This window comes from Oryctolagus cuniculus, chromosome 4 (genome assembly GCF_964237555.1).
Source record: "Oryctolagus cuniculus chromosome 4, mOryCun1.1, whole genome shotgun sequence".
NCBI lineage: Eukaryota > Metazoa > Chordata > Mammalia > Lagomorpha > Leporidae > Oryctolagus > Oryctolagus cuniculus.
Window position 1 is genome coordinate 127845753 of NC_091435.1, and position 72089 is coordinate 127917841.

General features: G+C 41.2%; 1 protein-coding gene and 1 long non-coding RNA gene across 2 annotated transcripts; one reads left to right on the plus strand and one right to left on the minus strand.

Moving 5' to 3' along the window:
- Positions 1 to 34642: 34642 nt before the first annotated feature.
- On the minus strand, positions 34643 to 46296 carry RAP2B (RAP2B, member of RAS oncogene family). Its single transcript, XM_070072619.1, has one exon. The coding sequence runs from the start codon at positions 45824 to 45826 to the stop codon at positions 45275 to 45277; it is 552 nt and encodes a 183-aa protein (XP_069928720.1). The 5' UTR covers positions 45827 to 46296; the 3' UTR covers positions 34643 to 45274.
- A 6336-nt stretch (positions 46297 to 52632) lies between these two features.
- Positions 52633 to 57258, plus strand: LOC103350421 (uncharacterized). Its single transcript, XR_007924577.2, has 3 exons — positions 52633 to 52753; positions 54454 to 54541; positions 55633 to 57258. It is a non-coding gene; the product is annotated as an uncharacterized lncRNA (long non-coding RNA).
- The last annotated feature ends 14831 nt before the right edge of the window (positions 57259 to 72089 follow it).

Below are 72089 nucleotides of genomic sequence, written 5' to 3' on the forward strand. Positions count from 1 at the left end.
TCTCTGTCTCTCTATCACTGTCTATAACTCTACCTGAAAAAAAAAAGAAAAGAAAAGAAAAGAAAAGTAGCAAGAAGAGTACAAAGAACTTCTGATTACCATATTTGCTGTCTTAGCATTTGCTTATTTGCTTTCTTTTCTCATCTTCCTATATCCAGCTCTTGTCCATATTATACATTTAACAAATATTTTTCTGTGCCACATGACAGAAGGTTGCAGACATCATTCCTTTGTACACTTTAATATTTCTATCTATATTTCCTAGGACAAAGCCAGAAGATTAAATTCAAATCCACATTGAGTGGCAGGGACCCAAGAAAATGGGCTGTCACCAATTGCCTCCCAGGAAGATGTCTTTTTTTCCTATAACCAAACTATGATTAAAAAAAAAAATCACGGCACTTGACATTGATGTAATGAATTAAAGTGCATTTCAATTTCTTCAGTTGTCCCCTAAATATCCTTTAAGTGGTTTTCATCCAGTTCAGGATACAGTCTAGGATCATGTACTGCATTTGGTCATCATGTCTCTTCAGTCTTATTTAACTTGGAGCAGTTCCTCATTCTTCTGTTTTCTTTAATGCCCTTGGTATTTCCAGTGAACATAGGCGAGTTATTTCATGACCATAGCTACTAATAGTTGAGGTTTTGTGCCATTTCCTCCTGAAGAAGCAGAGATGACTCATTCCTTGGTTGGATTACTGCACAAGTGCTGTGTCTCTCTGTGGTGTCACACTGGGAAGCCCCGATGCTCCCGAGCTTCTTGTTGCTGATGTTAGTGTTGCTGCACTTCATCAAGTAAGATGCTATGCTGCCTCTACGCTAGGCATGGTTTTCCTTTTTAATAATGTTTAAATAATTTGTGGAGAGATATTTTGAGACCACATAAAGATCCTTTCCTCATCAAAATTCCCTCTGCTAAATTGAGCATCTATTGATCATTCTAGTCAGAGTCAATGTTACTGTGATGGTCACAAGTCACTAATTCTCAAGCTCCGCTTTCCCTACCAGCCTTCTCTCTCCACTCATCAGCATTTCACCATAGGGAGCAGATTTCTCCGCATCCTTATTTATCTGTTATCAGTTTAGTTCCATGAATTCTTGTTTGATTCCATTATAGTCAATTTCTCTCTCTCCCTCTCACTCTCTCTCTCTCACTCCCTCTCTCGCCCTCCTGGTCTTGCTGAAATTGTTCCAGGTTTGGCCAGATGGAGCTCATTCAAGTTACTCCTGTGTCCTTTTGACACGTCTTCATCAGTGTGCACTTCTTTAGTTTTCTGGCACAAAAACAACGCCAGGCTCATCATGTACCTGCCCCAACTGACACCCTAGAATCTGCCTTTCTCCAAGAAACCCTAGTTTCTTATTTAGGTTGATTGATTTGTTTTTAAATGGACATGATGGAGGTCAGGCTTGTCCACCTAAGCCACTGTTTCTGGTTTCACAGGAAACGGAATCTGCAACCGGAAAGGACTCCAGTGTCATCCAGAGGGGAAAGATTCTGAGCTTATTTTTAAAAATTATTTTTCCAGAATTAGGAAGTAGATGCTAAAAATGAATCCAAAGCAATAAAATAAAATACATTGAATTATCTATAAAATATTTAGTTACCACATAAAAATATTCTGCAATACAAATAAACTAAGAAACCTAGTAAATGAGTTGAAAAACATTATGATTTTATTTGACAACACAAATGAAGATATCAATTGTGTGACTTCTTCAAGAAAGTCAAAATGGCTTAACTTGTAAATCACATATAAATGTAAGTTCAAAATATTAACTTCAATATACAATTTTTTTTTTTGACAGGCAGAGTGGACAGTGAGAGAGAGAGACAGAGAGAAAGGTCTTCCTTTGCCGTTGGTTCACCCTCCAATGGCCGCCGCGGATAGTGCACTGCAGCCGGCGCGCTGCGGCCGGTGCACTGCGCTGATCCGATGGCAGGAGTCAGGTGCTTCTCCTGGTCTCCCATGGGGTGCAGGGCCCAAGCACTTGGGCCATCCTCCACTGCACTCCCTGGCCACAGCAGAGAGCTGGCCTGGAAGAGGGGCAACCGGGACAGAATCCTGCGCCCCGACCGGGACTAGAACCTAGTGTGCTGGCGCCGCAAGGCGGAGGATTAGCCTAGTGAGCCGCGGCGCCGGCCCAATACACAATATTAAAACAAGATGACACGGAAATTTAAAATTGATTTTCTGGCAGGTTGTGGATGCTAACATTTTTACTAAATGAATTAAGGGGATTTAAGGAAAAGGCAGTAACTTGTAAGAATCCAAATTAAAAGCATGTGATTGTGGTTGTCATTAATAGAATACCACCGAGGCTCTCTCTAACTTAAATAGACCGTGGCCAGTTTCCAACTTAAATACCATTTATTTGAAAATTTGACTTTATTTTTAAGAGCTAACAAGCAAAAATTGGAGATGAAAGAGCAGAGTAGTACAAAGGTCCAAGCAAAGCAGGCCAGCCCAAACCATAGCACCCCGGCAGTGGCTTTTCACTGGGAAGCCAGTTTGCGGCAATACCTCTCCTGCAGCCAGGAGGCAATTAAACAGCTAAGAATGGACGATCCTCCAATGACTTCCCAAGTGTTAAGATCTGCACCAGGGCATGTTGTAACTCACCATATGCTGTAATTAAATGTAGGCACTCACACTTCTCTGTGACCATAAAACCTCTGCTTGGGAAGGGAGCCTGCAACCTCTGCAGTCCTGGCCAACGTGAGACTGGGCTCATGATCTACGTGATCTGTGAAAGCCATGTCTCGCTTCTCCTACTTACAGACATGTCCTCACGTCCTCGGACAGTCCCTGGCATGATTTCAGATCCTCAGGCTTTTCCACTGCCACAGTTGTAATAGTGAGAAAGAAACGGAGATCAAAAGAGATCTCCGCGGGAGACAGGAGTCCAGGAGCAGGACTAGAGTTTCCAGGTCCTGCTATTTTCTTTCAAGTAATGACATAAGTGAACATAAAAGAGGAGGCCAAGTTGCAAATCGGAAAGGAGGCTGGGCAAGAAGCAGCAACAGCAACCAGCCGGGAGGACTTGGGGTTAGCAGGGTCCGACCTGCTGAGTCCTCATTTCGGGGGAGGCGTCTTCCTCTTAGTGCGACTACAGAGCTTCAAAAAATATAAAATAAAATCAAAATGCTTCTTGGGCTCAAAGAAATTGTAGCATACAGCAGTGCAAATATTTCACAACCCCGTTGTAGACGATGGAGACAGCCGCAGACAGAGCTGTATTGTAACTGGACATACTGGGAGCAGCCCCTGTCATCAGTCATTAAACAGGAGAGCAATCAACTCAGTAGGAAGCTGCCATTTGGGAGAAGAAGTGCTTGATTTACCTGCTCCAAAGTGGCAACATAGGGGATGAACTCCAATGACCTTTTGAAAGGATAAGGAGGAATGTCCCCCAGGAAAGGGCACCCCTCTGTGAATGGGCTCTCCCCTCCACACCTGCCAAGTGAAGAAATCTTGCCACACTGGCCCTCCTTGCTTGCCACATTCCTGGGAGGCTACACAGGAGGCCTTTGGGGAAGCCAGGGGTGCTTCAGAGTGACACTGAGCCCTGCGCTGTGGCCCTGACACATGTCCACCTTTCCATGAACAGAAAGAGAGCTCCAACAGACACAGAAGGCTCCCTGTGGGGTGGAAGTGATATCGGAATTTGACTCTCTAAAATATATATGAAATGTGGCCCCTTAAAGTTCCCCAAAAATCCCATCTGGGTCGTCACATATGTTATCGGAATTTGGGGTGCCATACGATATCACCATATGTTTATTAATAAATCCCCACTATTAATAAGCCCAAGTGGGTTCTTGCCTAATATTTAGAGAAGAATTCTAAATACTGGCATGAATGAACGAAGCAGCATGGTAACATTTTAAGCTTTTATTTAGTGCGAAAGATGCATTGGAGAGTGAGAGCTTTATGTAAGAGAGAGGTAAATCTGGGTTCCTACTGAGTACCAGGAACTAGCCACATGGAGGAGCATCTAGGCCAGGAAGCCTAGGGTGGGTTGGCCTGAGGCCACCGGCCCTAAGGTGTAGGGCTATAGCCAGCCCCCTATTGGCAAGAGGTCAGGGCGAAGAGAAAGGAGGAAAGGCCAGACATACCCTGTCCCAGGCTTTTAATCCACTTTCAAAAGGGAGTGGTAAATTAACCTGATTGGCTGGTAGGTGCTCAGGTGTGACCAGGTAGGGGCATTCGGTCACACAGGGGTGAGTGAAGGCGTGGTCTACCAGCTCACAAACCCAATCAGTTTTAACCTGTATGCCTGCCTACTTCAGAAGTAAGTGAACAGAGGTCAAACTGACCTTCCAGTCATGACCCAGGTAACTAAGCTTGAGAGTCCTCCACTTACTGTTTGACAGGAGCTCCCTTAGCAAGCAGAGAACTTGGGAGCATTGTGCCATCCCTGAGACCATGAAACACCCATGGGTGTCCTGCCATCTGATCTTGGCTCAGATTCCATTTATGGCAGTTCCTCATCAAAGCTGGATCATGTCACTACAGTACACTGGGGAGATTAAAAATCTCACATCCTGGGGCCAGTGCTGTGGCATAGTAGGTTAAGCCTCAACCTGCAGAGTTGGCATCCCATCTGGGCAACAGTTCGAGTCCTGGCTGCTCCACTTCTGATCCAGCTCTCTGCTAATGGCCTGGGAAAGCAGTAGAGGATGACCCAAATGCCTGGGCCCTTGCACCTGTATGGGAGACCTGGAAGAAGCACCTGGCTTCTGATTTCAGCTCAGCCCAGCTAAAGCCATTGTGGCCATTTTGGGCAGTGAACCAGCGGACGGAAGACCTTTCTCTCTCTCTCTCCCTCTCTGTGTCTGTGACTCTCTCTCTCAATTAAGTAAATACAAAATCTTAAAAAAAAAAAAATCACACTCCTCTGCCCTCCTCACATTAACCCCCTTCCCCACACCCTTACCTCAGGCTTCCAGTGCAAAAGACAGAAGCAAGTTAAAAAGCAATAGGAAGGATTTCTTTCATCTAACTTGCACAGTACTATACAACAAAGGCGGCTTCGGTCCATTTCCTGTATTTTTTACAGCTACACTGTAATTATCACTGATGCTCAGAATGTATGTCTGCAGCACTGCAAATTTCCCATCCTGAAGGACTGATATTCATTGTAGATATATTGCTATTCGTGTTATTGCATTCCAGTCTTTGACAATCCATGTGTAACATATTCGGCGGGAGTGACAGTAATGTAGAAACCCCATTCCTCAAGAAGGCTTCCTGAGTCAATTACTGACAGGGAAGAACAAGAACTAGGGTGTTTTCTTTGGGAAGGTTGTTTGCTACAAAGAGGATGGATGCAGAGCAGCTCTCCTGAATGTCTTGGGGAAGATGAGATGGAAAACAAGGCCAAAATTCTCATTTTGTTTTTTGGATCTTTAATTTTAAAGGAAAACTAAAGAACAGTCATTTTAAAATATTATTTCAAGGGTCAATACTCCTTAATTCTAAATCTCAGTTCTTTCTGGCATCACTATAGGTCTTCAAAAATTTCAGAGTATGAAACACAGGAGATGTGGATTGTGAAAAACCACACATTGAGTTTCAAGATTTTTGCATGATGTTATACATCCCTATTTAGTTTTGCATACCCCTCATGAGGTATGGATATGTTGAGGAGTGAACATGGACATTTGAAAACAGATCAACAGACTTAAGAGTCACAAAATACTCTTTTAAAGCTAAGCAAAGGGTTTGGCATTGTGGAGTAACAGGTTAAGCAGCCTGCAAGGCCAGCATCCCATACAGGCACAAGTTTGAGGGTTCCAGCCCAGGCTGCTTCTCTTCAATTCAGCTAATGCACCTGGGAAAGCAGCAGAGGATGGTCCAAGTGCATGGGATGCTGCAGCCAGAGGGAAGACCCTGAAGAAGCGGCCCTTTGGGGAGTAAACCAGCAGATGGAAGATCTCTCTCTCTCTCTCTCTCCTCTATCTCTATCTCTATCTCTATCTCTATCTCTATCTCTATCTTTCTCTCTCTGTAGCTCTGCCTTCTAAATAAATCTTTACAAAAAAAAAAAAAAGCTAAAGGAAGAGAAAGATTTTGCTGACTGCCTGGTTTGGATGATAAATGAAAACTGCATTAATTATGAAGATAATGTAAGTACTGGTATCAAAAAAGCAATAAAACTTTCAGGTTAAGCTAAGAAAGCAGAGTTACAGACTTGTTTATTTAAATAAGCTGGGCTATCAATCATAGTAAAACATTTCAAAGAACCTCTAGGCCGGTGCCGCTGCTCAATAGGCTAATCCTCTGCCTGCGGCGCCGGCACACCGGGTTCTAGTCCCGGTTGGAGCACCGGTTCTGTCCCGGTTGCTCCTCTTCCAGGCCAGCTCTCTGCTGTGGCCCGGGAGTGCAGTGGAGGATGGCCCAAGTCCTTCCAGGAGAAGCACCTGGCTCCTGCCTTCAGATCAGCACAGTGCGCCGGCCACAGCGGCCACTGGGGGGTGAACCAATGGAAAAGGAAGACCTTTCTCTCTGTCTCTCTCTCTCACTATCCACTCTGCCCGTCAAAAAAAAAAATAATAAAAAAATAAAAAAAAAAGAAGAAGAACCTCTAAGCAAATTTGTAATCACAAAATTATTGTAATAATGGCTACTCTAAATCATGTGAATCTTGAGACACTTAGTACTAGAAAACACCCAAGCTCTTCTAGAAAACAACACATGTATAAAGAAAATGAGAGTTTTTGGCTAACTCAACCATGCAGACCTTACCCTGATGAAAGCAAATTTAAAATTTTAGAAGCAAATATTTAATTATTGTTTAAAAACTAAGGTAAGATTTTCTTTCTTCTAACTAATTTGCTATTGTTTGGAAAATAGATCATGTAATATTTAAAATTTGACACCTGAAAAAAAGATTGCAAATGCCGGCTGAGGGGACTAGACTCACAAGTCATAGTTTTGTTGCCCTGGGAAATCACGAACTTTCAAAGCAATGTTGTCATTCAACCTATTATTGGCCACAGGGTTTCTTAGAGCGAAGTTTTCACACATCACTTGGACAGTCGGTAAACCTCAATCACATTTGAAGTGAGGTGCCTGAAGTCAATAACCACACTGACCGATCATGGCCCTGCCTGTCTTCACGTCTGCAAGGAGGTGTAATGAGGGTTGACACTACTTGTGTAGACAGCAATTTTGTGCTGAAAGCTTGGAGCCAAACAAGTGAGGGCTTGTTGTCCCCTATTAACTCCTGTTTCCTTTCTATGAAGGAGGACATCTAGATTAAACTTAGAGATGATTAAAAACCAAAACCAATCCTCAAGATCAGAAGAATCAAAGTATTAGACAGCTTAATAGTAGTTCTGAATATATACATTGTACTGGTATGTATTTGAAGAAATTATAAATAAGATACTGTTAAATGTTATTGTATATAAATAAACATTCACTCTTTCAAAAACTGATTTAGAAACTATGTATGTCTTAAAACTTTCCAAAACCTCATTCTAGTATTTTTATTAAGCTTTATTTAACTTCATAAACACTAAAATCAGATTTTTTGAATACCGTGTAATGTAGCAAACTCTTCTGAAACAAGCCAGAGAGAAATATGTTATTAAATGTCAGGTCTAGCCGGCGTCGTGGCTCACTAGGCTAATCCTCCGCCTAGCGGCGCCGGCACACCGGGTTCTAGTCCCGGTCAGGGCGCCGGATTCTGTCCCAGTTGCCCCTCTTCCAGGCCAGCCCTCTGCTGTGGCCAGGGAGTGCAGTGGAGGATGGCCCAGGTGCTTGGGCCCTGCACCCCATGGGAGACCAGGAAAAGCACCTGGCTCCTGGCTCCTGCCATCGGATCAGCGCGGTGCGCCGGCCACTGTCCACTCTGCCTGTCAAATAAAAAATAAAAATAAAAAAAAAAGAAATGTCAGGTCCTACGCTTTTGTTTAAAAAGTTACCTATGTTAGAGAAACAAATGGTACACAATCTCACACTCACATGGAAAATCAAAAACAGTTGATCTTGGGGCTGGTATTCTAGCTCAGCAGGTTAATCCACAGTCTGTGACACCGGCATCTGATATCTCATCCAGCTCCCTAGTAATGCACTTGGGAAAGCAACAGAAGAGAAGCCCTCCCACCCATGGGAAAGACTCACATGGAGTTCCCAGCTCCTAGTTTGTGTTTGGGACAGCCCTAGCCATTGTGACCATTTGAGGAATGAACTAATCGATGGAAGGATCTGTCTATGTCTCTCTTTTCCTCTCTCTGTCACTCTGTCTTTCAAATAAATAAAATGAATCTTTAAAAAAGTTTAAATATGGGGCTGGCGCCATGGCGCAGTAGGTTAATCCTCCACCTGCGGTGCCGGCATCCCATGTGGGCACTGGTTCTAGTCATGGCTGCTCCTCTTCCAATTCAGCTGCCTGCTCATGGCCTTGGTAAGCACTAGAAGATGGCCCAAGTCTTTGGGCCCCTGCACCCATGTGGGAGAACCAGAAGAAGCACCTGTCTCCTGCCTTCGGATTGGTGCAGCTCTAGCTGTTGTGGCCATTTGGGGAGTGAACCAACGGATGTAAGACCTTTCTCTCTCTCTCTCTCCCTCATACTGTCTGTAATTCTATCTCTCAAATAAATAAATAAAATCTTTTTTAAAAAGTTTATATAAATCAAGAATAGAATAGTGTTTACCAGATGCTGAGGAGATTAGGGGACAGGGAAGTATGATTGGCTAACTGGTACAATGTTACATTCAAGTAGGATTTACTTAGAGATGATGAAACAAGTGTAATTGTTTAAACTTGATTAAACAAATTCTGGTGTTCTATTGCATAGCAGAGTGACTAGAAATAACAATAATGTATTATGTATTTCAAAAATGCTATATAAAGGGGCAGGCATGTGGTCAGTATTTAAGACACCACTTGGGATAGCCACCTTCCAAATTGGAGTGCCTGGTTTTGGGTCCAAGATCACCTTCTGATCCCAGCTTTTTGCTAATCTGTACTCTGGGAGGCAGCACGTTCAAGTGCTTCAGTATGTGAACCCAACAGGGGAGACTCACACTGAGTCTGTCACTGCTGCCCTAACCTTGGCTGTTGACGGCCATTTGTGGAATGAGCTAGAGGATGAAAGATCTCTCTCTGTCCCTGTTTCTCTCTGCCTTTCAAATGAGATAAGTAAAAGATAAAAATTCATTAGAAGCAAAACAAAATGCTGGAGGAGAGAATTTTAAGCATTTTACCACAAAGAAATGAAAAGTGAGAAGATAAATATGCTTACTCTGATTTGAACATTACACAAGGTATACTTGTATTGAAACATCATGGGCATTGAAATCTGTCAAATTCTTATTTGTCAATTAAGAAAAAATAAACATAGTGGAAAAATGGGCAGAATACTTGAATAGACATTGCTCTAAAGAAGATATGAAGGACCAGTAAGTACAAAACAGATACTTAACATCATTAATTATTAGGGAAATGGAAACCAAAACCCAAATGATACCATTTAAAACTCAATAGAGCGGCTATGATTAAAAAAAATAGCAAATAATCACAAGTATTAGTGAAGATGTGGAGGACGTGAAACCTTATATTGCCGGATGAAAGTAAAATGGTGCAGCTACTTTGTAAAACAGTTTGAAAATTCTTCAAAATGTTAAACACAGAGTTAACATGTGACTCAGCAATTCCAATCCGAGGAGTTGAAAGAGAAATGAAACTGTAAGCCTACATGAAAAGAGGCAGCCAGGGGAGCCATCACTCCACTTATACCCACCCACCTTGGGCACTGCTGATCTACAGGAAGGTTCATGCAGTATTATTCATAATAACCAAAAATAGAAACAGTATAAATATCTATCAACTGATGAATGGATAAATAAAATGTGATACAGCCATATAAAGAAATACTCAGCAATAAAAAGGAATAAAGAACTGATACTTGTTATAACACAAACCTTGCAAAGGCTATGCTAAATACAGCCCACATACTGTGCTAGTTATTTATGTAAAATATCTAGGGGCATGCCTTTGCTGCAGCAGGTAAGATGTTACTTGGGAGTCTCTTTCTGACTTCCAAATACATCAAAATTTTTTAAATGAAGGGAAATGAATTTTCCAGGATATAAGCAGAAAACAGATTCCTGTGGCCAGAAGCTGAAGAGAGGCAATATGGGGAACGATCGATCATGCACACAGGCTTTCTTTTTGGGGTGATGCAAATGTTCTCATGTTAGATAGCGATGATGCTGCACAATCCTGTGAATACATTAAAACCACTTACTTGAACAATTCAACAGTGTAGGTTTTATCAAATGTAGAACATATCTCAATAAAGTTATATTTAAAGGGGCTAAAATTATGTTAAAATTGTTATAAAACTAAAAACTGAAACCATAGGTTATTTGTAAATTCTTGCTTATAATCACTTGTGCTTTTTAATGGTTCTGCACTATTTGTAAATTTTGTGTCAAATAAAAGTGCTAATAAAGAAAAGATTCAATGCTGAGGCAAACTGCAGCACTGGGTGGCTTCCAGGTGCCCCCAGCATGTCCACAGATGTTCATGCCACAGAAGTCAGACATGGGCTACATTGGTTACTCAGCTGGTACTCTACCTACTAAGAGCCCTGCTAAATGTCAGGTGCTCTGTTAAGTCCTGGATGGGAGTCTTTCAAATCTCTTGAGACAACTCCCTCTTTTTTTAAAAAAAATGTTTATTTATTTATTTTTCATCTATTTTAAAGGCAGAGCAACAAAGAGATCGTCTCCATTGACTGGTTCACTTCCAAAGTGAACACAACAGCCTGTGCCGGGTCAGGCCAAAGCCAGGAGCCCAGATCTCCATCCTGGTCTCCCATGTGAGTGACAGGGACCCAAGCACTTGAACCAACTTCTGTCACTTCCCAGGACGCGTTGGCTGGAAGATAGATCAGAAGTGGAACAGACAAGACTCCAACCAGCACTCTGATATGGGATGTAGGCATCCTGAGCAGTCTTAACCCCTGGGGCAGCCTAACCTGCTGCCCTCACTGCCTGTCCCCCACCTCCTCTATCTAAAGCACTTTTCATCCAGACATTTTTCCCATCAGATAAGGAACCACATGGATACTTATGACCCAGACTCACACTCCAAATCTATTTAGGCTGATATTAAATTTTTCAATGAAACCTCAAAACAAACCCAACCTTGAATCTAATCTAGGGCAAAGAAAAGTTAATTGTAATCTAAAGTACATATCCATAACTGTTCAATTTGTTTATTAGTTTTACCATTTTTGAAAAAAAACTAAAGAAAAGGGAATCATTTTTATTAAATATCCACTCTCTGTCATACATTAAGCATTGCATTTTACCAGCTGAATATAATTTAATACTCATAATAGCTGTGTCATATATTTCATTCCTTATTTTTCAGATGAAGAAACTGAGTCCCAAGGAGTTTACTGAGCTGATGAAAACAGAGTTAGGATTTAAAACTACTTGTTGTTATTTCTAAGGCAAATTGAATCTATAAATTTCTTATAACTACTAACACAGGAATAGGAGGGACATGACCTAAAGGATCAAAGACTAGGTAAGTACACTGATGATTCTTTAGGAAAATTTTCTTGTTTAAAATTCCTTTTCTGGGGACGGTGCTGTGGCACAGCAGGTAAAGCTGCCGCCTCTGATGCCAGCATCCCATATGGGTGCCAGTTGAGTCCTGGGTGCTCCACTTCTGATCCAGCTCTCTGCTATGGCCTGGGAAAGCAGTAGAAGACAGCCCAAGTGCTTGGGCCCCTGCATCTGCATGGGAGACCTGGAAGAAGCTCCTGGCTTCTGGCTTCAGATTGGTGCAGCTCCGGGCCACTGCAGCCATCTGGGCAGTGAACCAGTGGATAGAAGACCTTTCTCTCTCTCTCTCTCTCTCTGCCTCTACCTCTCTGTAACTCTGCCTTTCAAATAAATAAATAAATATTTAAAAACAAAATGAAATGAAATAAAATTCCTTTTCCCTCAATCCTTTGTTTTTCCAATGCAACCAAAGAAATAGAATATATGTAAGTGGTTAGCGGTGACCTTTCTCTGCCCATTGGTAAATAATGTCTTATCAGGTTTGAAATGGACAAAAGACGGAGCAAAGAAGATGCAGGAGTCAAATTCCCCAGCTAACTCACAAGTAAAAAAAAGTAAGTCCATGAGAAATCAAGGGTATTCTATGGCAAAATTACATAAACAATTATCCAGATCGTTTATTTTTATTGATAATTCCGTCTGTTGGCTGTTGAAGCTTAAAAAGCTGCATCTTATAAAACATGAAAAATGAAATATTGAACTTCATCTGTTCAGGTTTTCTGTAATTAAAAGTGTTATGTGATTAAATTTTAAAGTGCAAATAAATTTCGAACACCTCATCCAGTTGCTGCCTTTCTACTACAGTTATCTCCATTTCTTGGGAGTCAATTTCAGTAGGCTATGAAGAAATTTTGAGTAAATTCATTTCATCACTGCAGTCCAAGGTCCCTGTTTTAAAACTTAGGCTGTAAGGCACCCACAGTTCTAAAAGCAGTGACTCATTTTATTCTTGTTTTCTATATAGGTTGATGAAGAAGCAGGTGTTTCATTGTCTCAGGACCTGGTTTATATTGTGTCCTGTTACATGTTGAAGTCCAGGTGAAATATCTTTTGAAATATACAGCACAGTACATGTGTAGTATAATGTCACAAAGAGCAATTTAAAAACTGACTTTGTTTTGGTGGTAGCCTCCTGAGAGCCAGAAGTGTAAGGCAGAGAAGGGAGTGACAAGGAAGCCTCCCTGCTCTCACACAGGCTGTCAGTCTCTCCCCACTCCTAGGTTAACAGTGCCACCAATAAGGCCACATAGTGCAGTTCCACTGCTTTATATGCATAGACCTTCCTAGAGTAAACTGCCTTGTGCCCGTCTCCTTTGACACAGCGTTTGCTGTTCTTTGATACATATCCTGGAGGCAAATAGCATTCGTCATCTGACTGAAGAGAGTCGTAGAACACACAGTGTTTCTCAAAGATGGTGTTATCTTTTGGAGGGTAGGACCTGTTGATTGTGAAGTCATTAAGCAGCGCTGATCCTAGGGTACAGAATGTAAATAACCTCTCTCCCTAACTTTGACTTCAACAGCAAATTCAAATAAAACAAATGCCGCTCCAAATGTTTCTATGACCCCAGTGAGGAAGGCAATATTTCCCTGGTTGGCACTCATTGTTTTATGCTAACTGCCTCATGAACTGTCAAAAAATTGAACCAAAAGCGAAGGACAACTTGCAATTAAAGCATATTTTTACTCGTCCCTTCTCCACATTTCTTTTCTTTTTTTACTGTTATTTATTGTCATCTATTTGAAACACAGAACAAGTGGGGTGGGAGAGATCTTCCATTCACTGCTTCACTCCCCAAATACCTACAACAGCCTGGGATTGGTCAGGTTGAAGCCAGGAGCCAGGAGCTCTATCCTGGTCTCCCAGGTCAGTGGCTGGATCCCAAGCACTTGAGCCACCATCTACTGCCTTCCCAGGATGCATTAGCAGGAAACTAGATGGGAAGCAAAATATGCAGGACTCAGTGCAGGCATCCCCAGCAGTGGCTTAACTAACCTGCAGCACCACAAGGCCTTCCTATACCCATCCACCTATTGAAAGAGGGCTCAAGATTTATAATCAAATAGTTGGGTTTTAGAAGTAATTATTTAGAAGTGAGAGTATGGTTTTGAAGAGACATGTTGACTGCCATGACAATGAGTGAAAAGGCAGGAGAGTAAATATGTGTAAGGTTTACTTAAAGCAATTAATAGCAAATATCTGTGATGTACACTGTACCAACATTCTGGCTGGACAAGTGACTCTTCAAGTAAAATTTACAATCCCTTAAAGGTAGCTGAGAAGCTTTTAAGTCACCCACAGAGTCAAAATTACTTTTCATGATAACACTAAAACACAATTTGCCTTTTCACTACTATCAACATTTAAGCTGATGGAGCAAAATAAATTTGGGGGAAAATCTGTGCTAGTGCCCTAACAATCAGGGGCAGTGGTGCCAAATTATATAAGCAGTCTTATTTTGCCCCACCAGCACTAGTACGTTAAAAAAATGTTTAAACATATCTTACATATCCTGCTTAAGACTACTATTTATGAAAGCATAGTCTATGTGACTAAAGTGGAAATATGCATAAAACACGTCTGCATGGAGAAATACAGATTACTTCTCCAGAAAAATACTTGTGAGATTGGATTAAATGTCAAGCTAATCATTTCTTTAATATAGCACCATTTTTTCTTGAAAGAACAATTGATAAACTATGGTGATTCAGATTTGGGTATTTAGAAATATAAAAAATGCGAGCCTGCCACAGTTATCCTGATTTGCCTGCGTCTAGGGGTTCTGGAGCCCAGGACCTTCAAGGCTAAAACCAGAAAAATCTTGGTTAAAGCCTGGCAATTCAGTCAGTCTACCACCACTTCAAGAAAAACAACTGGAAGTATCACAAATGATAAAAATTAATGCGTCAAAGCAAAAGTTTGAATTTTGAAAAAGTTCTATTCACCACTATGAACTTACTGATATCTTACTCCTTAAAAGATTTCTTGTGAAGAAATTGGTGGTGATACCTCCTATCCATGTGGGAAACCCAGATGAAGTTCCAGGCTCCTGGTTTTGGCCTGGCCCAGACCCAGCCATTAGAGTCATTTGTGGGGTGACCCAGTGGGCGGATGCGTTCTCTCTCTCCCTCTCTCACTCTCTTTGTCACTCGGTTCTTCAACTAAATAAATGAATATTTTAAATAAAAGATTATGTACAATGATCCTTATTAAAAGGCTATTTCCTATTGTATAGCTGAGACAAGATTTTCCTCTTAAACTTCAATTCAATCATTACTACAACAGAATGAATCAGAAATATATATAAGACTCTAAATGCCTTTTATTAAACTGGGCTTTAAGGAGATTTCCAAAACCATAAAACAATGTCATTCTTCCCATTATTTTATTTTATGAAATATATTACTTCTTCAGTAAAATGTATTATAGATATTAATGTTAATTTTTTATTTTTAAATTAATGAAAAAAGTCTTAATTTCCTATTTTCTAGTATGGCAAACACAAATTTTTAAAAATTGCAAAATACAAGAAGTTTGTGTGACTCTCAGTTTATTTTTTTAAGATTTGTTTTTATTTATTTGAAAGAAACAGGGGCCAGCGCCGCAGCTCACTAGGCTGATACTCTGCCTGCGGCGCTGGCACCTCGGGTTCTAGTCCCGGTCGGGGCACCGGATTCTGTCCCAGTTGCTCCTCTTCCAGTCTAGCTCTTTGCTGTGGCCTGGGAAGGCAGTGGAGGATGGCCCAAGTCCTTGTGCCCTGCACCTGTATGGGAGACCAGAAGGAAGCACCTGGCTCCTGGCTTCAGATCACCGCAGTACACCAGCCGTAGCGGCCACTTGGGGGTGAACCAACGGAAAAAAGGAAGACCTTACTCTCTGTCTCTCTCACTCACTGTCTACTCTGCTTGTAAAAGAAAGAAAGAAAGAAAGAAAGAAAGAAAGAAAGAAAGAAAGAAAGAAAGAAAGAAAGAAAGAAAGAAAGAAAGAAAGAAAGAAAGAGAGTTACACAGAGAGAGAGGGATGAACATCTGCTAGTTCACTCCCCAAATAGACACAATGGTCAGGGCTCAGACAGGCCAAAGCCAGGAGCCAGGAGCTTCTTCTGGGTCTCCCACATGTGGGCAGGGGCTCAAGAACAGGGCCATCATCCAGTGCTTTCCCAGGCACATTAGAAAGGAGCTGGATCAGAAGTTAAACAGCCAGGACTCAAACCGGTGCCCATATGGGATGCTGGCATCATAGGCAGTGGCTTTACCTGCTATGCCACAACGTCGGCCCCATGACTCTCAATTTCTAAGAGCCAAAAGGAGATTGAGAACTTCCATCTTCCGTGATTAATACTGCTATATTTTTCCACTTCCATTCTTTCCAGATTATTACTATTTGGGAACACTGGCATTCTAGTTGGGTGTGAGTATTATGTTCCATCGCTTGGAGCAAATGCCTAATAATTCTTCTTCACTTCTGGTGATGAAGTGGTTAAAGTGATAGATTCTCCTTGTAATAAGCCAACAGCAGATTAAAAAGCAACACTTTAGGAAGCTGTTGAATATTCCCCCACTCCTAAGATTCAGTAGAGACATGACTTGCTGAAGTACAATATGTTTGGAATAACTACACAAAAGGACATCCCACATTTTGTATTTCAAACTGGATCCAAATCCTGACCTACAAATATCAATAAAAAGAATATTTGTGTAGAATTCTTAAAAAAAACTTTAAAATTTGTCATTCTCAAAATTACTTATTTTTGCTTATTTTTCTTTTCATAAATATTCCATGGACGTCTTCCTTTCAATTAATATAATTTTCAAAATAATGCGGGGTGTATCACTCTGTCAGTATCCTAAACACTGTGTTAAAACAGTGATAGATCATTACCACTGGTGTCTGTTAGCTAAGCGCTAAAAGTCTATGTTGCACACAGGTTTTGCTTGCCAGTGTTTTTATAGAGAACCACACCCAATTCCTAATATTTTGATATGGGAACTTTTCTCTAAGAACCGTGTGAGAAATCCTAATCCCAATAAAAGTAGTCAAAGAGAGTAGCTCAGACCAAGCCAATCAGAAGAAATCTCAAACAGAATAAATCCCAATATTAAGTTGGAATGTTGTAAAAGGATGGCAACTAGCAGGATATAGACCTTGTCTACGAATAAAGTTCATCAAGAAGACTGTCTTGCTGGCCCATGCATTTGGTCTAGCGGTTAATATACCAGGTTAGACATCTAGTACTCACACCAAAATACCTAGGTTCAATTCCCAGCTTCGCTCCTGTCCTCAATTTTCTGGGAGATAGCAGCATTGATTTCAGACATTGGTTCCTGTCACCCACAAAAGAGACCTGGATTGAGATCTTAGCTCCAGGTTTCTGCCTACCTTAGCTCAGGCCATTAAAATCTACTGGGGGAGTGAATCAGCATTTGGGAGCTCTCTCTCTGTCTCATTGCTTCTCAAATAAATAAATGCACTTTAAAAAAACAAAACACAAAGACTGCAGTGCTAATGAACAAAGGAAAAGAATTTTGAGTTCTATGCTATTACTTGACTCCCTGGATCCAACACTGCCAAAATTCAGATAATCTTTGAACTTGTTAGTCACACAAGAAAATAATTCTCTCTTTTATTTTCAGAGGCTTCAAGTTTATTTCTGCTGCTTGCAAGCAAAGGTGCTCTTATTAATACGATCCATTACTCCAGCAATGTAAAGAATAAAAATTCTTACGCTCAACATGGGTCAGATTGTAATGAATCTTATTCCCCATGTACTACAAAGGATTGTTAATCATTTTAAAGGTTTGGAAAGAAATATGAATATAATGAACTACATGTCCTAATATTTTGCTTAAGGGTACAATATGACAGGAGGGAAAAGTGTTAATTGCAGTAATATATATGTCCTCAAAAATTAAATCTAGGGCCAGAGCAATGGTGTAATGGGTTAAAGACCCGGCCTGCAGTGCCAGCATCCCATATGGGTGCAGGTTCAAGTCCTGGCTGCTCCACTTCCTATCCAGCTCTCTGCCATGGCCAGGGAAAGCAGTAGAAGATGGCCCAAGTCCTTGGGCCCCTGCACCCACAAGGGAGACCAAGAAGAAGCTCCAGGCTCCTGGCTTCTGATCAGCTCAGCTCTGGCCGTTGCGGCTGCTTGGAGAATGAACCAGAGGATGGAAGACCTTTCTCTCTCTCTCTCTCTCTCTCTCTCTCTCTCTCTTTTTCTCTTTGTCTCTACCTCTCTCTCTGTAATTCTTTCAAATAAACAAAATAAATCTTAAGAAAATAATAAATGCAGCATAAGGCTTAACTATTGGACAATGTGAAGGATGTGATAAGTTTCTCAATATTATGCTATGTAAGTCTGAAATCATGAAGATTTTGCAAATAGGAAATGTTTATTATATAATATTGTGTAGAAAGGATCAAAACAATTTTGCATTTATAAAAATAATTATAGCTCTATAAATTGATATATACCCAGAGATAAGTGGTTTCAACTCTGGTTATATAGTAGAATTTCCTGGGGAGCTTTGTAAAAAATGTAGAAAGTGTTGCTACTTCAGATATTCCAGTGTAATTGGTCTAAGGTAGAGGTTAGGCATTAGCCGTTTTCTAAAGCTCCCCAGGTGGTACTGACATGCAAATATTCACAAAAGCTTTAGAATTATGAAAAATTGAAGTCCCTCATAACAATAAATCAACAAATATTTCACTTTTAAATGTTCATTTATTCACAATTTGGTATTTTAGCATATTCAAATATTCACTAATTCAGCATATTCACATAGTCACAAGTTCTTGATGTTGGCCTTTGTCTCACCCATGGTTAAACCTCAAAATAGCTCAGGTTTGACAGTTTCTCAATTGGTGGAGACAAATGGTAGCTTAATTATGCCCTGGACTAGAACAGAAAACAATGAAAATTTGAGAGCATCTTTTCAAGTATAAACCAATTTATGGACACACCAAAACCTGGACTGTCCCAGTCTTTTGTTTTAATCATTTCAATGATTCTGGTATTATATTTGCAAATTGAATTGCTTTTAAAGTTTAGTCCTACTGGTCTGCACCTTAGTCTCCTTTGCTCATCCTTATACACTCTCTCTCACACACAAACACACACACAATCACATGCATTCATGGTTCAAACAGGGCTCTCAACCATGCTCCTCAACATCTCCACATAAATATCAATAAGCATCATGTCCTTAAACAACACCACTCTTTTTTTTTTTTTTTTTTTGACAGGCAGAGTGGACAGTGAGAGAGAGAGACAGAGAGAAAGGTCTTCCTTTGCCGTTGGTTCACCTTCCAATGGCCGCCGCGGCCAGCGTGCTGCGGCCGGCGCACCGCGCTGATCTGATGGCAGGAGCCAGGTACTTATCCTGGTCTCCCACGGGGTGCAGGGCCCAAGCACCTGGGCCATCCTCCACTGCACTCCCAGGCCACAGCAGAGAGCTGGCCTGGAAGAGGGGCAACCGGGACAGAATCCAGCGCCCCGACCAGGACTAGAACCCAGTGTGCCGGCGCCGTAAGGTGGAGGATTAGCCTACTGAGCCACGGCGCCGGCCAACAACACCACTCTTAATTCTTGCACCATAACTTAATCCTCCCTTATCTCTGTAATCAATGCTATCTGAAGCAACCTCTGTGAACCAACCCTCCATAAAATCCTTGAGTCTCGATCTCAATCCATACATGGGTACTTTTTATTAAATCTCTGATTATACATTGAAAATGTAACTTGGGTTCAGCTCACTGCCCATCAATACAATGCACTAATTTATTCCAAGATGTCAGGGTCTTACGATTTCTAGACACAGCTTTGCAACAATCACCCTCCTTTCACTCGTGTCACCTATTTTCTAAACTAGGTAAGATCACATTTTCCCTCTAGATCATAACTCTCTGATCACATCCATCAGAATCAAAACCTGCATCTCTGTAATCTGTTGTCTGTCTTAATTCTTAACTTCCTCTCTTAGGGGTTTCCCATCACTACCTGAGTGCCAGGTTCATGGGGGTCCCTTTTCTCAAAGGTACCATGTATGTGCCAGCCTTAGTGTCTTTGCTGTTGCTGATCCTTCTGCTTTAATTGCTCCCAGATTTCTGCACGGCTCAGCTGCTTGTACTTCTCTCCAATGTCTATTAAAGTTACCTCAGAGAGACCTACCTTAATACATTCTAAATGAGCAATTTCCAGGGCTGGTATTACGACATAGTGGGTAAAGCCACCATCTATGATGCTGGAATCCCCTATGGGCACTGATTTGAGTCCTGGTTACTCCACTTCCAATCCAGCACCCTGATGATGGCCTAGGAAAAGTAGTGGAAGATGGTTCAAGTGTTTGGGCCCCTGCCATGCACATGGAAATCCAAGATGAAGCTCCTGGCTCCTGGCTTTGGCCTGGCCCAGTGCTAGCCATTGCAGACATCTGGGGAGTGAACCAGAGGATGGAAGATCTCTCTCTCTCACTGTCTCTTCTTCTCTATATAACTCTGACTTTCAAAATAAATAAATAAATCCTTTAAAAAATAAGGAACAATTTCCCTCACCACCCACATCACTCTGTATCCCTTTAAGATGTTTATTTTTTCTTACTAGTAATTTTCACTACCTAATGTATCTATCTACTGTCTGTCTTCCCTCTAATCTCCATGAATGCAGTTTGACTAATTTTGTTTACTGTTGTTAACCCCATGTTTTAAAGTGATGCCTGGTATACAGTAGAGAGTCAATACATTTCTGTGGAATTACTGAATGAATGAATCAATGAGAAAACAATGAGTCAAGTGTTTTGTGTTTCATACACAGACATTGGAGAGCAGTTTTAGAGGCATGGCAATATGAGCAGAAGATACAGAAATTCCCCATAAAACCTCTGTTCTTACATACCCTCGACCTCCTCAGCTATCCACAACCCATATCAGAGTGCCCCACCCTTCTGCCCACAGCATTCCTTGGAGACACGGCAGTGGCCAAGTCTTCCCTGACAGGTGTGCACACATACAAATCAGGTACTCTCCTTTACGGTACCATCCCATCTGCAGTCGCAACACTACTGTAGCTCCCAAAGTGTAATAGAAGAGAAGAAGGTCAATAGAAACTTAAGACTGTTCATGATGGATTTATTCCATACTGGTTAAGAGCATAGACCTTAGAACTAGGGTTCAAGTCTACCCCTTTCTATTTGGATGGCCTGGAGCTTGTCATTTATCCTCTTTGGATTCGGTTTCTTCATCCAGTTTATGTGAGGCAACTATAGCACATAGATGTAATAGAGTAGTGATGGTTAAATGAATGCTAAACACCAAATATTCAGAGCAGTGTCTGGCACATGGCACTCTGTGAAAGTGTTAGTGATTATTTTATCATTATTGCCTCTGTCTTTCAATTCATGTCTATATTTTGATTGGATTTTGTGATAAATTTTCAGTAACTGAATTCCTTCTGAAAGCTTATTACATATATCTAAACTGAGATTCCTTTTTTGCTCTCAGTTTTGATCATTATGTAATAAAGGCAATAAGCAAGGAAATTATGTATTTAAACTTTGAAGTATTCCAATTCTAATTATGATTCATTTTTATCCTGGTCCTAAACATACCTATATTAGTTTCTAGAACTGCATAAAAAATTGTCAGAGACTTGGTGGCTTAAACAGCAGAAATTTATTTTCTCCCAACCTCAAGTCTGAGGTCAAGGTTTGAGCAAGGTTCCTCCCCCTGAGGCCACTCTCTTTGGCTTGTGGATCACGCCCTTTTGCCTGTGCCTTCACAGGGTCTTGCCTCGGTACAGATTTGTATCCTCATTTCTCCTCCTTGTAAGGATACCTCACAAATTGGGTCAGGCCTCACCCTAACGACCTCACTTTAACTTAATGGTATCTGTAAAGACCCTCTCTCCAAACACAGTCACATTCTGAGATACTGGGATTAGGATTGCAACACATGAATTTGGAGATGGGGGTGGAGACATAATTCAGCCTGAAAAAGCACCGCATCACTTACCTCTAACTACTCTTAGAAAACCTAGGATAAAATATTGACACCTAAATATATGAGCTGTATCATAATTTTAAGTCATAGTACAGTGAGTTAAAATTGTAGGGAAAACACAATTATTTACAGCAAACTCATGTGAAAAAAGATCTCAAAGCTCAACATAAAAGAATTCCAAGCCACAACCTAACTATAATGAAGAAAAATACTGTTATAGATACATGAATCTTCTGTAACTATGTCTCTATTCCACAGAAAGAAAATTACATTAAAAAAAAAGAGTTCATCAGCAAAAAGATACCCAAAGAAAAACCTAAGTGATGAAGTTAAATGATTTTTAAATGAGAATTTAAAAAACAGTGACTTAAAAAGTTATAAAATATGAAAATGCAATATACCAAGGGTCTTAATTCAATTTTAAAATTTAAAAGGTTGGTTTCAGAAATACTTCATAAGTTAATGCCATTTTATAAGCCCTAAATCAATATTTTCATCTCACTATTATCATCCAGTTTGCAGATGGGGTGATTCTTGAACCTATTGCTCATATCAATGCATACTTAAGAAATGCTAGAACACAAATTATTGATAAAATTCTGTTATACATTTTAGTCTTTGATTCCAACCTGGCTACTCATTTAGTATTTAAAATAATTACAATCACAACAGCATGGAAATATTTGGAGGGAAAAATGAATATCTGGGATTAAATACATTCTTGGGAGCTAGAGTCATCTAAGTTATTAGACAGCAGTCATTTTAAAATAAAGCAGACAGTAGTACTTCCTGCTCTCTTAATATACTAATATATCTTTTACCCCACAGCATTAAAGGACAAAGATCACCTGTTATGCATTTTCTTGCTTTTAGTGATTAATACAAGATACAGATAATAAATCAGATTTTTCTAAACCTCTTGCCCTCTGCCACTACAAAAAAATATATATGGATAAAACTCTATAAATTCTACAACACGATAACTTTGATAAGAAGCAAAGCTTTAAGGAATTTTTAAATGAAAAATTTAACTACTGTAGGAATTATTGATATATTGTTTGATCTGTTTGCAACTAATAGAGAAAGAGATGAATTTGAAAGTGCCAGGCCTGAGTTATTCACCATAAAATGCCTTGTTTAATGTTTCTTTAATGAAATCAAATCGTTAAGATAATGAAAATAAAGAGAAAGGTCAAGTCACTGAGGATAAGCCACTTAACCTTATATCTTATTGCATATAACAGTGTGGAGCAAGAAACCAATCTTCATAAATTGAATTTATTTCACATCCTAATGCTTATGAATAAATCATCTTCTATAATTAAATAATGTGTGCTACTCTTCTGAAAAATCTACTATCAGTTGTTAGAGGTGGTTTCTGTTTTCCATATTTGCTCTATATCCACTTGGGACCTCCCGATGGAGTCCAAGTTAAATGCTGTAACCTTGGACAGGCATCGGACCTATTTCAGAAATGATAGGAAAAAAAGAAACTAATAAAAACTCAAGGAGTAAATCTTCTCAGCTCTTGAAATTAACCTGGATCACATGACATCTCTCATAAAAGAAGGCAACAGGTAAGGTTATCTACCACGCCATCATAACCCTCTCCCACATCAGTCCACATAAGCATGTACCTAAAAGGTCCATTTCATTGTCTTTGGTTCCAAATAATTTTTTTCAGTCTCTGTAATACAATTCTCATTAAATTCTAAATCATATTTGTAAGGGAAACATTTAAAACTAAAAATTACCTTCCATTTTCTGTTTTAACAGTATGCCTAAAGCACATTTGAAAACCACGTTCATCCTTCTGGAATTTTGCTAATTTTCATCTAAGACATATTTTGTGTGTGTTTATTTTATACACACACACATATTTATGGCTTTTCAGGAGAAAAAGACTTTTTTTTCATCTGAAGTCAAATGAGGGTGGTTCATGTCTCATTTTAATAACTAAAATAGATCAAAAGGGAAAAGTAAGCATTTATTTTCTCCACATAAAACTTATCCCACTTCCCATGGCTTTCAGTGCACTAGGACATTTTGAGTTAAAAAGCAGCTTACACTGCAGCCATGTGTCTTGTATCATATATATATATGTATATATATATACACATGATATTTTCCTGAAGAAATCCTCACAAGTGTTGATGCTTTCACTGCAGGCATTTGCCAAAAATCACAATCCCTAGAATGTTCTAACTCCATTCTTGTCTTTTCCTGTCAAAGGAGTCTATCCAAGTGCAAGTGATTGAGAACAAGAATGCCATCATGAAGTGGCTAGCCTTGACTATCCTCTGCTTTGTAAAGAAAATAATCATTCCTCAAAAAAATTAACATTGATATTTTGCAACCCCTCCATGGAGAATCATATTTTAAGTGTTTTCTGATAAGATTTTCCTGTGTATAGTCCATTTCAAAAACTAGAGCACATTATTCCTATTAAATATATAATGTTTTCCAGATGTATTTTAGAGTTATTAAAAATAATTTTCCGGGGCAGGAGTTTGGCAGAGCAGTAGAAACACCTCTTAGGATGCCACATTCTATACTGAAGATCGGGTTTGCATCCTGGCTCCAGTTCTGATTCTAGCTTTCTGCTAATGTGCATTCTGCGTGGTAGCAGGTGATGGCTCAAGTACTTGCAATCCCTGTCACCCAGGTGAAAGACCCAGACTGAGTTACAGACTCCTGGCTTCTTCCTGGTGTGGCCTGGCCTCAACTGTTGTGGGCATTTGGAAAGTGAACCAATGGATAGAAGATATCTTTCTCTCTTTCTTCCTCTTGTCTCTCTATATTTCAAATTAAAAAAAATAAATAAATAAACACACCAGCGGGAAAAAAAAATTTGTCATGCAAAAAAGTAATTAAGTTGTATTTCCTAGATTTGGAGCCTGCAAAATTTATTGCATGGTCTTCTTCCATATTAGATCTATTATTTGCACAATAATGTTTAAATTTATCTGACTTTTACACCAATTATTTAAAAGTTTGAAATGCAGGACCAATGCAGTGGATTAGTGGGTTAAGCCACCTTCTGCAGTGCTGGCATCCCATATGGGTGCAGGTTCAGTCTCTGGCTGCTCCACTTCCTACCCAGCTCCCTTCTAATGTGCCTAGGAAAGCAGTAGACAATGGCCCAAGTACTTGGGCCCCTGCATTCACATCAGAGACTCAGAAGAAGCTCTTGGCTCCTGGCTTTGGACCAACCCAGTTCTGGCTGTTGTGGCCATCTGGGGAGTGAACCAATGGATGGAAGACCTCTCTGTCTCTCCCTCTCTTTCTGTAACTCTGTCTTTCAAATAAAATAAATAAGTCTTTAAAAAAATCTAAATGCTTGAGTAGACTGAGTTCTTAAGATGAATATTTTATGAGCTACTTCCTGTTAGTCTGCTAGTATAACTGACTGATTCTATGTTTTAATTAAAACATTGCACATTACAGTTCAAGTCAACAAAAGAATAAATGAAAAGTTCTTCAACAAAATAGAGGTCTCAGGGGTGGGCATTGTGGGGCAGCAGGCTAAGTAACCACCTGGGACATCTGCAGCCCATATCGGAGTGCCTAATTGGAATCCTGGCCACTCCATTCTTCTGACTCAGCTCCCTCCTTGGGAGGCAGCAGATGACAGCCCCCAAGTACCTCAGCCCCTGCCACCCACATGGGAGACCAGGGTGGAGTTCCTGGCTCCTGACTTCAGCCTGGCCCAGCTGCAGTTGTTGTGGATAATTGGAGAGTGAACCAAGGGATGGAAAGTTTCTCTCTCCCTCTCTCTCTGTCTCCACTCCCTGTCATTCTGCTTTTCAAATAAATGCATAAATCTTAAAAAGTAAAAATAACAGTCTCAGTCATATTTACAAACATCTGCCTAAAATATTTCACAAGATTTTATCTTTTGACACTATCTAAGGAAGCACATTTGCTAATAGAGGTTAGACATGCAAGGTTTCATTTTTAGAAAGTTTGTGTTTGTAACGTTTACAAACACTTCGATTGAACTGAAATGACTGTTACAAGCTAACAGTAACCCCATTAATCATATTGTGAAAAATAAATCACTAAAAAAAATCTCTCCTAATAAATGCAAGTCCCTATTACAGTGAAGCAACTTTGAGCATACAATCAGAATAAGGCATCTTGCCAAAGTGAACATGTGACAAACATTATTTGCTTGCAGTAACGATGAAGACACCAACTGACACTCAGATAAATGGGGGAATAAAATACCAAAAACATACCAAAGCGAGTTGCCTCATGGTGAACAGGCAGATGTAATTTGTTGGCCAATGCTGACAGCTTTGCATCCCCTTTCTTTCCCAGCCATGTGAAGACAGATGTTCATTTTATATATGAAAAGCAGATACAATTTCTGGGGAGATAGTCAAGGAATCATAAGTATTTGTATGAGAGTTCCATGAATGTGTGGAAGTTTCCTGAAAAAAATGAAGGAAACACCTTTTTGAGCAAGTGATCAATCTGCTTCAAATTTTATGCTAGAATTAATTATGTCAAATATTTCTGGGTAATTTATAAATTAATCTATTTACCATTTTTCCGTGATTATAAAAAGTGGCGGCAGGGTGTTATAAAACGTTATGCTCATGGAGACCGCGTGTGACACTTTGGCTTGGATTTTAAACGAATATGAATAGATTGTAAGAATCAACAGAACAATGCTAAGTAGCTTCACCAAGCATAATCAGCATTCCTTTTTCTCCCTGTTGCTCTATACTCGCGTCTGGTTTTACAGATGAACAAGACAAAGCACTTTAACCTTAGGAAGTATTGGAAAGAAAACTACAGAAACAAAACCACAATGAAAAGATTAGTTTTAAATGATAGTTTCAGTTCAGAAATTAAACTTCAAGCGAATCTATGTGGGGCCAGCATTGTGGTGCAGTGGACGAAGCTGCTGCTTGCAGCATCAGCATATAGTAAACCTTTGCAGTCGATAAAGGTGTGTGTCAGAAATGCAACTGAAATGTAAAGAAGACACTTAGAAGGGGTTGTGCAGAATTAAATAACACATGGAACAACCTTTCCCCTAGTAAAAAATTAGAATTATATATGACAGCAAGGAACACAGAATTTACATCACTTATTTTGAGGAAATAATGCAAATATACACGATTTTTTAATTCTATTTTCTTTTTTTAAAGGTTTATTTATTTATTTGCAAGTCAGAATTACACGGAGAGAGGAGAAGCAGAAAGAGAGGGGAGGGGTCTTCCATCCGATGGTTCACTCCCCAACTGGCCGCAACGGCAGGAGCTGCACCGATCCAAAGCCAGGAGACAGGAGCTTCTTCCAGGTCTCCTGTGCAGGTGCCGGGGCCCAAGGACTTGGGCCATCCTCTACTGTTTTTCCAGGCCATAGCAGAGTGCTGGTTGGAAGAGGAGCAGCCAGGACTAAAACCGGCACCCATATGGAATGCTGGCGCTTCAGGCCAGGGCGTTAACACACTGTGCCACGGTGCCGGCCCCAATGCAAATATACACTATTAAGGGGGATTTAAATCAATCATAACATTCAAGTAACTAAATTCTATATACGGGGCAACCAAAATCTTTATAAATTTATCTGAAATTGAATTAAAAAAAAAACCTGTTACACACTAAAGAATTCATGGATTTGACATTCTATCAAATAGTTTTCTGTGGGAGTCTAATTAATAGTGTGTTGTTCTGGCCATACAGAATTAAGCTATTATGGGGAAATAATTCATTTGAAATATGACTTCCCTAATGTTTGAATGCTAATTACCCTGTTTTGATCTTTACATGTTGTATACATGAATCATCACACTGTATCTAAGTTGTTAATGGAAGCCATGATAGCTCTACTAACTTAAATTGTTGTATATTAGTAATGATAAAAACACAATGTTCAGTTTTTAAAAAGCAGTACAGGGGCAGGCACTGTGGCATAGTGGATAAAGCTACCACCCACAGTGCTGGCATCCCCTATGGGCACCGGTTTGAATCCTGGCTGCTCTACTTCTGATCCAGCTCTCTGCTATGGCCTGGGAAAGCAGTAGAAGATGGCTCAAGTCCTTGGGCCCCTGTACCTCCGTGGGAGATCCAGAAGAAGCTCTGACTTTCAAATAACATAAATAAATTTTTACCAAAAAAAAGTATAATTTCATTGATATTTAATAGCTTTAGATAAATCACCATATGGATATAACCAATATAATTTAAATAATTTAATTTCATCTGTAAGGATTTTGGTATAAAATTTAATTATAACCTGAATGTAGAATATACCATCCTTTCACTAACATTCTAAATTTCTTGGGCTCCCAATAATATTTCCTTAAATACATTATGTTAATAGAAAGATAAACATGTGAACAATTCAGCTGGCATTGAACCATGGCATATTTAGTTGAAGCTAAACTCATAACATTCTAAAACTAAATTTAGTCTGAAAAATCACGCACTGATACCCAGAGAATGGAACCCATTTTTTTTTTTTTAATTTATTTGACAGAGCTATAGACAGTGAGAGAGAGAGAGAGAGAGAGAGAGAGAAAGGTCTTCCTTCCCGTTGGTTCACTCCCAAAATGGCTGCTACGGCCGGCGCTGCGCCAATCCGAAACCAGGAGCCAGGTGCTTCTTCCTGGTATCCCACGCGGGTGCAGGTACCCAAACACTTGGGCCATCTTCCACTGCACTCCTGGGCAGCAGAGAGCTGGACTGGAAGAGGAGCAACCAGAACTAGAACCAGTGCCCATATGGGAATCCAGCACCGCAGGCAGAAGATTAACCAAGTGAGCCAAGGCATCAGCCCCGAACCCACTTTTGAATGACACATTTCTAAGCACTGACATTCACTGTGAAACGAGAACTGAAGAATTCAGGGTAGTCAAAATAAATCATTAGGAATTAGACACATTTTCAAACTTCTTAATTTAAAAGAGTTGCCAAGTTTTCATCTTTAGTATTTTCTTCAATTGTTGGAAAAAAACACAAGCCCAAATTCTCTGCCTTAAATCATTTTAAGCTATTTCTCTCATAGTCAACTTTTTTCTACAGTGAAACCTTTGCATTCCAAAAAAAAGTTTAATTTTGAAAGTAACTGTCATATAAATAAAAAATAAAGAGAAAAAACATGTAGTTAAAAACTCACTTAAAAACGGTATTGCACATCTCCTGGATATGCAGTCTGAGGCCCATCACAATCATAATAGAGTTTATTACGATCGCAGTATCTCAAACCTGCTGGATCAGAGCATGCATTTTAGTGGGATCCTTGGGTGAATTACACACATACTGAAGTCTGAGATGCAATGGTAAACAATCTGACACACAAATATTAGAAAAAATCTGGTTCTTATATCATAATAACAAAATTAAGTTCATTTCTTGTGATGAAGTTATTCCATATACTTAAAAGCTAGGAAATCCAGGTGGAAAGGCCCTTCAAACTTCCAATTTCTCCTGAACCTCCACTCATAGAAGTAGATAGAGAGGAAAAATCTGTTAAAGTTTCAATTCATCTTCAATTTAAACTACCTTCTCCCTCTCATTCAATCATCACTTTTCTTTTTCTTTTTAGATCCCAAGAAGGCAATTTGAGGAAACCAAGCTAAATTGCATTAGAAAACAGCTTTCTACTGAAGTGGGATTATTGAAGACATAAAAAAAAAACCTATTTTAAAAAAATAGAGCACACAATTACTTGGCTTCATTTCACAGGGGGCAGAAGCTTTGTGCTATTTCTAGCAATACAATATAGGTACATGAAATAAACTGTTTCACACAATTCTAAGAATGCTATATTTAGGTATCAAACACGCCAGTTGTTCTTCTCGGAATGAAAGCAATAAATGGTCATCCAAATTACTCAAGAAAGTAATATTGAGGTTTTTGTCTTCTTTTAAAGAGTGGATGATTACTTGAAGTTCTAGAGAATCAGAAATAGTTCAAACTCAGCTCCACAGGAAGTAGGAAATAAAGCTCATCATGTCCTGCCCAAGAGAATCTGAACAGCTGCTCTTTAATTTGGGAGACTGGATGATGGCTGTGACAAGTGAAAGTGCCTGAGATTTAACTGAGTTGTTGGAGTCTGAATATTTTTTAAACTCTATTTGACAAAATGGGAGAAAGGAGAATTTAAGTACAGGGTAGAAAAGGGAGACCTGGAGACAGAGATATGTCTTTGAGCTTTCATGAGATAATTCAGTGGTAGGAAATAAGCATGTGTGTGTGTGTGTGTGTGTATAATAAATGTCTAAAACGTGCTCTCCCTTGATAGCCCCCCCCCCAAAAAAAAAAAAACACTAGGGAATTAAGCAAACCAGCTCTTCAACGTCAAAAAGGATCCATGCACTGAGGCTAAGATACTAACTGGCTGCATGTCCCTGGCCTCTTTCTAGGCCTTCCCAGTGCTATCCATCAGGTAATCAAAACAGTTTTCTTATAAGGCTTGATGTTAACTGAAGGCAATTAAAAATACATTTTTAAATTGTGAAAGGAAGTCATAACACAACTCAGAATACATTATTTTTTATCCCTGTCCAATTTTTCCATATCATCATTTACAATGCAATTACTTGATTTATACTGAGGGGGTCTGAGTTTTTCATGTAATCATTCAAGAATGTAAAATAGATTAATTGAATTGGGGGGAAGTCTGTCTTTATCATCATTCAAAAAGAGATTAATATATTTTCTGTAATTTGCAGAATTAGAGAACCTAATTGTGCATTTATGGATAAGGCACACACACTTCTGTAATGGAAGTGAATTATCAACAGTCACAGCGTATGCATATTACCACATTCACAGAATTAGCTCCATTAATTATCTCTCAGTGTATATTTAATTCCCTACTCTCAACAAACATGGTGAGTTTTTGTTGGTTCTTTGGTCATCTAATAGAGAGGTACTACAGAGAAATGCTGTGTAATAAAGATGACTGTCCTCCGAACCACCTCCACAAAGTAATATTAGGAACTTTTATGACTGCATTTAGAAATGACTTTGGGATTCAAGTGTTACTCTTACATACAGATCGGACCTCTGCATCGGTTCATGACTGAATTATAGATGTCGGAAACATGGCTGACTTTGCAATAAAAAAATAAAATAAGACAAAAACAAGAGCAGATGAAATGTCACCAAGCTATCAGCGCTCTGCTCCTGGAGGAGGAATCACTGTGAGATCAAGCAAGCATTCTCTTCATCAGCGTGTCACAAATGCAGACTGCAAATGAGGATAAGTTCACGGAATTTGTTGGAAATGCTATGTCCTGGGCCCTATATATATTTACTGAATCAGAGATTCTGGGAGTGAGACACAGTAAAACATGTTTTTTTTTTTTACTTTATTATTCTGTTTTATTACTTTATTTTAAAAGGCAGAGAAACAAACAGACAGACTGATAGAGATCTACTGTCTGCATGTTCACTCTCCAAATGCCCACAATAGCCAAGTCTGGGCCAGGTCAAAGCAAGGAGCCCAGAACTCAATCTGGGTATCCCACGGGGGTGGCAGCGACCCAAGTACCACCCAGGGTGTGTATTAGCAGGAGCTGGATTGACTGCAAAGCCAGGCTTGTACCCAGGCACTCTGGTACGAGATGCTGACATTTCTTAAACAGTGCCAAAAGCCCACCCCTACAATACGGTGTTTCAGTAAGCCACCAAGTGAAACTGATGCACTCTCAAGTTTGGAGCCTGCTGAATTAGGTGATTATCTAGCTATAAAGTAATTATCAAGCAGAACCACCTGTTTATGAGCTTGTTAAGGATTGTGGTTTTTTTAGCCCTAGTACCTAAAATGTCTGAATGAATGAATAAGTAATTGGGATATGACCTGCACAGAATAGTAACATCTTGTCATTGGAAATTCCAACTACATTTTATCTATGACTATTTTATGGCAAAAATCACTCTTATTATTGTAATCCAATTATGATTGATATTTGTGCATACATCTTTACCTTTTCTACAAAATAGCCACCATTCAAAATAATTTTCCTTCTGCATCTCCGAGAGCAGTGGCTCTCAAACTTAACCATGAAAACCATCATTTGGAGAGTACAGATCTTTGGGCTCCATCCTCAGTGCTTCTGATTGATTGGGTCTGATGTTGGACCTGAGGTTCTGCATATTTAACAAGGTATTGCTTAAGTTGCTAGTCCTGGGACTCTATTTTCAGAACCACTGCCCCGGAGCATGGCCCACTGGGCACAGAGAAGATTCCAGTGTGTCATAATACAAATTCAAAATGTGAGCTAGTGGATATTTGCAATACAAAATAATGTATGTATTGCATATTATCCAAAGGAGGGTCTATTAAATAGCAAATTTATTAATTGTATCATAAACATGATTTTATTTTTTAGATTTATTGATTTGTTTGAAAGGCAGACTAACAGAGAGAGAGAGAGAGAAAGAGATGGAGAGACAAAAAAAAAAAAAAAAAGATCTTCCATGGCCTGGTTCACTCCCCAGATGGTTGCAATGGCCTGGGCTGGGCCAGGTCTTTCACAAGGGTGGCAGGGGCCCAAGGACTTGGCCATGTTCCACTGCTTTCCCAGGTACATTAGCAAGCAGCTGGCTTAGAAGTGAACAGTCAGGCCTTGGGCAAGCACTCTTATGTAGGACGCCAGTGTTATAAGCGGCGATATAATCCACTGCACCACAAAACCAGTCCCATGATTTTATTTTTATATACAGCTCGTTAAGATCATACCCATTGCATAAAACAAGGCATACTCGCATTTTGAAAACCAGTACACAGGAGGGCACAGGTTTATTTTCTCCAAAGTCCTGGAATTATTTCTTTTTTAAGATTTTATTTGTTTATTTATTTAAAGAGTGACAGAGCGAGAGACAGATACACAGGGAGATCCTCTATCCACTAGTTTACTCCCCAAATGCTTGCAAAAGTTGGCACTGGACCAGGCAAAAGCCAGTGGGCAGGAACCAAAGTACTTGGGCCATCACCTACAGTCTTCTCAGGCTGTATAAATGTATACAGTGTTTCTCAGGCATGTAAGCAGGAAATTGAATTGGGAGAGGAGTCAGGAGTCCAGCTGGCACTTGCACATGGGATGTGGGCACCCTAGAGGTAGCTTAACCTGCTATGGTTCAATGCCCACCCCCCCCCCCGAAACAATTTCAACTTTGCTTTTGATATTTAAGTTCCATTAACACTGTAATGGTATTGCCAATCCAAGTATAAGTTCTCAGAATTGATGAATAAGGGAACAGCCCATAATTTTTCGTTCTCCAACAATACTTGCCTGAAGTTGATGCAAAGCTTCCCAGTATTCCAATTTTTCTGGTTACCGTAACCTATTTCTAGTGTTGCAGTAAAAACTACTTACTTTCCCTTTGCGGTTAACTGTTCATTCATTCATTCAACAAATACTGAGTATTAACTCCCACCAGGGTCTATTCAGATACGGGGTACAAAAGAGTGAGATACAGTCCTTGGCCTTACAGACTGCCCTTGTAGTGAAGAAATGAATAATAAAAGTCATTAAGCAACTGAAAAACTTAAATAAAATTTAAAAAATAAAGATAAAAATAAATACAATGCCAATTGCCACCCCTAAAAAAAAGCCATTAAGCATCTATGCTTCTAATGAGTTTTTTTTTTTTTTTAAACCCTCATGGTGTATACTATACATCATAAATTTAAATGTATTTTAAAATGTTTTTTCCTGGCTCAAAATATAGTAAAACAATATAGCTAAAGTGTTAAGCAAATACTTCTATCACTTAGCAATACCATTGATTCTTAATATGCAGTCTATAAACAGCTCATTGCTCCCCACCTCACTCTACCTTCTATTCCTGGAAACCACACACTTAATTTAAGGAAAGAGAAAAGTTAATTAGAGTCATATTGCGCATATTCACCATGGCATGAAGCAGGAAGTTACATAAAACAGTAAATTATGGTTGCTAAGGGAACCAGAATTTGCTATGTATTTTGGACAAAAACTTTAACTCTATTCAGGTGAATTATAGCTTAAAGAATAATACACAGAGAAAAGTACCCTGAAAAATAATTTTCTATAATAACAAATTTCATGAAAGTTTTATTCTTGCTCTAAATTGCACATCAAGAGTAGCCCAAAAAGTATTCATTTCACAAACTTTAAAAAGAGAATAAGAGTTCAATGGCATTTTCTCTATCAGACCCATTATCTGATTATTTTGATAAAATGTTGTTTGCTTAATGAAATCTGTATGTATACGAACTTTATCTTCTGATACTAAAAATGTAAAATCTGATTCATGAAATCTACTTGAGCTCTGAAATAATACTTTAAAACTCTATTTGGAATTCACTGCAGAGAATAAAATCTGCTCAAATTCTCTAGCAAAAAACAAAACAAAACAAAACAAAGGCAATGCTTTCAATGTCAAAATGAAGCAGACTTGGGAAATAAGCAGATAATTTAGGTGGTTAGAAAATAATTTTAATATGAAAATTGACAGTTCTCAATGGATGACACTGTTACCAAATCTGATCATTTTTCAGATTTTCATCGTATAAATTTTTAAAAACTGCATGTTAAAATGACCACACAAAAATTGTCCAGAAGGCCATTTTTTATGTTTATTTCTGCTGTGTTTTTTCTATTTAGTATTCTACATTGTTAACAAAATGTCACTACCACTTGGCAAACATTTCTGATGCTTCCATATTGGATAGTACAAATCAAATCTATTATTTGTAATTAAGAAGGTATATATCTTGCCAAATCATTACCATCATTAAGAAACTAAAAACCACTCTATTACTTTTGGGTTATTCACATACATAGGTTTTTCCTTTTTTTTCTGTTCATAAAGTATTATTCTGAGAAAAAAAAAGTTTAAATTGGTAGTAATTTTGCTATGTAACATAACTAGGGAGAGATTATGATTGTACATTTAAAATGTAAGTACTACATGTAAAAATAACTGTCAAATGGTAATTTTTCAAAGAGCAAATTTCACTCCCACTGAAAATGTTGCCTTGAAATCATTTCTAAGGTATAAAAGGTAAGTGCAAATAATGACATTACAAAGCATCCTGCACAATTAATTTATTTGTTTAATTTACAAATACATCTATTCTCCTGGCTACTGGCTACAGTAGTTCATAACTGAATATTTCCCCTTGTTATAGACTTTTTAATTAAAAAGAAAACATAGTACTCCCCATAGCCAAGAAAATCTAGAGATAAGAAAAAATGTTGCAAACAGCACAGATGATTATAAAAATGAAAACAGAGTATAAGAAAGACAAGAAATTTAGATACACCAAATCTGTTTTCTCTATCTTAATTGTGATCACATTACCAATTAAATCTGATAATTCCATTTTCAATTTAACACAAAGATGCTACAGAAAATAAAATATTTCTAACAATACCATCCATTCTAAAACAAGATAATTTTTAAACTTGAGAATCAAGTTTAGCTACCCAAATCACTCACTCATTTTCAGCAAACAGTATTTTTTGTTTACTCTAGGCGATTAAACTCTTCTGGCTAGTTAGAACTTCTTGGAAGCTTCTGAGCTTTTTCTCACTGATTTGCAAAATGTGTAACATGCCTTATGTACTAGAAATATTTGATTTGCAAATACGTCCCCCTTTGAAACACAGAATCATAATTTTCTCAACAGGTAGGGTACTCAATAGTCTGATGGCTTAAAGATTTTAGGGGTATACTGCATAGGTTTTAAATATCTGTTTTATTTAAAATTAAGACCAAAAACAACCATGTCTGGTTCAGAGTAAATTAAAGATCCATGGTTATTGAGTTAATTCCACATTAATGAACTTGCTGACAGGATACTTAATGCTGCATTCCAGGGGTTGCCAGCCACAGCATATGTGCGAAGGGGAAGCTGCCAGATTTCAGAGGCACTTTATTACAAAGCATCACTGCTGCCTCTGCTGCCCCCGTCTTAACAGCCTTGCTAAGAGGTCTGGGCACAGGTAGGTGTGTGCAGTTAAGCAGCAAGAGCCCAAGCTGGACACACTCAGCCACTTGTTCTGAAACGTGAATAAAGAAGAGACAGGAAGGAGGGAGAGGGAAGGCGCAAACCATAAAAAAATGAAAATAAAGGAGGAGAGGCTACATAAAGTGTGTCCTTTCCATTCTGAAGTGAGGTCAGGTGTTGAACAGGTACCTGCATTCAGCCGGAAGGAGACTCTAAAATGAACTGGCAGATGATGAGGAAAGATGAAAACCTAGCTGTCTCTCAGCAAAAACTTAAGTGAGCTCCAAACAAAACTGCAACACAATTACCCTCAACTCCCCTTTCAAGGATCTTCCCACTTTTCCACGTCCTCCTCCTTAGTCATCCGGCCTCCCTGAGTGACTTCCTGGCCATCATAGTTCATGACCCCAACCAGAAAACACCTTGCTTTTTCCTCCTGGTAACCCAAATCCCCAATGAAGATCAGTCCCTGAATTCTCTGTATTCCTCTTAGCTGTGAATGTCCAAAGAACAGATGCATTGGCGTTTCAAAAGAAAAACATCAACTGCAATGAACTGCAGTAAGGAAGGGCTTCCCTGCTCTTGGTTTACTCTTGGTTCACCTTGCATCCACTATTTCCCACTCCTCCATCCCCAGATGGAGTTCAGAGTAGTGGTTCCCAACGAGGGGCTATGTCTGCTATGTCTGCAGGTTTTTTTTTTTTTTTTTCGACAGGCAGAGTGGACAGTGAGAGAGAGAGACAGAGAGAGAAAGGTCTTCCTTTTGCTGTTGGTTTACCCTCCAATGGCTGCTGTGGGAAGCCAGGAGCCAGGTGCTTCTCCTGGTCTCCCATGGGGTGCAGGGCCCAAGCACTTGGGCCATCCTCCACTGCACTCCCTGGCCACAGCAGAGAGCTGGCCTGGAACAGAGGCAACCGGGACAGAATCCGGCGCCCCGACCAGTACTAGAAGCCGGTGTGCCAGCGCCGCAGGCGGAGGATTAGCCTAGTGAGCCACAGTGCCAGCCTGCAGGTATTTTTGATTGTCTCAACTAGGGTGATGTTGCAGGCATCTGGTGACTAGAGCCCAGGAATTCTGATGAACATCCTAAAACTCACAAGACAGCCCACCTACAACAAAGAATTAGCCAGTCCAACACATCAACAGGGCGGAGGTTAAGAAAGCCGGAGTTGGGTCCAATTTATGGCAGTGGCTTTACCACTCCATCCCTATGTCTTCTTCACCTGTGGCCACTGGAAGTCGTAAACCTCACCAAATCCCGTCACAGTGATTCACAACTTTGACCAAAGAAATCCTCCAATTTGGAGGAATTTAGGACTGGGGGAGTGGGTGGAAGAACAAAGCTACCTCAGTCAGCTGTGCGTCCCCTTCTCAGCTCCATGGCTTCCTTGTGCCTTAGCAACTAGAGTACAATTCTGTCTGCTGAACTCTATGAAAATGATGAGCAAAATTAATTCATTTCCCTTACTAGCATTCATGCCTTCTCAATACAAAAGCTAGTTTGCTTTTGATTGTTGTTGGCCCTACCTTTCAAGATACAATATTCTCTTACAAAACAGAGTATGTTTCTCAGTTTGGAATTCAGCAAGAAGAGACTGGCTGGAAAAATTTTTCGGCAGTTCTTAGCATTATGAAAATAAATATCCCCACAATTTAATTAACTGTTGAGAGACTTTGTTGGGCAAACTTTTTTAGTTGTATCTGTTTTGGTCTAGATTCAAATATACTGGGAAATACATTTTTATTCTGTACTTTATTTTCTTCATCATCTAAGCAGTTTTTGGATTTTTCTATATTAATGTGGATTATATTAGCTACAGGGAAAATAATGGGGAAAAACCAGATAAGGATGATTGAAGTGATATGCAAAAGGAAAATTACAGGTAGTATGACTTAAAGCAATCACAAAATTTGGAGTAAAGAACCCCAACTTCAAGACTTTTTCTACTAATGATGATGTTGACATTAAACTTAGATCTATGCTTATAATTCCATAATCTAGTTACAATGTAAACTGAAAACTAAAATAACTTGAAAATATTCTCTTGAAATATATATTCTTACAGAATTATGTTAGTACAGATTCTTCATGCAGGCTCTTTTCTTGAGTTATAACTCAATATAATGTTAATCTCTACAATGAATGTTTAAAATATTATGTTGATATGTAAAATGTTTAAAAACCTTAAAATATTCTGAGTTCAAGACTAGCCTGACTTTGAAAGTCTTCTATAAACTTTCTAATGAATAAAATATTAAAACTTTTAGTCAAGCTATAAAACTGTAATAGATTTTCATTTAGTAAAGGTTATACAGTCAACAGATTTTTTTTAAAATAAACAAGGAAATACCTTTCCATGAACTGTTTTGTTACTCCTGTAATTTTGTAACATATTTCAAAAGTATGCTATCAATTCAGGAGATAGTCTACACAAAATGGTCACTAGAAATCATTGTGCAAAACTGCCAGACATTAGTAACACAACCCCACCCTTCAATTCACATGGCTTTACAATAATTGCTATTATTGTTATCTCTTGCAGTTTGCTACCGACATTTTTTCTCTGAGCTGGTTGCCATCTTCCCATAAGCACTAAAGGCATGAGAACAAGAGCTTTTGTATAAAATAGCTATTGGCTTGGCAGACTGAAAAACATCAGCTTAATTCTTTGGCACACTCATTTTTATAGGATTATCTTTTTCAACAGAAATGCTCTTCCCTGCATCTGCTTTACAGGAGGTAACCCCAAAAGACTGCTTCTTTCTTGGAAACATAACTTAAATCGTCTTCATTGTATCATCATTAAAAAAAAAAAAGAAAAAAGATAGTGAATTATTTCCTAAGGCTTTTTTCTTTGGTTTTCCCTCTTCCCTTTGACATGAAAATATGAAAGCAAACTGATCTCGTGTTGTTAAGTGTTCAATTTTAGCTAATCTCAAAGAGCAAGCTGGAAATCACCCAACAGACTTACAGCACAGTTTCACATGCAACAATTGTTAGCTAAACTTCATGAGATCCATTTTTATTAATAATATATGCATACCTTTCAAAGAAAAGGTCAATTTTCAACACATTTATCTAGTCTAGACAGACCCCCAGAATCATAACTGATGGCACTCACAGATGTGCTTTTATGGTTTCCCAGACTATTCTCACAGCCTGTGGTGAAAACCAGCATTAACTTGTTTCTCTTTCACCTGACTTCCTCCCTTTTAAGCAGTAGTCCTTATACCAGTCAGTAGTATGTGCTCAGTAACTGTTAATGAATGAGTCAAATCACCTCCGTTACCAACTTTCACTGTAACCATATTCTTAACAGTCAGGGAAGATGATCAGGCCTTTTTTGGGCATTTACATTCGCAATGCATCAACAATTTCTTTTCTATCTTTAAAACCATTTTTGCTGCCTTTGCAATGTCTCAGAATTGCTGCAAATAAACCAAACATACATTCTGAAAATCTCTAACAAACGTAACCTAACATAATTTTACAAGATAATACATTTTTAAAAAGAAATGTTTGGTCAATTGAACAAGAAAGAAGGCTAAAGCTGTCCCCTCCAATTTACAAAACAGATGGACACTCACAATTCCAAAAAGCATAAGGCCATATTTTGCTTTTCCTGGACATACCAGTTAGCTCTTTCTCCTTCTTAAGACAAACAATGTCACTAAATTAAGGCTGTAGAAATTGTCATCCTATTATTCTTCCATTCGCTTAAGGAAAAATAGTACAGTTCTAATGAGTATTAGCTACCATTGGAATGAACTGTTAACTAATTCTGATTATATTAGACATAGTAAATAATTTTGTAATATAAGACCCTTTTAAATATATTATTACAAAATAAATATAACATTAAGTTCAAACAACTTAACAAAATTGAGTAGTAGTAATCCACAGTGACAACAGAAATAATCAGAAAATGAAAGCCAAGAAAATACAGTAAACCAAAGCTTCATTATCCTATCATAAGCAATAATAGCCGTTTGATAATGGAGCCCACAAGAATGCTCATAGATTTCAAATCGCCAACCTTAAAGTGAACCTTAGTGTCAGAACAACATACAGGCAGATTTGTTTGCCAGACAGGAAAGCTAAACTTAAAAAAAAAAAAAAGTTTGATTTTATATGTAGTTAGAAGACATGGTTAATTCCAAAGATTATCTTTACAACTCTATCATGGGTCGAGGAGACAAAACCTAACATTCTTCAGCCAACGTTATTCAGCTTCTATTACAATAAACTCACACTAACTTAACACTCCATATTCAACTCATTCAGCAAAAAGTAAGCTACCACAGTAAGCCATAGGCTGTTGTGCTATGAAAATAATAGTAAAGCACAAATAGGTTGAAATTAAAAATGTTTGCACCAAAAATATGTACTATTACTAATGGGGCAAAAACAAGCAAAGAACCCAAATCTAGAAAATATTAAATATGAAAAAGATTTGAGTCCAGTCCTTCATCCAAACATTATTAGTCTTAATACTTAAATAGCTATTACTCAGCCTATAACCTGGGACTGAACTCTGAATTATAAAGAAGTTTGAAATGAGCAGCTCCACAATGTATAATTAGATCTCGATTCATAGTTTCTTTAGAAGTCACTCACACTATCTTTAAAACCCAGATCTTTAACACAGATTTCTGTAAACTTTCACAGGAATTAAGATGTATAACAAAACAAGATGCATGGTACAGTTTTGGGGTTATGTGTTTTTTTCTGAATGGACAATAATAGAACTACATGAGACTAAATTAACTAACACCTGGAAGTTTGTCTGAGAAACTGAGCATCTACCTATAAACACAGACATACACACGTACTTACCATGACCTACAGATTTAATTTTCTAACCCCTTTGTGTTTTTTAAGACTCCTTGTTTGGAAATATGAAATGCTGAATTCCTTATCTTTTAATCTTGTAGTTATGACAAAACAAATACAAGTTCTTACCAGTGTTCCTCTTGTCAAAGATACTCTTTTCAAATACAATTTTAGGGAGTTAGGGGAAGGTGTTCATTCTGATCTTTAGGCCATGCCCCTATTCCAGTCAGTTTCTCATTTACAGCCAACTTCTGAATTAACAACAAAACCCACAGCCAAATGGTACACATAATCTGAAAATAATCAAAAATTTGACCTACAACATACCTATCTTATTTTACATGCAACAGTTTCATATCTTGAAGTATAAATTGTGTTAACATCTTCAGTTGTAGATTTCAAGCGATGTTAGATTATTCTATGACTGTTGTAGATGGGACTCTTTAGTGTGTGCATGGGTCTTAAGTCTGTGTCTCTAAATGAAGTTGGTTCTCAGTATAGTGCTCATTTGCAGTTTGGACTAGATCATTGATTCTCAAAGTGTGGTCCCTGGAACAGCAACACCATCATCACCAAAAAAAAAAAAAAAAAAAAAAAACATACTGAAGGAAAATCATGAGATTCTAGCACCATGTAAGAAATTGGAGCAAGGGCTCTGAATTAATGTGTTTTAACCTGTAGATTTTGCTATGTAGTCAAGTTTGAGAATCTCTAGACTAGCTGACCCCTAGAGTCTCTTCAAACCATCAAACTCTTTAATTAAAGTATCTCATCTAGAACCAAGACCGTGTTCTGTTAAATGCATTCAATCATGGCTTTTAGCCAGCACAAAACACTAAAATCAAAAATACCATATTCCATAATATTGAAAACTTTGCTAGTTTCAGACAAAACTTACATTAGCAAACTTTTGTCAGTTAAGCAGACACTGTGACAAATGTTTGATACCATTTTAACAGCAGTGACTTTCAACAGAAATCTTGGTTCTCTTCATATTTATAACATAGAAACTTATCCCAGCTGTTGTGAAAAAAAGAAAGAATGCTTTTATGACAGTTAAGGTGCAGGCATTTTGCATCTACTTCTCAGGATCAGTTGCCGTATAGAACTTTTTTCCATTTTCAACATCCCTCCTGTGAGGAACACTGGAATAGAGCACAAGAGGGTACCCAGAAAAAAAAAAATATATCTGAACAGTTCAAATAAGTGAGGCATTTTAGGATTCCCACTTGCAAGAAAAATTAACACATCAGGAAGAATGAAGTTCCATACATTTAAGGAATTTTAACCTCGACTAGATCTGGCCCCACAATGTGATTCAATGAAATTTACTGCAACAGTCAGCAATGTGGAAATTATTTCATCTAAGCAATCCCAAAGAGGGAAACATTATACTTGGGATGACACCTTTAACTTTCCCCAGGCTTTTAGTAAAGGACAAAAAGAAACTTTTGAAATGAGGTAAAACCAAGATGACTGTCAGGGACCAAAAGGAAAAGCTGTTTTAAAAAACAGCAGGGGTCAAGTGTAAAAGTCAGCGTTTGCTCCCCCAGATAGACTCCTTTCCCACCCAATTTCTGTTTTGACAGGTGATTGCCTTGCAGCAAACCCCTCCCTCCCTGACTCACTTCCTCCAACACTCTTAAGTCAGCCTAAGGCTTCCTTGCAAACAAATGCTTTTATCTCTTCACACCATAATACCAGGAGTTCTCACTAGCCAAATAAACTGGCATAGTCTTCAAGAGCTGCTTTTTTCTCAAGAAAAAAATCTAGTTTCTTTCAATTTTGCCAAGAAAACAGTGGGGAATGTCAAAAACCTCAGAGCTACTATTTTTTCTGCTCTAGGTGCAGAAAAATTGCTTTCACTGAGAATCCAAAAGGCATTCTATTTTACAGTATTCAGTAAAAGCATATTAAAATCTTCAGTTCTGCCATCTTAGACCTCTAAAGAATTTAGTCATGCAAGTGACTAAATCCTGTGCGAAGGTGATTAATGCACCCACAACCTATTTCATTTCCCTTTCCAATTTTCCACTTCCAAATAATTCCTGTCAGTATATACATTTCTGAAATTAGTTAGATACTTGGCAGCATCTTATGTCAAAAGCTTCCAAAAAATAAAAAAATAAACACAATCACCAAGTGTCTTTTAAAAAAATATCCTTCAGGCAGTACTTGACACATTGTCACAATTTTTCAACACTGTAGTCCCCCCTTAAGCCACTAAATTTACTCAAATCCAAGAATGAATCTTTGTCAAGGCCGAGGTTTGAGCAGTTTCTCAATTTCTACATTTAGAATACTTGTAATATTGCCTTCTAATTATGATTGATAGTAAAGGTGAGATCAGAGGTTTTAAAAAAAAATAGGTAATAGGATCAACACAGGCAAAATTCTCTGTTCTTCTACCCTAGGGAAATACTGAGATGCCCACTGGGCAAAAAGAAGAAAAAAGAAAAAGAAAATTCAGGCGAGATTTTACTACCCCTGTAAAGAAACATGTGTCCTGTAATTCCTTTTGGTTTTGTCAAGGAAATATATCCCTTTTTTTCCAAAAAGACTCTTTAGATTTCAGCTACACTTCACAGACCTAATGTATATCAGGTACGATTTATATACAACCACAGACTTTTTTTTATTCTACAGGCTATATTAGTGACTAAAGAACTCATTAACAAAAATAAGAAATAAAAGCTCACACTGCCTCCTACTGTTAGAAGCAAAGAGTTCAAATATGGTCCAGGAACTGCACAGTGTAAAGAAAGCAAAGTAACTGTCTTGGCCTGTTTTCTTCTTTTTCTTTTAAACCTAATAATCTATTTCTAAGCCAAAACTTGAAAGCGGTTGAGATGTCTAAGCCGTAAAAATACAATGCAAAAAAAAAGAAAAAAAAAGGCACAAGATGTGACTTCAGAATTGGAAACCATCTTTCCCAAACATGCTTTGCACTTAATGTGTGGTTAAAAAAGAAAGAAAAATTAAAAAGTGCCATCCCACTTCCCCAGACGGATAAATGGTTCCTTCCCCAGGGCCAAGGCAGCAGCAGTTGGTTTCTCCCCTTCCCTACCTACAGGGAAGTGCTCTGTATCTGAGCCGGTTCAGCACAACTGCTCCTCAGGCAGTCAGGTGACCTGGCCAGACCCAGGGCTTCCTACACCTGGCAGATCTCCTCCCTATTTAAGTGAGAAGTAACATCACCAGCTTGTCACCAAGCTTCAAATTTTGGCAAACAACTCTGGAGAGCATCATGCACCTATACCTGTCCAACTCAGCCATGACACTGCATTAAATCGTTGAATACGAAACACAGAAACACAAACAATAATTCTGGGTTTGTTTCTTTTAAAATGACATTTGTATTAAAAGTCTTAAAACGAAGAGACAATGATGAAACACATGGAATTAAAAATTACAATTAGAATTCCCTTGGTACATCACAACAGTAAAATTTTGCTCTTTGCTTCTGGAGGTACACCCTATAACAGATAATTAAAAAAAGTAAAAATAATATAAAAAAGGAGCTAAATACCTGAACATTGGAACAAAATGAAGCCAAGAAAACAAAACAAAAAAAAGAAACCCATTGCAAAACATGGCAATTACATTTTAAAGGCTGAAAATAATAAAGAAATTCACTGAACAACAGGTCCTATTGTCCTGGCTCCTTCAGGAAGATTACTGAAAGGAAACTGAGAAGTGGTTGGGGGATAGCAGATTCTGGGGTATGATGGGAAGTTCACAGGTTGGCACCGGCTGGAACAGCTGAGTTTTGAAGGCACTCTGCAGACACAGGGGTGCTGGGGGCCCTGAATCACATTGACAAAGTCCTGGTACTGTATTTGTAAAAGCAAGTCATTAAAATCTGTTACTGCCAACCAAAAAAAAAAAAAAAAAAAAAAAAAAAGAAAGAAAGAAAAACCTAAAAGCTAAATTTATAAAACACACACGCGCGCGCACACACACACACACAAATAGTACACAAGAAAATGTGCAGATCTGTAACATTTTTTTTCACAGCTGATAAAAAAAAATACTACCATTCTCCCCCAGGCTCCCCTTTGATACAGTAGGTAAACAAAATAGATTTTTTTTTTCCACAAATATCAGCAGACACTTTCTGGCACCCCACACTGTATTGGCATCAGTGTTAACAGTCCCAGTTCAGATGTGCAATACTTCAGATTGGATACACTGTAACAAGAATCCAACTTTGCATAGACATCCTCAGAATCGCAATCAGTCACAGGGTCGCCCTTCCAAGCTGGCAGAAAAGGAACCCGATCTTAAATTCCAGCTACTCCTGGAAAACAAGGGAAAAACACACACACACACAAACACACACAAAAGTTTCTTCCTCCTCCTTGCTCCTTCATATGGTTCTCCCGGACTTCCTTCCACGTATTTAAAACTTGGAAATAGAAAACAGTTGTTGTTACCCCCCCAACACACACACACACAAAAACGGACACCCCCTCCTCCTCCTTCCCCGGCACTTCCTTCCCTTCCCCCCTTCCCCCATCTTTTTCCAGGCTGAAACTTTTGCTTGCCGGGTGGGTGTCAGACTGCCAATAACTGCGCCTTCGGGGGAGGGGGGAGGGGGGAGGAAACGGGCGTCAACCAAAATCAATGAGGAACGTACATGCTGCAAAGAGCCCCAATTTCCACCACGGTGTCGGCTGGGCAGGACGGGGCGCTCCCTCGGACACGGGGCGTGGAGGCCAGCGTGGGGGGGAGGGGGGGAGGCTCCTGGGGACGCCCTGGCCACTGCAAAGTCGTCTCCCATCTCAAAGCCGGACGAGAAATCCCACGGGGAGAGTCGGTGCGTTTGGCTTTTGTGCGCGGAGCGCGGCCCGGGGGGCGCGTGGCGGCCGCGGCGCCTCAGAGGATCACGCAGGCCGAGCAGCAGCCCTCGTCGCCGTTGGGCTGCGCCGCGTAGTTCATCTGCCGCACGATCTCGGCGAACAGCTCGTCCACCGAGGCTTTGTTTTTGGCCGACGTCTCCATGAAGGGGCAGCTCCACTCCTCGGCCAGGGCCTTGCCCTCGCCGTACGAGACCTCGCGCTCGCCTTCCAGGTCCACCTTGTTGCCCACCAGGATCATGGGCACGCGCTCGTACCGCTTCACGCGGATGATCTGGTCCCGCATGGGCTTGATGTCCTGGAAGCTCTGCTGGTTGACGAGGCTGTAGACGAGGATGAAGCCCTGGCCGTTCTTGATGTACAGGTCCCGCATGGACGCGAACTGCTCGGTGCCCGCCGTGTCCAGGATCTCCAGCACCGACGGCGACGAGTCCACCTCGATCTCCTTGCGGTAGAAGTCCTCGATGGTGGGGTCGTACTTCTCGATGAAGGAGCCCGTCACGAACTGCACGGTGAGCGCGGACTTGCCCACGCCGCCCGAGCCCAGCACCACCACTTTGTACTCTCTCATGGCTCCGTCAGCACTCGCCAGGCGCCCGCCGCGGCCCCGTCGGGGCTGCGCGCCGCGGAGGGCTGGGCTGGGCGGCCGGACCGCTCCGCCGCCTCAGCGCCGCAGGAGACACCCGGGAGACCGCGGCCGAGCGGCGCGGGGCGCGCGGATCTCCGAGCGGGGGCCGCGCGCCCGGCCGGCCGGCGGCGGCGGCGGCGGCGCGTCCCTGGGGCGCGGGTCCGGGGCCCCGCAGCGGTCGGCGGCGGACCAGAGGACAATGCCGGCAGCCTAAGGCACGGCGACGGCTGCAGCCCCTCGTCGCAGCAGCCGGCGAGCGCTGGGCAGCGGTGGTGGCGGGCTGCGGAGGCGGCTGCTAATTGCGCGCCGGACCGGGACACTCGTGGCATGAGTCCCCGCGGAACGTGCGCCCACCACCGCGGCCCATCGCGCTCTCGCCTGCAGCCTCCGCGGGGCGAGGGCTTCCTACTCGCCGCGCGCAGCCCGGCCCTCCCCGCCCGCGCGAGCATGCCCAGTGCGCCGCAGGCCGCGCCCCGCCCGAGCGGCCGCTCCGGGTTTTCTGCGGGGCCGAGCCGAGAGGGCGGGGCTGGGGGCGGGGCTTGCGAGCGGAGTCGCCGGGAGTGGAGGCGGGGCGACGCGAGCTTGTGGGACTGCAGCAGGCACACTGCGGGGGAATGGGGCGGCAGAGGGGCTTGGCGTGCTCGAACGCGAGCGCTAAGGCCCGGCGAGCCAAGAGAGCGCGCTTGCGGAATCCCATGACCAAAGGCCGGTGCAGGCCGCCAGAAGCGCGGACCGCGGACCGGACCGCTGCAGGTGCGGGCTGGGCAGAGCAGCCCCCGAAGCCCTGGCAAAGCCCTTGGTAAGCCGTTGTCCCCGGAAACGCTGCTCCGCCAGTTCCCGGGACAGAGCGAACGGGGTGTAACTCTAGTGCCTTGGGTCACTGTCCCCATCCGAGAACAAACAGCTTCTGGGGAACCCGCGGCTCCATCCCAGCAGAGTCCCAGAGGGTCCCGCCCACCTCCTCCCCCACTGTGCTGCGGCCAAAACCCGGAGCCCGGATCTGACAGTGCCGGCGGCCCGCAGTTAGGGCATGCTCAGTCGGCAGAGCAGGTTTTTTGGGGCTTGGAAGTAGGAAGCTTGGTGCAGCTCACACCCACACGCCAGCTCAAATTACTTCTCCCAGACTCCGCACTCATTGGTCCCAGGACGTGAGTCGCACACCCCCGAAGGGCCTCCCATTGGCTGCCGCCAAGGGTCTCTCCGGTGCGGCTGCCTCATTGGCTGAAAAGTAGCCTCCGCCGGCGATTGGGTATTTATAGAGATTGAGCGGCGAGGTGGAGGCCCAGCTGTTCCTTCTCCGCGGCTCCCCGCCCCCTTCCTCCCACTCCCCCACCCCAACCCAGTCGTTTGGAAGCGGAGAGTGAAAAAAGGAATTTAGGCGGGGTGCGCAGAACTAAATATAGCCCTTTGTGGCTGTTTTCGAGAGCGTCTGACTCGCCCGGTCACGACTGTCCCGTCCAGGGTGCAGAAGGGGCTGGTGACAGTGGCCCGCGCGCGAGGACCTGCAAAGTTTGCCAGGGCTCCGCAGCGAGGGCGGCGGGGCTGCGATGAGCAACGGGCGCTGGAGGGCTAGGGGGGCTGCCCTGGCTTGCCTTTTCCCTAGCATCCTCGCTGTCGGGCGCGCAGTTGCTGGACTGGGCTCGGCTCGCGTCCCCGCTCCTGGGAGGAGCTGGGGAGCTGCCTCGACCTGCCCCGAGCCTGCGCGATGCCCGGCCGAGCAGAGGTGTCGGGACCTGCCCAGCAGACTTGGCCTTGGCAGCTGCGCCCCAGGGCGAGGGCGAGGGCGAGGGCGTGGGCAGGCAGCAGCGCTGCGTCAGCCCTGTCCTGCCTTTCTTAGCCGATGCCACTGCCCTCCGGTTTAAAACACCGGCATCACAGGGCTGAGCCGGGCCGGGCGGGGACTCCTGGTTTCAGTTCCCGGTGTGTCGTGACTCAACAGCCACGCTTTGCGAGTTCACCGTCTTCAAAGCCCTGCGCGTGGCGCGCACCCTGCAGGTCCGCGGCGAGAATGGCGAAGTGTGCACCTGCAACCCTGAGGGGAGACGGGGCGGGGGGGGGGGGGGGGGGCTTTCACCTTGACCGTCAAGAGTGCCGGGATATAAATGTGCTTATATAACTGTCCAGAAGAACCTCTGCAAGGCACACTGACCTGGATGAACCCCAGCGGGCTATTCCCAGTGTCTAACCTCTGCCAGGCATTTTTGCATGCCTTGTTTCAGCTACTCCTCCTCCTCCTTACTGTTGTACTCTTTCTGAAGATGAGGAGACGGAAGCCCTGAGATACTGAGTCACTTGCCTGCAGTGTCAAAGCTGAGATGGCAACTCAGGAGTCTGGCTGCAGTCTGGCTTCGTGACCATTGGGCCGGTCCGCTTTCTCACAAGAACGTTCTCACATTACTCTTGCTCAGGTTCAGTCTAGTGGTGTGACCAGGCTGACGCATAAGCACAAGCCAGAGCACCTGTGCCCTGATCCGCCCTCTGGTTTTCCGGCAGTGCCAGTGTGCTTTATCCTAGGGTCAAGGTGGTGGCCCATATGGGGGCCGAGCCCTCCTGTAGACCAAACTCTGGATCGGCCAAACTCTGGCCTGGAATGCTCCACCTAAATGGTGCCAACCCCACCTCCAGGATCTTCTCAAGACTGAATTCCCTGCTGTGTCCCAGAGGTGGCTCTTTGTAGGAATATGGACAGAAGTTGGGCCTGTGGGTAGAGGTACACACTAAAGCTGCTCTGGGCACCTTCTAGTACAGGGAGAGGGGACAGCTGGGATCAGACTTAACTTTCCTGGCATCTTCCTGGCTGACTGTTGGGGCCATGGTGAGAGAAGGTTGGGACCCCAGGGTTCCAATTCTGCTGTGGTCTCTCTGTTGTAAAACAAAAGCAAAAAACCAAACAGCAGTTATCAAATAGAGATTTGATGAGTAGGTTCACCAGAGTCCAGGAATTTGTAATTCATACTTGGTTGTCCAGGTTGCTGTGGAGAGGTCTTTGTCATGGTGTGGGAATAGATAAGATTTTGTTTAAACGTCTGTTCTCTTGATCTGTAACATAATTAAATGAATGTCATGTGCAGCTCTATTCGTACCCTTGCCCACAGAGTTGGCAAGTTGAATGTGATGTAGCAGAAAATGCTTTGCTCTTAGAGGCCTGGTGTCTAATTCTCAATGATTGAATAGCAGCTATTTGAAGCCTTGAGCGACTCTCTTAAGCTCTCCTGACCTTAGTTTCTCTATCCATAAAATGATGAAAATCCAAAAAGTTCCTCTACCCACCTAGCTGCACAAGGAAGTTGGGAGAGAATCATATCACCAAGCCCCTCATCTTGCAGCATGGAGAGCTGAGCAGAATGAGGACCTTGGTATCCTACTTGTTCTTCCCATGGTGCCAGACTATCTATAATAATAATAGGTATGGAGCCGGCACTGTGGGATACTGGGCTAAGCCTCTGCCTGCGGTGCCAGCATCCCATATGGCTGCAGGTTCAAGTTCTGGCTGCTCCTCTTCTAATCCAGCTCTCTGATGTGGTCTGGGAAAGCAGCAGAAGAAGATGGACCAAGTTTTTGGGCCCCTGCACACATGTAGGAGACCCAAAAGAAGCTCCTGGCTACTGGCTTTGGATCAGCCCAACTCTGGCCATTGAGACCATTTAAGGAGTAAACCAGCAGATGGAAGACCATTCCGTCACTCCTTTCTATATGTAACTCTACCTTTCAAAATAAATAAGTAAAATCTTTAAAAATATATATAGATATAACTGATTTCAAAAAAATAACAAGTAGATCCGATACATGCGTCCAATTACTACCCAGCCCTAGCTGGGAGAGCTCATCCTGAAGATTACAAGTTACCATACAACTAGGTATTACTGAACCCTGTTGGCCTTGTTGGGACCAGAAATGTGCCACAGTTTGAGTACTTTCCATTAGGAATTCCTTTCAGTTATTATTATTATTATTAGAAAGAGTTAGAGAGAGAGGAGACACGGAGACAGAGAGAGATCTTCCATCCATTGGTTCACTCCCCAAATGGCTGCAACAGCCTGAGCTGGATCAGATTGAAGCTAGAAGCCAGAAGCTTCATCTGGGTCTCCCACATGGGTATAGGAACCCAAGCACTTGGGCCATCTTCCGCTGCTTTTCCAGGCACATTAGCAGGGAACTGGATCAGAAGTAGAGCAGCCAGGACCTGAAATGGCCCTACAGGTGGCTACTCGGCCGCATTAGGGATTCTTTTTTTTTTTTTTTTTTTTTTTTTTTTGACAGGCAGAGTGGACGGTGAGAGAGAGAGAGACAGAGAGAAAGGTCTTCCTTTGCCGTTGGTTCACCCTCCAATGGCCGCCGCAGCAGGCGCGCTGCGGCCGGCACACCACGCTGATCTGATGGCAAGAGCCAGGTGCTTATCCTGCTCTCCCATGGCGTGCAGGGCCCAAGGACTTGGGCCATCCTCCACTGCACTCCCTGGCCACAGCAGAGAGCTAGCCTGGAAGAGGGGCAACCGGGACAGAATCCAGCGCCCTGACCGGCACTAGAACCTGGTGTGCCGGTGCCACAAGGCGGAGGATTAGCCTAGTGAGCCGCGGCACTGGCCCATTAGGGATTCTTTAACAATAATTTGTGTTATACTCACATGGTCTCCCACAGAAAGGGGCTCTGAGATTCAAAATAATGCAAAGAAGGGCTGGCTTTGAGGCCTGGTAGGTTAAGCATCTGCCTGGGTGCTGGTTTGTGTTCTGGCTGCTCCACTTTTGATCCAGCTCCCTGCTGATGACCTGGGAAAGTAGTAGAGGATGGCTCAAGTGCTTGGGCCTCTTGCACCCATGTAGAAGACCTGGAAGAAGCTCCTGGCTCCTGGCTTCAGATAGGCTCAGTTCTGACCATTGCATCCATTTAAGGAGTGAGCCAGAGGATCTCTCTCTCTTCCTCTCTCTCTCTCTAACTCTACCTCTCAAGTAAATAAATAAATATTTTTAAAAAATGATGCAAAAAATTGTTAATGAAAAAATTTCTGTGGCTGGTCACTTCTTCCTGTGATAATTGGTAGGAATCTTTTTGTAAACACTTGCAGAATGAAACATTTTCTGACTGTGCCGTTATTAATTACATGTCTAAATCTGGTCACTTTAAGTACCAGATGAGTTATGTAAAGGTGGGGCCGATGGCTGGTTTATTTCTACAGCCCTATCTGTTCCTCACAACATTTAGTTCAACACGAGGTCCTCAATATTTATTGGTGAATATATGAATGATACTTCATTATTTTCCCAAACTCTGTCTATGGTGAAAGATTGTAGCAGTCCTTGGTGAGATACCAGGTTTCCTGGATCCATAGGGTATCCATAGGATACCTTTCTTTCAGTCCCCTGAGTCATAAAGGTACTGGAGCTGTCAAAGCCTGGTCTTAATTGGGTAGCAAGAATCAGTGCTATCTTAGGGAAAGATACCAGAGCTTCCAATGGGTGAATGCTTGCCCTGAGGATGACTTAACATTTTCAGATCACAGGAAAAGGCATTTTGGGGAAACAATCCAAAGGAAAAGCTACCAGGTGAGAACAGCTTTACCTTGGTCACTGAAAGGTGCCTTAACGGGGACTCCATCTGTAAGCTTTGCTCTGAGTGCTATTGTTCAGCTGCTTGCAAGACACTGGGGTTGGGCTTTCAAAGAATTAGCTTTGTTTGCACATGCACTCTTTAAATCCTCAAGAAAATAAGTTCTCACCTGTGTCTTCATTTATGTAAGTAAGTAAAGGTTCATTTCACAACATTCACAGTTTAGCTAGTGGCACCTATTAGATAAACCAGAAAGTCTAAAAACACCAAGGGCAAGTTGACAGTGACTGTGTATCATCATTTTAAAGTGAAAGCAAGAATATAGGATTGTGTTTGCAGTATTTATTCAGTAACTGAAAATGTTATAAGCACATACCCACTAGCAGATTTAGACTGTTTTGTTTTATGAGTGTCCTTTTTCATTGTTGTTGTTCTAATTTAAAAGACAGCAAGACAGAAAAAGAGAAAGAGGAGAGGGATCTCCCAGATGGTGGTTCACTCTGCACAATAGCCAGAGCTGTTCCAGGCTGAAGGCTGGAGCTCAGAACACTATCTGGGTATCCTACATGGGTGGCAAGAGTTTATTTGAGCCATGATCTGCCCTGTCCTAGGTGTACATTAGCAGGAAGCTGGAATCAAAAGTGGAGTCAGGGCCGGCGCCGTGGCTCACTAGGCTAATCCTCCACCTGCGGCACTGGCACACCGGGTTCTAGTCCCGGTCAGGGCGCCGGTTCTGCCCCGGTTGCTCCTCTTCCAGTCCAGCTCTCTGCTGTGGCCCGGGAGTGCAGTGGAGGATGGCCCAAGTGCTTGGGCCCTGCACCCCATGGGAGACCAGGAGAAGCACTTGGCTCCTGGCTTCAGATCAGCGTGGTGCGCCGGCCACAGTGCGCCGGCCGCGGCAGCCATTGGAGGGTGAACCAACAGCAAAAGGAAGACCTTTCTCTCTGTCTCTCTCTCACACTGTCCACTCTGCCTGTCAAAAAAACAAAAGTGGAGTCAGGACTTTTACACAGGCACTCTGATGTGGGATGCAACTATTGCCAGATAGTGTCTTAACTGCTATACCAAATAGCTGCTCCAGTAGACCTTTCTCCAGGCGTGCCTCTAAGAATATTCTGTAAGTTAACTGAACTGTGATCATTGTTTGGATTAAACAACATATTACATGTTGTTTCTTTTTTTTTTTTTTTTTTTTTTTTTTGACAGGCAGAGTGGACAGTGAGAGAGAGAGAGACAGAGAGAAAGGTCTTCCTTTGCCGTCGGTTCACCCTCCAATGGCCGCGTGCTGCGGCCTGCGCACCGCGCTGATCTGATGGCAGGAGCCAGGTACTTCTCCATGAGGGTGCAGGGCCCAAGGACTTGGGCCATCCTCCACTGCACTCCCGGGCCACAGCAGAGAGCTGGCCTGGAAGAGGGGCAACCGGGACAGAATCCGGCGCCCCTACCAGGACTAGAACCCGGTGTGCCGGCGCCGCAAGGAGGAGAATTAGCCTAGTGAGCCGGGGCACCGGCCGACATGTTGTTTCATACAGTTACATCCTACTCAGATTTGGGACAACCGTTTTATACAAATAATGATTTTAACTACTTGTAATGACATACTCTATCTTTGTATCTTAAAAATGTCCTCAGATCCTAAGATAACCAAAAAGAGACACAGATCTGTCAGGTTTTATAATTGCTGCTCTATCCTCAATACTCCTGGTCCCCTTTCCTATTTTTATTATTCCTTCAAGAAAACTATGTAACAGACTCTTAAATTTTACAGCAAATAACCTCTTTAAATTTGTCAACATTTTTACATATTTTGGATATGCAGAAAAAAATCAAAATCGGTATTGTCTCAGGGCCTGTGAGGTGGAGTAGTTGGCTGAGTCACTGCTTACAACACTAGCATTCCTTATGGATGTCTGTTAGAGTCTGACTGCTCCACTTTTGATCTAGCTTCCTACCAGTGTGTCTGGGAAAACAGTGCAAGATGGCCCAAGTGCTTGGGTCTCTGCACCTACATTGGAGACTCAGAAGAAGCTCCTGGCTCCTTGCTTTGGCCTGGTCCAGTCCCAGCCACTGTGGCCATTTCGGGAGCTAATCAGCTGATGGAAGATCTCTGTATCTCCCCACCCCTCTCTCTCTGCAACTCTGCAGTTCAAATTTAAAAAAAAAATAATGACACTTTAAAATATTGTCTCAAGGCTGTTTATCAGTTTAGCATTGAATAGTGATGTCAACATATAAATGAATATGCTGTGTTATTTTTGACAATAAAAACCAGTCATTTCTCCCTAACAAAATTTCCCTGGGCTAAAAATGTCACACAGGCCTAGACTAATACCTCATAACCTGTTCCCTCTGTCAGGGTTCTATTATAAACTGTTTCCTAAGCTCTTACTAACGGTTTGGTATATTTTCATTCTTTTACCTGATTTTAGAAAGAAAGATCTTTTTAAAGACAGGAGAATGTCCTTCCTCCCTCAGCTAAATGATCTGACCTTTTCTGTCTGGTCTCAGATTTGCCTGAGACACTGATGTGTAGAGAAAAGAACGCAACTCGCTTATTGCACAACTTTTACATGATGAATGTACTCCCACTCAAGGGAAATTTGAGAGAGATTTCATTGATCCTCGTTGTCTTAGTTGAAGCACAATTTCAAATCCCACTCTGCTTTGGAGTTGTCTCTTTAGACCCTTCTGTTCCAGAAAGCCAAATATAGCAAGAATGGAAGAAATTGCTCAGCTCTGTTATATAGACTTCTTCTCTCCCTATCTTTCCTCTCACCAACCACTAGATTCTAAGAGCTCCTTGTCCCCTTGCAGGGACAACGGTGTCCAGCACATCCCTTGATGCACAATTGAAATGTATCGCCCCTTTTGCAGCAGTGGTTCCAATATGTCTTGCAGACTTTGTGGTTTGGATGGAGACAGTGAGATCCTGTATCAGGGGAAAGGAAGTTTTCTTTGTAAATGATCAGCAGCAACAGGGTTTGGTTTAAGGAATCTGCCTAATGGGGGTTCTGTTTTCCTGGCAGTTAAATAATCTAGCAATCAGAAGATAGAGGGAAGACTCTGCATATGGGGGCTTGGGAAGATAACACAGAACTTCAGAATGCAGTCTAGGTAAGTAATTTGGTGGTTGTGACATTCTGTTCCAGTCTGGCTGTCTGCAACTCTTGAAGGTTTTTAAAAATCTTTGTTAAAACTTGTATATAAAAGAGAACTTATTACTCTATTATTTGACTGTTGTAATATACGCATATTACCATAAAATATAAAAACTGCATTCTTTCCTTTAAGGGATTTATATCCTTACAAAAAGCGTTACTGCCTTATCCAGTGTACCTTTATGAAATTAAAGAGGCGTGGTCCTGGAAAACTGATAAAATTTTTCAGTGTTTCATATAAGCTAAATGTTCTAAATAAACCATTCAAAATTTATCTATAACAGGCCAAATAATAAATGTTTCAGACTTTGCAGGCCATCGCATCTTTGTTGCAAGTAGTCTGTCCTTGCAGCAGGAAAGCAGCTACAGACAGTATGTAAATAAAAGGGCATGGCTGCGCTCCAGAACACTTTTTTAGAGAAACAGGTGGTGGGTTGCATTTGGCCCACAGACTCATAGTTTGCCAATATTTAAGCCATGTATCGAGGGAAAAAAATCTTCATGTATTTCTGGAGGCTCTTTTAATCAAAATGAAGTACTAGTGCTCATTTGTCTTGAGATGTCATCGTACTCTAGGCCATAAGCTATAGTAAAATAACATTCAAATAGTGAATAGATACTAACAGATATGACTATGATTCCATATAATTTATGAAATGTTCATATGCTATTTTTACACCAATCATGTAAAATATTAACAGTTAAGTAAGTTATCAGTGGTATTTTCTTAGACCTTTTGTCTCATGGAATTTCTTATACTGGAATTTTTGATTATGTTTTATAATATATAAGGGGATATTAGTCCTATGTCAGTCAAGTGCCTTGCAAATAATTTTATCATGCTGCTAGGGTCTTTCATTTGTTTATGACTTTTTATTGAGATTTAACATAATAGTCCATTTTGAATTTATTGATCTTTTCTTTTATGGTTTTCCTTTATAAAATTCATGCCACAAATAGGAAAGCATCTCACACTTCAAGGTATTTTGTACAGCTAGTTTTCTTCTAGCATTTTTATGATTTTTGTTTGTTTGTGGTTACTTTCAGTTTCTTTTTCAACTGAAAAGAGAGCATCAGCAGCGACTAACTGCTACCACAGAAGAGGACTCCTTCGAAGTCTCTGAGCACAGGGTGAGACTGAGGCAGCATCCACCCTTTTGAACAGGAAGGAAGCATCAAGAGACCGAAAAACATAAGCTGAGGCGGTAAAGAGCTGAGAGAGTTCAAGCTGAAATAACCTCTTCTCCATAATTACAAATGGCAACACATCTGCTGAAGGAGGGAGGCCTGAGAGGGGATCTGAGTAGAAATGAAACTGTTTCTAACCACAATGGTGCTGCCTGCGTCATGGAGTTCCTAGGCTAGTTAATGTGAAGATGCCAGTTCACCTTTGTTCAGTTATTAAGGGGATATTGGTAATCCCCTTAAGTTTGTCCAATCAGATTCTTTTAAAATTTCTATAACCTTTTTCTAACCACATACAAATATGAGGATACTTCAAAAAGTTTGCAGAGAAATGGAATTAAAAGTATGAGTTTTAAGACCAGTGTTTGGGGGCCAGCGCCATGGCTCACTTGGTTAATCCTCCGCCTGCAGTGCAGGCATCCCATGTGGACGCCATGTTCTAGTCCCGGTTGCTCCTCTTCCAGTCCAGCTCTCTGCTGTGGCCCAGGAAGGCAGTGGAGGATGGCCCCTGCTTGGGCCCCTGCACCCTCATGGGAGACCAGGAGGAAGCACCTGGCTCCTGGATTCGGATCGGTGCAGCATGCCGGCTGTAGTGACCATTTGGGGGGTGAACCAACGGAAGGAAAACCTTTCTTTCTGTCTCTCTCTCTCACTGTCTAACTCTATCTGTCAAAAACAAAAACAAAAAAACAAAAAAAAAACCAGTGCTTAATGTAGTGATTAAATCACCACTTGGTACAGCCACATCCTATATCAGTATCTAGGTTCAAGTTCTAGCTTACCTTTCCATACCAGCATCCCTACTAGTGTACATCCTAGGAGTTAGGAGATGATGGTTCAAATATTTGGATCTGTGACACCTGTGTGGAAGACCTAAATTGAGTTCCTGGCTTTGACCTGACATGGTTTTGACTTGACATGCTGTTGTAGGCATTTGGGGGAGTGAACCAGCAGGAGGGATAGATAGATCTCTCCCTCTCTCTCTCTTCTCTCTACCAATCAAATAAATAAATAACTAGTTTTTAAAATATGAGTTTATGTTGGTGCAAAACTTTTTGAAATCTAGGCATAGTTTTTTTGCATGAATGTTATCTCATACTTTAAATTCCATTTTCCATAAACTTCTTGAGGTAGATTCATGCATAATTATAAAATGAACTGCATATTTCCCATATGCCCTTACCCTTAGTGAAAATACACATGTCAATCTATGACTCATGTAATTAAAAATTCCATTACTAATGGGAAATTAAATGAATTAATAAAACTATCTTACCTACGTAGTCTCTTGAGTTTCTTTCTGTAACATGTTAAATTACAATAAAGCCTTGGCTACCTAAAACCTCAGAAAATGAATCATTTTTGCTAGTTGAAAATCTGTCTAGAAAATGTTGCTGCTGTCTGATGTTATAATAAGTGCTATCTAAATTTGAAATGTACAGGAAATACTGAAAGAATAAATTAAAAACACAGTAACTGAAAACTTAACATTTTGGTTTATAATCCTCTTGTCTTTTAATCATGTAATTATTGTATACATTCCACAAGTCCTGGATTCTGATGACTGTTTTAACTTATAGCTCCACTGAGGCCTCAGGTATTCTGTAAATTACTGCCCAAGGAATAAGAGATTATATAAGAGAGATCAATATCTATTTGATGAATAATTTTCCTCTCTCATTTAATGGTTTTTGATGGGAGTTTTTGATCTCTTGCTAAAGTGGCTGCAATGCTACTGGGGTCCATAGTTGCCTAGGAAGTTGCTTTCTTGATAAATTCCCTGAAAGTTTACTGGTTTGGGGTTGTTTTCCTGTTTATCCCAAAGGTGGGAGAAAGGATGTTCAGGTTCATGACCCCTGGGGCTGCATAACACGGCTGCCTGTCTGCCCAATTAATTAGAAAATAAAGCCTTCAGCTGCATTCTCCCAAACAGTTTGGTCACTGTCCAGAAACGATCTTCCTCTTTGTGGCAAACATTGCCCTTTGATGTGTCAGCAACGAGCAAAGCCCCAGCAGTGACTTCTGCATCACTAACACATTTCTGCTGTCTTTGTCAATTTGCACTCAGGCTTCTATCTCTGCTGTCCCAAGTTTCCAGAGGCTTAAAAGAAACTTGCCCCATGCTCTTTCCAAAGTATATTTCAGCATGTTAGAGAAATATTCTCAAAACTGCCAAGTCTTTAGCAGGAAAAAAAAAAAAAAGATAACTTTTGCTGACATGATCTCAGGCCAAAATTTCCTCTTAACTGTTCTTAGAGTTTGAATTGAATGGAACAGCAGGCATAAGCAATATGTAAAATTGTATATTTGCTTTAATAATGGAATGAGAATTCCTGAACATTACATGCCTGATAAATCTACTTTTTCATTAAACCTCATATGCAGTAGAATTTCCTATCTTGAATAACATTTTTTTCTATAGACAGATGCTGGGAGTTGATATTTGGTGGCTAAGAGATAGAAATAATGTTCCCAGATACCACTACATTCCCTCTGGGTGAGCATAATAATTGTGTCAAACAGGATTGTATTGTTATCCTAAGATAAGCCTGTGGTCTGAAAAGATCTTTCATTAAATGTAAACAAAAGTGGTGGGAGGAGATTGGGTGTGACAAGGGAGACTATCTGTGACTTGCCAAGCCTTATTTATACTCTATAAGCAACACAGAACACTCTAGGGTGCTCTGGGACCATGCAATTTCCCACATATTAGACTGTTAGCCTATTTTTACTCGTGAGACCCAGGTACATTTTTATGAGTGTAGAAAGCTACAAGTTAAATTAGATAACTTCAAGTGTAATTTATGGACCAAGAGTTACAGCTGTAGCCTAAGCTTTTTTCATTCTAAGATGCAGGTAAACCAGGGAGGGAAAGTCTTGGGTTAACAAATAGAGGGAGAAAATGTACTATTCTATAAGGATACAAGTAACCACTGGAGAGGTGAGAGGAAGATCCTTGCGGCTCATAAACGTGATTCAAGGACAGCAGAAATCATCAAGGAGAAAGGCAGATTTCTGCCCATTGTAGCGATTACATCTTAGATTAGCCTTTGGGATTGCTGTTGAGTCTAACTGGGAGAAAAAGACTACAATAGGCGGCGCCACGGCTCAGTAGGCTAATCCTCCACCTTGCAGCGCCAGCACACCGGGTTCTAGTTCTGGTCGGGGCGCCGGATTCTGTCCCGGTTGCCCCTCTTCCAGGCCAGCTCTCTGCTGTGGCCAGGGAGTGCAGTGGAGGATGGCGCAGGTGCTTGGGCCCTGCACCCCATGGGAGACCAGGAGAAGCACCTGGCTCCTGGCTTTGGATCAGCGCTGTGTACCGGCTGCAGCGCGCCAGCCACAGCGGCCATTGGAGGGTGAACCAACGGCAAAGGAAGACCTTTCTCTCTGTCTCTCTCTCTCACTGTCCACTCTGCCTGTCAAAAAATAAAAAAATAAATAAATAAAATAAAAAAGAAATAAGGTTACATAGGAAATTATTTAGGAATGCATTTTCTCAACAAGCTGCAAATATTTTCTACACTGTTTTTCATCCCTGTAGGATTTTCTGACTTGGTTTTTAAGGTCTTCTAAAGTTATCTCACATTGAAGCAATTAGGAATACTTATGGCCGAATTTAACAAGAAACATCACCATGATGTGGTGGGATAAATAAGTAAATGTTTATTTATCATTTGACACAGAGTCTGGAACTGGAGTGCTTCTGGCCTTGTTTCCGTAGCTTAGTGAAGAGGAAACACTTGCTATCCCAGAAATCAAGTCTGCTTGTGTGGCAGGAAAAAAAGGAGGCTCAGAGTGTATGGGAAAGGATGCCTAAGGGGGACTTCCATTTTATGAAGAAATTAAAACTCCAGGAGAGTTCCCATATATTTCTTTGGCCCTTATAGCTGCAAGGGAGGCTGGTAAAATCAATATTTAACTTTCCCACTTTCTATAGCATAAGGAGACAAAGCAAAAACAAATGGAGGCCGGCGCCGCGGCTCAATAGGCTAATCCTCCATCTTGCAGCACCTGCACGCCGGGTTCTAGTCCTGGTTGGGGCGCCGGAGTCTGTACTGGTTGCCACTCTTCCAGGCCAGCTCTCTGCTGTGGCCCGGGAGTTCAGTGGAGGATGGCCCAGGTGCTTGGGCCCTGCACCCCATGGGAGACCAGGAGAGGCACTTGACTCCTAGCTTCGGATCAGCGAGGTGTGCCGGCCACAGACACCGCCCGTGGCAGCCATTGGAGGGTAAACTAACAGAAAAAGGAAGGCCTTTCTCTCTGTCTCTCTCTCTCACTGTCCACTCTGCCTGTCAAAACAGACAAACAAACAAACAAAAAAACAAATGGAGAATGGTGTTAGGTAAGCCACCCTATAATGTATATACCAAACACCAAACTACTCTTCAGAAATGCAGTACCTTTTTGTCAATTGAATTTGCACATAAGTTTTTCATGCCCACTTAATAAATATTAGATAAAAGTGAAAGGTATGATATCTTATCATTTCACTGACAATTTCATTTAAAAGAACTTATGTGTTTTCAAGTGTGGCTGTGAACATAATATAAGTTGAACACCTCTAATCCAAAAATCTATGATGTGAGATGCTCCAAATTTCAAAACCTTTTGAGCACCAACATGTCACCACAAGTGGAACATTGCATATCTAACCCCAGTATGATAGGTGGCAGTCAGAATGCAGGCATGCTAAAATTATTGCATAAAATTACCTTCCAGATATGTGTATAAGGATATGTATGAAAAATAAATGAGTTTTATGTTTAAACTTTGGCCCATTCCCATGATATATCATTAGGTTGTTCTTAGAACATAATAAGAACTTAGAATGTGCTCATTTGGCAAATATAATTGATTCATGATCATTTTCACATTTTTACTCTTTTCCAAACTTGTTTTCATTTAAGATTAGCACAGTTTTTTAATGTCTGCCTTTGCTTTTGACTGTTAGCCATGGGGAATGCATGTCATCTGACATAGCTGGCTCTGTGGCATCACTGTGGCAATCTCTGCACTGGGAATGATTTTGTAACTTGAGGTCATTGTGTTTGACAATGAATGTCTTCCCCAGAATGCTGAACGGTGGTGTCTGCTGTGTCCTTAGTGGGATGCTTGGTAACTAAAAGATTGCCCTATTGATGTAAATGGGTCCTATCTCACTAGAAGGCTTCGGATGATTTTCATATGGCTCCCTAGGGCCAGGCACCTCCATTACTGACTCTTTGATATCAGCAGTGCACAGGGAAGATGACTGTCGCATGTTCTACAGAGTGGTCCAATCCTGTTACACTTTATCTCTAGTCCTTTGCCCCATTCCACTGCTCCACCCGCAGTCTCTGTGACCACAGCTGCCTCAGATCATCTCTGCTATTTTTCCTTTGTGCTTCTCAAAAACTATTTTTTTTTATTTATTGTCTTATGCTATTTCTATACCTCAATCTCTCTCTCTCTCTCTCCCTCTCTCTTTCTCTCCCTCTGTGTGTGTGTGTGTGTGTGTTTTCTTGGCCACTATATCACATTGGGAATAATTTTGGTTCACTGAACTGTCTTCACTATAATTTGTTGCTGAATACTCATGGCCTGCTTCTTTGCCCCAAGGCAAGGCTATTTCGTTGTTGCTACTGTGGTTTTGGACATTTAAATTTGTTCTGCCTCTGCAGTAGTCCTAAAAGTCTGAGGGTTCTGAAATACTGGTTTCTAGAAAGCACTCACATTGTAATGGTCAATTAGCCCAGCGTCCTCACGGGTCTCCTTGCCCCCAGTTATGTTCTCCCCCGTGTACCAGTCAATCCCATGTAATGCTAGTGGACAGGACTTATTAAAAGCCTCACTGAGAAAATGAATGAATCACAACATGGATGACTCTTTCAGACATAATGCTGAGTGAAAAAAGCCAAACACAACAGAACACAGAATATATTATGCTATTTATTTAACAGTCATAAAAAGCAAAATTAAAGTATTTTGTTCAGGCATATGTAATTAGAGAGTAAAGTATAAAGGAAATCAGAGAATAATGGTTGGCACTGTGGGAGAGAACTGCATAGTTGAATGTGTTCCAGAATGAGGACTGTGTATGGGAAAGACTACATAATTTGTGAGGCCGAATGCCACAAATTATTATGAACTTCAAGATGGAAACAGTGCAGCATGAAACCAAACAGGGGGCTCTTCTTAGCACCAGGCTCTGTGCCGCCACCCCAGTTAGAAACCCATGAAGTCCACCCTCAGGAATTCTGGGGTTCTTCCCTTGCTTCAGTGTTGTTGTTATTATTATTATTATTATTATTATTTACTTTGAAGGAAGGAAATCATACTGGCATTTGTTTCAGAAAAATCGCAGTGTTGAGCATTTATAATGAATGTACTGTTCCATAAATGTATTCTACTTCCTAAATTTTAAAAATTCTGAAACAGAAAAACAAATCAGGACTAGTCAGAGCATTTCCTGCTCAAAAACCTATAAACGGTTTCCCGTGGATTAAGTACTTTGCCCTGCGTCTTTATTTGTTGCACGCCCAGCTCAAATGCCAGCTCATCTGTGAAATATCCTAGGTTTCGTCTATGCAAATTAACCATTTCCTCCCCTCTGCTCCCCCAGCACAGTCTCCCTTTGTGATAGCTCTAACAGCTCTGCCTCAAATCAGAGTCTGCTGAGATTTTTTTTCCTGAAGAACATGAAATCTTTGAAAAACACTTCAGTCTTATTCATTTCATCTTGGGAACCCTAGAGGGTTTTAGATAAATGACTGTCGACTTTAACCGAATTTACAGCCAAAGATTGTAATAACATTATAAAACTCAGAATGTCTACACATTTCAAGTCCCTAAACAATGCAATGATGTAACAAAGATAAAAGTACCTATGGAAGGTACCTATGTGCGTTCATGTGGCAAAAATTTGAAATAGGCACCAAGTCTTTCATGACATTCAACGCTGTGTCACATCTGAGCCAAATCTCAGACATTTTCCTTAAGACTGTTTTTTATTTTTAAACCATAAGCACAATATACTGGAGGGTATTTTTTACGTTGTAGACACCCTAGATATCATTTTCAGCGAAACACATTTTAAAATGCTATGCCCACAATTTTCTTTGATATTTTTTTCTTGGCATATCTTAGCTCTTACTAACATTTTGGATTCTTTTGATAAACAAGTGACTTGCACATTTTCTTAAAACAGCCAGATGGGTGTGTTCTCTGGATATGCTTTCTAAAATGAATAAATTGTTCCCCCTGACCAGCCTCTGGGTGAGATTTGGAGTTCTGTCACAGTTTCAAAACCTAGACAGAAGTAGTCATCTCTATCCCACATAGGGTGACTCTGCAAGTTCTCTTTCCAATTTTTTTTCTATGCCAAACTTTGAAATCACAGATAAAGTATAGGCTCAGAAAAACCTCCTTACAAAAATGGTATTTGGACATTTCATTCATTTTGTGAGTGTCCAATCAAGTTGCCCAGATGGCCTGTTTACAAGTCTGAGATAGCACAAAGCCTTTTATACATAAGAAAAGCACTGCCAGATAGACCTTTTTTTAAAAGATTTATTTATTTATTTGAATGCAGAGTTACAGAGAGGCAGAGGCAGAGAGAGAGAGGTCTTCCATCTCCTGATTCACTCCCCAAATGGCCACAATGGCTGGAGCTGGACTGATCCGAAGCCAGGAGCCTGGAGATTCTTCCAAGTCTCCCACATGGGTGCAGAAGCTCAAGGACTTGGGCCATCTTCTACTGCTTTCCCAGGCCATAGCAGAGAGCCGGATTAGAAGAGGAACAGCTGGGACTCGAACTGGTGCCCATATGGGAGCTGGCACTACAGGCAGTTACTTTACCTGCTAAGCCACAGCACTAGCCCCCTAGACTTCTAAATGTATATACAAACAAGAATATTTTATTCTTTTTACACATAATTTCACTGTACAAATCTTTCTCATGTGAATTATGACATTTGGTTAGCAAAGATATGATTATATACTCTGACTTTGGCATACAATGAAATCATTCAGTGAAATATTGCCATTTCTACAGAATTATTCATTTTAATTGATATAAATATTTTAAATGATTCTTCTCTTATTCTTCCAAATAATCTTATGTAAGGGGAAAAAAAATCAACCCATCGTTCTTTACCAGAGACAATGACAATAAGAGAATGGAAAGTTTCATTAAAGGGTTATCTATGCCCTGCTTATACTAACTCTATCTACAACACTTTGGACCTAAAGACTACAGAAGAAAGCCCAGAAACACAATCAGACACATAGAGATTTAAAGATTTCCAGTTGAAATAGTTTACTCCTTAATAAATCAAACACACGGCATGGGCTTATAACGGAGACTCACGCTATTCGCTTCCGAATCCTTTCAAGGGCTGCTTCTTGCCCTGAGGTGCTCTCCGCCAACTCTTCCCACAGTGGATTTTCTCACCTCCTCCAAGAAACTCTACCAACCTCTCAGTTAACTCCACTCTCTTCTCCCCAGTGCACTGAGATTGGAGTTAATGTAAAGGGCATGTCTGCAGGCCAAATCCTTTCTGTTTTTGGGTAGTTCTCAAGTTCTGAATCAATTCAGTCTTTCTTTAATGGTTGAACTAAATAAAAATATTTAATGACATGTGCAATAATAAATTCAAATTTTCGTGCTTATAAGTCAACTTTTCTTAGAACACAACACCTGCTCCTCACAAAAAGGCACATTCACTGGCTCAATGGCTGCCTTTTGGTTACAGTGGCAGAGGGGAACACCCGCAGCACAAAGGGAACAGATCATCCTGTGGCCCTTACCAAGAAAAATCTGTCACCTCCTATGTAGGTCTATTAAACAGCACCTACCTTGTTCCACTGCACTTACCAGGCTGTCATTATGTTTTTTATTTACTAATTTACCTGTTCAATTACATGACTAATGATGGCAGGGACATCATTACTCTCCAATGCCCAGCTCAGTAAGTGCATAGTTGTGTTCAGGGGAGCTTAATGAATGCTTACCGAATGAAATAAAAATAATTTAAATTACAAGTGAAAAGAATAAATCAGACTATATACTCTCTGGGATGAACCCCTTCACCTTGTTTTCATATCCCTCACTATACATAAAGCAGATTAGGGAAACCCACTTCTTTCGTAATTCAACGCCACAAAGTACAAGATCATATAAACCACCTATAGAAAGGCATAGTCACAAACCAGGAACAGTACTGTTTATGGACAACCATTTTTACCTTCAGCCCTCTCAACGATGATGCCAGGCACATGCAGAAGCTGGGTGATTGCACTGTGGGTTCATTGACACATCAGAGGCAAGCTCCCAGGAAAGAAGATCTGCCTTCGGGTTGTGTGCCCAGTCCAGTCCTCTCCCTCTCCAATGCCTCTCAGTGACTACAGCTTTCTGCTTACTTGAGGCCAGTCTCACACTTTCTCTATTATTTGGAGCTAATCTGTCTTCTAGCAAAGCCTGAGGTCTCGAGTTCCTACACATTAGCAATTGCATCCTAGGAATTAGCTAGTCAGTAGTACTATGCATTCTTTAACCTTGATTTAGAGTGCAAAGATTTTCTATGAATATCCATGTCTCCAAAGGCCCTTTTCTACCAGTTTTAAATAGGAATGAGTTGTCACATGTGCTAATGAGAGTGTGTTCACGAGCCCTTCCATGCCCCACACTTGGGCTACACACTGACTTACTCAGTTTGAGTTCTAGAGAGAAGAGTGCCCTTCATGTGAAGGGAAGCTGCTATTCAGAATCACAGCACAATGACTCAGCACCATAGATGAGAGTCACCATTTCTCAGGGGAATTCCGCTATATTCTCACTCAAATGATGAGATAAATATGGACTTTACCTTGCTCTGGTGGGGTCAGACGAATGGTTTATATACTGGGATCTGGAGAGGTGTTGGGCGCTGGTCATGTTAAAGGGTGCTAGAATGCAAATGAACCTAAGTGATTTATTTATTTTAATTAAAACATGTGGAATTGTAACTGGTTTACCTGGTGCTGTCAGATGACTCATTGCCATTGCTTAATAAATGAATCCCTGTGGCTTCTGTTGAGGTTTGCTACTTATTCATAATACCATAGTTGTTTTCTTGTACGTAGCAGCATCGAAGCACAAAAAGGCCTTGTTCGTCTGCAAGGTTCAATGGGAAAACAATGGGGGCAGTAGTGGTTCTCCAAAGTCCTTTCCAAGAAGGTGTGTGGCCATAGATTTGAATAATTCCTAGGATTCTAAAGTGGCTTTCTGGTATGCATATAATAGAGACCAGACCTCCCCAAATATATTCCCCAAAATGTATATCATAAAAATATCTGGCTAGCCATTTTTGAATGATGAGTAATTTGAGATAATCTTTGATTTGTTTGTATGTATTCCCCAAACTCAGAGTTTTATAACCTAATGTGCTTTCAGGGGTAGAGTAATTTCTATAACCTCATTTCAGATGTTCACGTTTTAGCTGAATAAGCAATATATGCCACATACACCACAGAGAACTCTGGGCTTGATTTTAGGGAAGTGGGAGAGCTGGAACACTGCACACTGTAACTTCCTCTCAAAGTGCTGGTATGTTTTCTTTTTTAGGACAGGGCTTCCTCTTTTTCTTTGGTCTCTGGGAGTTAAATTCAGAATTCTACTGTAGTTATAAATTTTCAAGTTGTTTAAAATATGAAAGGCTGTCCATCTAGGTTCTTAATTTCCCCCTTGTTTATCCTGGTGATGTGACGTAAACTCTTTAAATCTCAGAATTCTCACCAGTTAAATTAAAGCACCAAAAACCAAAGGTGGGCATTTGACCTAGCGGTAAGGACCCCGACTGGGACACCTGTGTTCCACATCACAGCGCCTGAATTCTGCTCCTGACTCCAGCTGCCTGCTAACACAGGCTCTAGGAGGCAGCAGTGATGGCTCTGGTGGTTGGATTCCTACCACTTACATGGGGAACTTGGATGGATCCCGACTGCTGATCAAGTGAGCCTAACACAGGAGCTTTCTCTCTCTGGCTGTCTCTCCATGTATGTATGTGTGTGTGTGTGTGTCTGGCTCTCACACAAATTAATTAATTTACAAAAGAAACAGTGGTTTTCAAATTGTCTTGGATCAGTACTCCAACTGCTTCCTCTGCCAGGAGAAGCTTCAGACCAAGGGTGGGCTTCAGAGGGGACTAAGGTCAGTGGGTGGACTGAAAGCTCTTCCCCTTCAGTTCAAAACCAAAGGCTTTCAGTAGTTAGTACCCCAGAAAAGTCTTTCTTGGAACAAAACGTTAGTAGACTTCAAAATGACTTGTTCCCCTTAATTTCCAAGACTCCTTTAAGCTTTAAAATTTTCTATACACCAAGAGTAGAAATCAAAAGACTGTAATTCTAATTCAGATCCTTCCGCCAATTTGCTGTATGATTTCGTGGGACCTTCATTTGTTTCCATCTATAAAGTAAGGGAGTTGGGTGGGTGATTTTGAAAGTTGCTTCTATTTTATTAACTTACTTACATTTACTTTTGTATTGTTATTTTAAAGTCTTTTTCATTTACTTCAAAGGCAAAGAGAGATAGAAATAGACAGAAGAGAGATTGAGACCACCCTTCTGCTGGTTCACTCCCCAGATGCCCATAGTAGCCAGGGCTGGGCTAGAATGAAACCAGGAGCCCAGAACTCCACCTAGGTCTGCCACATGGGTGGTGAGGAATTAAGTGCTTGAGCCAGCACCACCCCTACTTTGCAGGGTGTCCACTGGCAAGAAGCTAGAATTGGAAGTGGAGCTGTAACTCAAACCTAGGTGCTCCAATATGGAGTTCCAGGTGTTCCAACTGGCAAATAAATTGACGAGACAAACGCCTGTCTTGCTTGCTTCTGTTTTAAAATGTTTTGTCCATTCTCTTTCATCCATCTTTCCCAAGTTCTGTTTTCTTAGAAAGTGGCCTCAATAGGAGGTGAAATGACGTTTAAGGAAAGGACTGTACCTGTACTCCCTCCTTGTTTTCTTTTCTGTCCCTTTATGTTATGACTGGATCCATTTCAAGAAAAAGTAAATAAAAGAACAGATAAGTAAAGGATTGGATAAGCCTAGACATAACATTTAAATATGGCATCCTTGTGAACCCCCGCCCCGCTCAAGGGGAGATTCATTAAAATGACTGTAAGGTTCTGATAAAGGACTGAGTCAGACTGGGATTACCTCACAACGTTGCAATCTTACCTGTTTATAGCCAAATTGACTGCTGACCTGACAGAACACGCTGGGGATTTTCTTCTCTGCCAGCTTCCGCCGCCTCCATTCTGCTGAGTCATGCTTTCCCTCTCTGTTGGCTCCTGTCACACACTGTGCTTTGTATCATAGTGCCTGGGCAGGGCAGTTTCACCGGAGAGTTTTTGTGACAGTTTCCTCTAATAAGCTCCTTACCTGGAATACTTGGGTCACCTTGTCATAAACGATGACATGGCATCAAAATTGTGTGCACATCTTCTCTCACTGGCAACGCCCTTGTATTCCATTCCCATCATCACAAGCAGGGGAATATGTTGGATGGAGTGTACCACTTATGAAGATACAGCTGTTGTCTCAAGGGTTCTTAGGGGAGCCCTAGGGGTACCCAGTAAGTACATACTGGCTCAGGAAAGAGCCTGCTTTGCAAGAGGAGGTTTGTTGCAATTACTCCTATTGGTTATCACCTCATCCACTCACATCCCACGCCCACCAGCATTTGAAGTTAGATTTCAAGGCTTTGAATTTTTTTCCCCAGATATCTAATCCTCACTGTAATCTCATAACTGTTTACGTTAGTGCCTGTCCCTAGAAGATTTTAAGAATTCCTTAGCTCTGGGGAGGGAGTTGCAACACAGTGGTTAAGATACTGGCACCCGTATGGGAGCTGTGATCCAGCTTCCTACTAATGCACACCCTGGGAATCAGCAGGTTCCCTGACACGCACATGGGAGAGCCGGATGGAGTTCTGGTCTAGCTGGTCTAGTTCTGGTCTAGTTCTGGCCCAGCTCTGGCTGTTGTGGCTATATGGACGTGAACCAGTGGCTGTGTGGAAAGGAGATTTCTGTCTCTTTATTGACAGGCAGAGTGATGGAGAGAGGAGGGAAGAGATGTATAGAGAGACCTTCCATTTGGTGGGTCAGTCCCCAAATCTTCACAACATCCAGGTCTGGCTCAGGCTAAAATCAGGAGGTAGGAAATCCATCTGGGTCTTCCATAGGGGTAGCAGTGTCCCAAGCACTTGAGCCATCATCTGGGGTCTCCCAGTGTGCATTAGCGTGAAGCTGGGTAGAAAGCAGAATAGCTGTAATTAAAAAGGCAGTCTGATATAGAATGTGGGCAACAAAACCCACTGTACTACATACAGCACTCACTTCAATAATTACTCTTTACTTTTTAAAAAGAGACTTCTGTCGTTTTTGGTAAGAGAACAAAGAGACAGAGACAGCGATCCCCCTATCCAATGACTCACTCACCAAATATCCACGATAGCCAGGACGTGGCCAGGAGTGTGGAATTCACATCTCCCATGTGGATGGCAAGGACTCCACTAATTGAGCCTTCACCTGATGTCCCAGGGTGTGCATTAGCAGGCAGCTGGAAAGGAGGGAGGAGCGGGAGTTCAAACCTAGGCACTCTGTTATGGGATACAGCCTCCCACATGGTATCTTCACTGCACCAAATGCCCACCCCAACATTTTATTCCTTATCTAGATGTCAACCAGTGACAAAAATTGAGCATTGGGACTGGTGAGCTTGATCAACTCTTGAATTATTAAATTTTGCATTTTAGGAAATCAAGGTGTATCTCCTTATCTTTGCCTCTTTCTCTGTCTTCTGGTCAAACAAATAAATACTTTTTTAAAGATTTATTTATTTATTTGAAAGGCAGAATTACAGAGAGGCAGAGAGAGAGAGAGAGAAAGAGAGAGTCTTCTATCTGCCAGTTCACTCCCCAAATGGATACAACAGCGGGGCCCATCCAAAGCCAAGAGCTAGGATCTTCCTCCAGGTCTCCCACGTGGGTGCAGGGGCCAAAAGACTTGGGCCATCTTCTGCTGCTTTCCCAGGCCATCAGCAAAGAGCTGCACCAGAAGTGGAGCAGCCAGAACCCGAACCGGCACCTATATGGGATACCAGCATTGCAGGCAGTGGCTTTACCCACTACACCACAGCGTTAGGCCCAGTAAATATTTTTTTAAAAAATAAAACATGCAGGGCCCGCAGAAGATGGCCCAAGTCCTTGGACCCCTGCACCTACATGGGAGACCTGGAAGAAGTTCCTGGCTCCTGGCTTTGGATCAGTAGAGCTCCAGGCATTGTGGCCAATTGGGGAGTGAATCATCGGATGAAAGACCTCTCTCTCTCTCTCTGCCTTTCCTTCTCTCTCTGTGTAACTCTGACTTTCAAATAAATAAATAAATCTTTAAAATAAATAAATAAAACATACAACTGTCTGAATTCTTGTTTTTCCTTTGGAGAAATAACATTGCTGCAAACATTAAGTATGTTTTAAAGCATTCATATTATACAAATTTTGATGAATTGATGTTGCTCATTAAAAGGAACATAGGGTGGGCACTTGGTGTAGCAGTTATGATGCCAGTTGGGACACCTGTCCTACATCAGGGTACCTGGGTTCGAGTCCTGGCTCCCTCCCTGATTATATCTTCCTACAGATGATGGCTCAAGTACTTGAGTCCCCTCCACCTATCTGGGAGGCCAAAACTGGGATACTGGCTTCCAGCTTACAGACATCTGGGAAGTGAACCAGAGGATGGAAGTCTTGTCTGTCTATCTCAGTCCCTGTGGCTCACAAATAAACAAATAAACAAACAAAACATAAACTTTTTAGGGTAATATAAAGAAAAGCATCTGGAAATATGTGAAGCTGACTTCATTTTAATATGTTTAAAATGCAGTGCTTACTGCTAGATGTCAGTTTTAAGAAATTTCTTAAACATGTTTTTTTTAAAGATTTATTTATTTGAAAGACAGTTATAGAGAAAGACAGCTGATGGGGGGAGAGAGAGAGAGAGAGAGAGAGAGAGAGAGAGAATCTTTCATCCACTGTTTCCCAAATGGCTGCAATGGTCAGGGCTGGGCCAGGCCTAAGCCAGGAAACTGTAATTCCATCCATGTCTCCCATGCCTAGGTAGTAAGGGCATCTTCTGCTGCTTCCCCAGCTGCATTAGCAGGGAACTGGATCAGAAGTGGAGCAACTGCGACTTGGACCTGTGCCCATGTGGAATGCTGGCCTTCAGGTGGCAGCTTAAGCCTTTGTGCCATAACACTGGCCCCAAAGCAGTTACCTTTAAATGGACTCTGAGTTAATTCAGTATTTTTTTCTAGAATTTCCACTGACTCATTTTTGTAATAATTTCATCTATAGAATTAATAAAGAAATCCATTTTAAGAATATATCTAATGCTAAGACATCACAGGACCTTCTAGAACAAAACAAATAGCAAAACAAAATAAGAAGCCACTAATAGGATGTCTCAGGAAATAATTCAGCTTAGATTTAACCCTATTCCAAGTGCCAGTAAAATCAGAAGTAAAACAAAAGGAAGAAGAAAATGTCCAAGATACTTTTGTTTCAACATCGCTGTATGATAACATATTGGATGTGGTAAGATCAATGTGCAGTTACATTCCCTCCTGCTGGCATGTTTTGTCTATTCCCATACCTACTTCTCATTAGCTATGTCAATATTTTAGACTTCTTTCTCTGTGCCTCATAACATTACTCTAATTCAATTCATTTTTTGGCTATTGCAAACCTCTAACATGTTTTTAGAAAATATCAAGAGAAAAGTGTTTTATTCATTGACTCGATAGGAAACACACACACATACACCAATCTTATTTGCTGACTGGCTGGAAGGGAAATTCATTTCTTAATGATACCGTGACATGCCCAGGAAATGAAAAACACTCATCCACATGCCACCTAGGCAGTCATTTATGTGTAAGGAGGTTATAGAGATTTGTGAGAATAATTGTCAAATTTCACAGCCTCTAAAGAAGGCTGTATGTCACAGAACCCAGCTACTCGTCATTTGAGCTATCTTCTTTGCTACTCTCCTTGGGGAAAGTCATTCTGAAAAAATATATAAGTTTAAGAAAAGGGAAAGAATTTCAGAAACAAAGGTCATCATGAAATGTTTTCTCTAGCACATCTACATAACTTTGCTGTGTTGCAATAATGCAGATATCTTTAATGTCACACAACAGCAGGGAACTAGATATGAGACAGAGAAAAACAGAAGAGATCGCTTCAGTGTTATCCCAGGAAAACCAGAGCTCAAGTAAAACTGAAATAAAATGGTCTGATCATT

What these genes read in the sequence shown, in the direction of transcription:
- RAP2B (XM_070072619.1), bottom strand. Translation starts at nt 45,826, where the DNA reads ATGAGAGAGTACAAAGTGGTGGTGCTGGGCTCGGGCGGCGTGGGCAAG.